At 41.8% G+C, this 63437-nt stretch overlaps 2 protein-coding genes across 2 annotated transcripts; both read right to left on the bottom strand.

Annotated features, from left to right (window-relative positions):
* Positions 1 to 6053: 6053 nt before the first annotated feature.
* Positions 6054 to 39757, bottom strand: LOC128301327 (myosin-G heavy chain-like). Its single transcript, XM_053037743.1, is given in 12 exon segments — positions 6054 to 6392; positions 6510 to 6702; positions 6704 to 7904; positions 8445 to 8608; positions 8713 to 8948; positions 14572 to 14934; positions 15111 to 15283; positions 15541 to 15712; positions 20816 to 21117; positions 23069 to 23243; positions 23435 to 23832; positions 39652 to 39757. Coding segments are annotated over 12 exon segments (3807 nt in total). The 5' UTR covers positions 39743 to 39757.
* Positions 39758 to 47688: 7931 nt separating this feature from the next.
* LOC128301335 (uncharacterized) lies at positions 47689 to 49073 on the bottom strand. Its single transcript, XM_053037761.1, has 2 exons — positions 48061 to 49073; positions 47689 to 47986 (listed from the first exon to the last, which is right to left on the bottom strand). The coding sequence occupies exons 1-2, from the start codon at positions 49071 to 49073 to the stop codon at positions 47689 to 47691; spliced, it is 1311 nt and encodes a 436-aa protein (XP_052893721.1).
* Positions 49074 to 63437: the final 14364 nt, after the last annotated feature.

Below are 63437 nucleotides of genomic sequence, written 5' to 3'. Positions count from 1 at the left end.
AGGTTTTGCCATTTGCACTACTGGCTGCAGTCGATCCAGTCGGCAGGGTTGGTGGGCGATGTCGGCGAGGGCAACACCAAAGGGTTATACAATTCAGGGAGGTATGGAAGGGCATAAACACTCGGCTTTCGCTTTGAACGTCGCTGAATTGCTTTCGATGAGAGATCGTTTATCATTCGGATTGTATCTTAATGCGTATGCACGTGCACAGAAGAACAAATGCGAAAACTTCTCGATACAAATCTGCACATTCTGTGTACAGAGTTTGCTTTGTTTTGATATCAAAAGGGGGATTGTATTAATTTTAAACAAAGATACTCTCGAAAGATTGCGGTAAAAAGGGCTATGTTTATCATCGTGATTCGCTGGTTTATATCTACACATGTTAATAAAACGTGTATGTTCGGGAAATGAAGAATTTATTTGTCACGCGAAGTTTACGGATTATACGGCTCTTATACAAATATTAATGAAGATGCAATCAAGCAATAAAATTAATGACCGTTGTAAAGTTTGCATTAAAAATACTAAATGTGATGTCAACAAGCAATAACAAATAATTGATAAAATCTTGCCAATGATTACGATAATTAAATGTAATGAATCTCTTTCACTAGTGTATATAACTGCCGCATCACCGCATAAAACATTAGTTCTTAGGGAGAGTGCACTACACTTCAATTGTTCTACAGCTGTATTGTGTAGTAAAGCGACGTTACTATAACAGTGATACTAAAGTGTACAATTATGGTATTAAACTTTAAAAAATACGTATTTTTGTGCATGGTACTATCAGTCGTAAACAGCACAATCGAGATTCAATGGAATATGGTGGAAAACGTGCAGAACTCTTCAACGTGCGATAGCAACCTTTGGGTAACTAAAATTAATCGAAGTCAAGCTGGATTACGTGGCAATGTGACGCTTCGGAAGGATCTGGGTAACAACTACATTGTAAGTAAAGAATCATACATAAATATTTATCCCACGCCTACTCTGTGTTCTCTTGCTAATGAGTTGCATCGGTAGCTTTTTAACGAGATTTTCCACAGCCCCTTGGGAAACAACCAATTCTCCAGAACACCGTACAAACTACCAGCGTTGGGCATATGTGACTTTCACAACTTTATGATGCAGGAATACCGTTCCTTCTTGGAGCCCATCATCGAAAACTTACCATCGGACAATGAATGTCCAATCAAAGCGAGGACCATCACCTTAAAAGACGTTGTATTTGATTCAAAATCGCTACCGGAGCATGTGCGGCCTGGTTTATGGAAGAGCGAGCTGAGGATGGTTGAAGCTTTGACCAGAACACATGTTCTTGAAATGCACTTTTACATCAATGTGTACGATTATGAGTAACAAGTGTTTGCAATCTCAAAACAAAAAAATTGTAAAATTCGTATTCCTAAAAAGTTCCGTACTTGAACTGAATTTATGAGTTTCAGAAGACCCTGATCCAGCGGCGGATCAAACGGTAGGCGGAGAAGGCGGTCGCGTAGGGCATCGCCGTGTTGGGGGCCCCAAAAAATTGTGTACTAGTAAAAGGTTTATACATAGGCCCCTGTCACTATCAAGCGAACATCAGCAACAGCAACGGATTCCCGCCAGCAACGTCAGTGACTTCTTTGTCGCTGTATTTGAAAAAATACCGCAGGGATCATATGTGAAATAAACACACGGCCAGACTCAGAGCAGCTCTCGATTCTCTCGCAATTACCCGTTCTATGCGATGCCGTTTCTATTTTCCTTTTGGAAATGTTCCAGTATTGAAAAACCTTTGCGTAGTAGTAGTAGTAGTTTATTTTGGATTATTATTACAATGCTGTTGTTACACACTTTAAATTATTGCCTAATGGGTTCGCACCTATTTCTTTCCTCATTGATTATGTTTACTTAATTAGCAATTGCTGGTATCTTTCATTGATAGATTTAGATGAGAATAATGTTATGGGAAAAATTTGCATAAAAAACCCATGAAAGCAGAAAACACTTATCAATTAAAAGTAACCTAGCACTATATCTACCGTTATTAAAGAAACACCCCCCCCCCCCCCCCCCCCGATTTTTCGCCCAAGGTACAGTTTTCAATCGGTTTACTTTACGGTAACAATCAGAGAAATTTCTTAGAAACCTGTTTCGCTTATATTGATGTTTTAAGCGATGAACAACACAATTGTTTTCAGATTTACGAAACTAGGAAAGCATGTTTTTCAAGAGGTGACAACTGCAGTGTGGAATAAATTTGCCCATCACTATTGCATTGCATACTATCAAACCCCTAAGAGCGGACGCTAGTGCAAGGAAGATGGATAAAACGGAAAGCATCCTTCATCTCGCTCAAACTTTCCATCGGCTGGTACGAAATTCCATACAAACCAACTGTTTTCAGATGGCCGATACCAGGAAAGCATCCACGGAAGAGGTAGCACCTTGTACAGCAATTTTGCTCGAAAACCGCCGAAAGGTATGCAATGTTTAAACACTAACTTTCCCGTTGGCCGTGAAAAATTTCTTCGAAAACTACCAGTTTTCGAAAGTATAGTACCAGGAGAGCACTCACGGAAGTGGTAGCACCTGGTAAGTTTGCCCGCCTAAAGGTATGCAATGTTTAAACACTAACTTTCCATACAAACCAGCTGTTTTCAGATTTCCGATACCAGGAGAGCATGTTTTTCAAGAGGTAACACCTAGTACCAGCGGAACAAGATGGCGCCCAACAATTCATGAAATGTTTCATGAAATATTACAATCATTTTTGAGGCCTTATGTGGACATCACAATATGCATTTTATCTATGATTGATGTCTCGAACGCGTAATATAGTCTAACTCTTTTACATTATTGAAAAGAGAGTCTTGTAGATAAATTGGTATATTCAATTACCTTATTCCAAATACCATTGCTAATGATAATTAAATGAATTTCAAAACGAGATGGTCGGTGATACATTTATTAATAGCACAATAAAGCACAAACTGCAATACGGCCTTTATGGAATAACAAAAAAACACATACACAAATCGTTAAACAACGAGATCAAAAGAAAGATGAAATTCAATTGCATGACGCTTTTGTTTCAACTAAAGTCTGTGTCTGATGGTAAAAAAGCAACCAACCAACCATACATTAAGACTTCAACCAAATAGAAACAGACTGACAAACAAATCCACACAAAACAAGAATCAGGGCAAGGCGTGTACACATACACATACAAAATTGGCCCCTTTTCCTGGTCTCTTTCATTCTTTCAAACCCTGCTGCAAGTCATTGAGATAACTCCTTGAAGGATGGTTAAGTAGACCGATAAAATGATGCCGTTCCTTTACGTAACAATGAACGACTTGTGGGTGCGTACAGTGGATGGGTGGAAAAAAACGTTTTCACCGAAACAATAGACTCATGATTCAACCAGCCGGGTGATGGTGATGGCTCCGTCACGCGACTTTCCTTGCAACTGGTCCTCTTTCTTTTGTCAAGTGGATCGCTTTCGCCTAAACGCCAAACAAGAACTCATGCAAGCAATACGCCAACTCGTCCAAAAACGTCTTCATGGTGGACCACGCACGAGAGCTCTACAAGTACAGGGAGGAAAACATGAGCTGAAGACCATTTCAAGGAAAACAACACCGATAAAAGTTTCGATGGTTTAATCTCGCACGATTATGATGTTTCCATCTATTGATGCTGACCAGAAATGGGACTTGTTGGCTTTTATCTGGAAATTTTGCCTCCAAGTTCACCATTCTTATTCATAGCCATTGCGTAACTTATCCTATGTAGCATAGTAATATAAGAGACAATCAGTGAAGAAAATAATATGGATTAATATCACAATAAAAAATTGAGATTATATGGCGTAACGCAATGAAAACTTGCCAGCAAAATAAAAACCATTTGTTACAGTATGATGGTCACATAACACACAGTATTCGAATTTTCTTTAGTTCTTGTTTTCTACTCAATTGTAACTCAACAATTACAACAATTAAGTCAAATAATTGCAGAAATAATAGGCCTAGATTTTTTGAGATTGTTGTGCTGATAAACAAGAACAACAACAATTAAAGCCATTAGGTATTGGCTAACTTTAGGAAGAATCTAACTCATAGTCTTCTATTATGGCTCAGAGATCTAGCAATTCCAGGAAGTGTTCCATATGGCAGTTCCATACTCCATATTTCATATGATTACAACATTCTCTTTGATGAAGTATAATTCAAGAATGCACGGTACCATTCTATATTGCCAGCCAATAACAGCGACCAGATCTCACCATAAATGCCTTTGTCAGTGATAATTATTGATCCCTTTTCGTTTTGCCTTAACGTATAACTACTTACGCAAGAATAAAGATATTTAAACATGGTAAGCTTATCCGGAAGCTCTTAAATGAGCTTCCGATGATGAGCTGTTGAAAGGTTTTTAAAAGTTATTATCAGAAAATTATTTATGAAATTTCATTACATATTACTCTCTCACTTGAATTTTAAATATCTTATGGAATAAATCGTTTTTTTTACAAGAAATAAAACAATACACACAAATACATTTTACAAAGATTTCATTGTATTTTACTTTCATCATTGGTGAAAGGGTGTTCTGTAATTAACTCCACCGTTCCGTGGTCGAAAATCTCTGGCTTAAGACTACTACAAAATGGCGCTGACGGTACAACTCTCGTATGCTATTTCGCTTACTTATACAAACACACATACAAACACACACACTTAAGCTAGTAAAGTCACTGGTAATTTGATTGGTTTGCGATAGCGTAAAATCGACGGTGGCTGAATTATAAATGTGTTGTTCGAATTTGTTCTGCTTGTGTGATTTTATAGATGGCAAGAAGAACACAAGCCGATAGAATGTTAGGAAATACCGTGCAATACAATAATTGTATTATTTCATTTGCTTTCAACATTTCGTGCTGCTGGATGCTTCAACTTAAACAGACACAAACAGCTTTAGATTGAAAATTGAATCCTCGTCTTATCATTTCATGCGACAAAATCAAAACGACAAATAGATTTAAACGACAGAAGAGCCAACAAAAGAAGCAGCAACATAACAACTTCTTCCTGGACAACCTTGATGAGATTTCAGCTTAATCTTGCGGGCGACCATTTCTGTGTCGGCTTGGAAAAGGAAAACAACACCAACAAAAGATAAGACGCTTTAATCTCTGACGATTACGATTTTTTCGTCTATTGATGCTGTCGAAAACGTTGAACTTGTTCACTGTAAAGAAATTCTTAAATCTTTCTTATTTTCTTGTACACCGTCGTAATGTTTTGCCACTTTGCGCAATTTATCCTAAATATCCTAAAGCTCCCACACAGATTGATGAACTGAACGAAAACGTAAGCTAAATTAACTTTCATATCAATTGAAGTGAAACACGAAATGCTCCTGCTGGATCCACTTAATTCTAATGCAATACTTGCAAAACATGCAAAGTTGGCACTTATGGAAGTCTTGAAGATAGTAGGTAAAGGGTTTTCTTACAACTTACCGTAATATTAACGCTCCAAATGTTAAGGAAATTTAAGGACAAATGAAACAAGCACTGGTAATACTCGTTTCCTGCTACAACATATTCAACATCGTTCAAAACAAATTCAAATGAGCAACATTTCTACGCTAGAACCTTGCAATAGTAAACTTCATATTGTCAGCAGGTTTCGCTGATAGTACTGTACTGTGTAGTGCACGCTTTAGTTCAACTTCTAGCATTGCTAGTCCTGTTTTGTTCCATGAAAGAAAACCATATTCTTCTAGCAATCGCTGCTCGAAAGATACGCGTTAAATAATAACACTATGCCTATCGTTAGTCCTACAACTACTCAACCTTATTGCTGTGCGCTTAGCATACTAAAATCTAGAGTGTATGTGTGAAAGACCGGCTTAATCTAACATGTTTCCCTGTTGCCCTAGAGTCTCAAAAATTTAACAAAATGCAGTCATTTACCCTGTCACGAGAATTGGCTCGGAAGTTCGTGATTTCGTGATGCTTGTACAGGTTTGCGGATCTAGGATCCGGTCGGTGATCAAATATTGACCGCTGCGGCCGTCGGAGGTGGAGGAACGGCGGTCCCGGAAGGAGCATTGCCAGCGCCGGTCGGTACGGGAGCAATCGTCTTCACCAGCTCCATGTACTGGAAGGGCACATGCAGACTAATGCCGTTGTGTTCTACGATTAGGTGACCTCGTCGATGGGATGCTCCCGTCACGGTGACAGCTTCACCCTTGCGTAGTTGCTCACCAAGTCCAACCGCAGCCGGATCCTCGGGAAAGTTCATCTTCATGATGCGTGTCTGTGGGTAGCCGAGCTTCGAATTTCCAGTCACTGTGTACGAACGGGACGGTGGCACTGGTGGAGGTCGTTCCTGTGATGCACCAGAAATATAGCAACGCAATGTTATTAATACGACAAGTTCTAATCAAAATGCTCAGTGTTTTTATACACGAGCAAGTACATACTGCATCATATTGTTAGAACTTACCAAATCCAACCCAAAGAGCGTGCAGGTCTGTGCGATGATCTTTGAATCACACTTTTCGTTTGGATCAGGTGGTGGCGTACCAGCGATCGGTTGCGGCCGCGGTCTCGTAGCCGTTCCCGTATTGTTCGCGTTTGCATGCGAAACATTTCCTGTGCGAGCACCTGAGGACAAAACCAGCGTGACCATTGGGACCATTGTTGCGATGTCTATCAAGGACAGAACTGTACTTACCGGAAGCTTTGTTGATCGACATCAGTGCCCCACCCATTAGCTGTATGTCGTGGGTCCGTCTTATCGTACCGAGCCGTTTGCGCAGATTCCATCCACGCCACGTAGCCTGAATCAAGGTGGCACTCTTCATGCGCACCTCCGTACGCAACCGTTCCAGGTGCTGGCGGATGCCTTCACTCAGGAAGATATGGCGTTTACCGGGGGCCCACGACAGCGTTACCGAGCCATCTAACTCGGGCGGGTTTTCAAGTGCGAAATCCAGGATCACCTTGCAGTCCTCCAGGGCTTTCTCTTCACAGCGTCGAAGCAGTCGGAACGGTGCCAACATACGGTAGCGGGCGGTGAACTGTTTGAAGCGCATCCGGTGCGGAAAACCACTCGCCATCAGGTTAACCGTTTCCAGTACCTGCAGCGCACGAATCTGACGGACGACTGCACCTCGGTCAAACATACCACCTTTTTCGGCCGTGTTGCTGCGAATACAGCGAACAAAATGTGGTCTCGCATGAACCAACGTTCGAAGCAGATTATCCAACCGTGTGTGGAAGTCTTGGGTCAGCGTGGAAACTGGTTCATCTCCATTCAGAAGATCCGTATGGGAGGTGGGTGCAATGCGAAAGCTTAGACCTCGCGGCCCATTTTCCTGGGCGTACAACGCTTTCAGCTCGGTACCGAATAGATGTGTGGCGAAACCAAAGTTGCACGTGTGTTTGTAGAACACGGATACCAGATCGTCCGGCACCACGTCCCGGTTTGTGTCGAGGAAGTCTGTGGTGTCATACTCAACGCGTCCCGCAAAGTGTCGAATGGCAAACAGTCGTGGATCGTACGGTTCCAGGGCACGCTGTTCCAGCCGGGCCGAGTTCCGGTGCTGCACCTTGATCTTGGCGACATAGCTTTCCGCCGTCCCACGCACCGAACACTCAGCATCCAGCATACTCAGCAGACCGGTGCGCAACGATGAGATGAGATCGATGCAAGGAACGTTGTCCACGTAGTCTACCTCCGTGTCGCAGATGATGCCTTCCTCGCGACATGATTCAACGGAACTCTTGAAGATGTGGGTGTTGTAGAAGTGTTGCATAGTTTCCGCACAAAGGTTGATGCAAAGGTGTTCAAGCTGTGCTGGTCGTGGCTCCTCGAAACCAAACATGTCCAATATTCCTGTTTGGTTGATTATAAATATTTATAAATACATTTATATTAAATTAAATATCATAAACGAAGAAATCGTATACTCTATTTATTTGCCTCATTTCATCAGAAGTTGACATTTAATAATGTTGCATGTCAGTATACAACATTAAAATAATAATTAAAATTTTTATTACGTTTCATTTACCCGTTTTATTTGAATCATGGCTCACGAAAAAGCTGTTAGGCTGCATACTTGTTAATTTAGGCTGCGGTCGTATTGCTTTGGCTGCGTTCGTTTCTCATCGGTTTGATCTGACTCAAAATCACGCTAGAGGGCGCTAGCATAGAAATTGCTATTTTTAGACATGCTCTGTTCGGCTTCTCTCCGTTTCATTGTAATCTCTGCGAGCATGCACGGAGAGCAAATCTTTTTTCTGACACGGGTAATGGATTTTTTGTTTGAAGTAAAAGTCTTTCAAGATCGAATAGGTTTAAAGTTCAGTTTGAAGTTCTGATGCAGTTTAGCTTAAAATGTTAGTTCATACAACTAATCAATGATTTACTCACCGATAAATCCATCTGTTGCATGTCGTACTGCATTGTTTAGAGCGGCCATAGACTTCGAACCTGCGTTTCCGCCAATCGTGGACGCATGCTGACTTGCCACTTCTGCTTGATTGTGCACCGATTCGTTGCTGTCCGAGCTGAGCGTGCCAAGTGTTGAACCAAGCCTGTTTATGTATACCGTATAGAACATAATAATATTTACAAATACAAAATAATTACTTCGAGGAATACTCAACGGAGGAAAACGGTGTCGTAATGCTATACATACCGCTTCAAACTGTTCGCTCTGCGTACAATCGTCGCTACTGTCCTACAGTAGAGTGCCTTTGCTAAGCAATCTCGCGTCATGTTCGACATGTTGGCATCACAAACCGATTTGATAAGCTGTCCGCGGGCGTTATGCGTGCGAGTCGTTAGGCCGCGAAACAGTTGGGCGGGAGGAACTCCCAACAAATTTGCAACGGCGTTCAGTTCCGTCTCTCCAACAACTTCCACTTCGAGACCCTGCATGAAAGAATATAACATACATTTTAATGACACTATTTTATGCTTTAAAAACTGTATGTGGAAACAAAAGTTATATGACAACATAAGTTTGTTGTAAAAAAATACTCGCTACTTATCAACCCTGCATGAAAGAATATAACATACAATTATGCATAAATAAAGTAAGCACATGTGTACGCGACAAAGGTTAGGCACAAAGAGAGCGGTTCGCTTCACGTTATGCGTTGACCCCTCAACGCAGCCGTGCTGCCAACCTGTAGTGTTTATTCTATTGCAGTTTATAAAGTCTAGTTGTGTACTAGCGGTGTTGATAATGATGATGATGATGTTACATTATAATTTCTCCACCGGGGGAGAAGACGAACGTCCTCGGTCGTCTCTTATGTGCGTTTTTGTTTTTTTCTTCTTTTTTTTCATATAACGTTACAATATTTAAATCTTAATATTAATCCTATCTATACCCTAACTAAAAAAAAAGAAAATTCACCAAAATTCACTTGTTTCCATCAGCCTTTTAATCTTTTGATTTTGCATTTATGACGCTTGATTCCTCTTATATTTTCAAATGTCTTTTCCTTAATGTTTTTTGCTTTTGTTTTATTTGCCCGTGGTTGTGTTTTCGTCCTGATATTTGGGATTACGAAAACTTCTGTTTCTTCGTTTAAAGCTGGAGCTGCTTTTTTATTCACATTTTCAATTAACTGTCGTTTTACCGTGGTGTCTAAATTTCTTTTTGCCTCCAAAAAGAGTTCGTTTGAATTTTCCAATATTTGTGCCGGGTTATGGTTTATCTGATTAAACGTTAGCTCGTTAGGTGTAAACTTAGTAGCTGAATGAATAGTATCGTTATATAATGCAACTGCTATTCTTACAATTGATTTTGTATCGCATCGTTCATATTTGTGTTTGTTCGTGTTGTAGATTTCCGTTATTGTACAATGTGTCTTCTCTATTTGACCGTTAGATTCTGAGCATGAGGCGTATTTCAATGCGATACTCATCGATGCTAAATAGTTTCTTAGTTGCGCGGATCGAAAGGTTGTTTCCTGATCGGTGATTATTTCTTTTGGTATACCATACTGAGCGAAATAATGACTTAGCTTTCTCTGAACTTGTATTATGTTTTTGTTTTTGATGTGCAGCATTTGTAAATGTTTTGAGAAAGAGTCAATTAGTGACAAAAAACTGTGATTATTAATTATATAAATGTCCATGTGTATTCTTTCCAACGGTTTACTTGTCACTGGTCGGGGAGATATTTTTATGTTGTATGGTTTGCGTTCATATTTATGCACGTTACATGTTTCACAACCATTAATAAATTGCTTTACTTGCTTTTGCATGTTTGGGAAAAAATAAGCACGCCTGAGCTTCTGTTCAACTTCCGAAATCCCACGATGAGCTCTATTGTGTTCGATCGATATCAGAAGGTCTTGTCTTTCTTGATCTATTACATCCTCAACTACCGTTTTTGTCATTACGAAGTGACCTTTAACCGCGAAATTGTTTTTTAGCACATCTTGTAACATTTGCGTAAGTGGTTCTGGGGCCTTAATTGCAGTTTGTCTGCCGTTGTGAAAGTTTTCTAAATGTCTCACTATGTCAATCTCGTTAAAGCCGCATTGAGTTACAGTAACTCTATTGAAATTTGCGAACGGCTTTTCCTTCACAACTGTTGCGTTGTTCTGTGTTGTGTTATTTGAGATTTTGAAAATAATTTGATTTCGGTAGTAGTTGATCGGCTTTTTTGTAATGTGAACAAAGTAATTGAACTGAATTTGTTCTGGTTGTTTTCTACTAAGCGCATCAGCTACGACATTCGTTTTCCCCTCTCTGTATTTAACATCGTACTCGTAATTTTCTAATTCCAATCGCCAACGCAATATTTTAGAATTCTTATTGGACGATTTAATGAATATTAGTGGTTTGTGATCGGTAATCAGTGTAAATTTACTGCCGTATAGGTAAGGCTTGTACTTTTCCACGGCCCATACAATGGCCAACGCTTCTTTCTCTGTGGTTGAGTATCTTGTTTCTGTTTCGTTTAGAGTTCTACTGCCGAACGCTATTGGTTTTTCTTTTCCATCTTGTATTTGAGACAGAACTGCTCCTAGGGCAAAATTACTAGCATCTGTCGTCAAAATGAATGCTTGTGTGAAATCCGGGTATGCTAATACTTGGTCTGATGAAATAATCATTTTAAGCTCTTCGAAACATTTTTTATATTCTTCATTTTCAAAATCTACTATTGATTCCTTTTTCAAATACCTGGCTAGAGGTTTGGTGATTTTAGAAAAGTCCCTAATAAATCTTCGGTAGTACCCTGCTAAACCGAGGAATTGTTTAATTTCCTTTTTAGTTGTTGGAATTTTCCAATCCAGTATTTTTTTTATCTTATCCGGGTTTGGTTTGATACCTTCGCATGTTATTACATGCCCTAGAAATTCTGTTTCCCTTCGTAAAAATTCGCATTTGTCTAACTGAATTTTTAGGTTGAACTTAGCTAAACGTTGTAGGACTTTCGATAAATTTTTCAAATGAGTCGGTAGATCTTTACCAATTACAATTATGTCATCTAAGTAAACGAAGCAAATATTCCCTATTAGTTCGTTCAGCACGCTATTCATTGCTCGCTGAAAGGTAGCTGGAGCGTTTTTAAGCCCAAATGGCATTCTATTAAATTCATAATGTCCATTCGTGGTACTGAAGGCTGTTTTTTCCCGATGTGCAGGGTCCATCTCGATTTGATGAAACCCTGATTTTAAATCTAAAGTGGAAAAATACGTCGATTTTCCCAGGTTGTCTAAAATTTCTTCAATTTGTTCTTCTACATCGGGTTTCAAATGATGTGGGTATCTATAGCTCTTTGTGTATGTGGGTTCTCCATCTTTTGTTATGATTTTATGTTTTACTACATTAGATGCTGTTAAGTTTTCATTTGTTCGTAACAATACTTCTTGATTTTCATGTATTATTTTCAAAAGTTCGACTATTTCAAGCTCTGATAAGTGATCAGAGCGTATAATTTTTCTAATATCCTTCAATTCAAGTTTTTCCTTTGAACTCAGAGGGATTGCAGATATCGTTTCGAAATTGTTGACGTTCAAACCAAAGCGACCTAAATCATGGGGGGGCTTTGATGATTTGCTGATTATTCTAATAACCGATTTATTTTTACTTGAACGATATAATCCTGGTTCAATTATTATTCCATCAGTCAGCTTTTGATGGCATGGAACGAACCAATCACCATTACATAGTGTATTAATGGTTACAATGTGGTGGTACACATGATCTGGAGGATGGTATTTATGAAACGAGAAAGCACAATCTCTGAAAAAAATTTTCTCATTTTTAAAATCAATTTTTGCTCCTGTTTCTGCCATGTATTCGGCCCCAATAAGTCCATCAAAAAATTTATGGAACTGTAATTCGTGATATGTCTGTGTAGGTAAGTTATTTCCTAGTAAGTTTGCTTTACCCTCCTTATTGATTTTGAATGAACCATTGATGTTGTTTATCTCTGATGTATATGATTTTAGGTTCATTTTAATAATACCTGGTCTCAAGAGGTTTTTGTTTGCACCTGAATCTATCAGTAATTTTATAATTTTACCAGATATCGTATTTTTGCACTCGATGTATGGAATGTAATTAACTAATTTGGTTCGGGATTCTCGTGACCCTCCCAAAAATTTACTAACAGTTCTTCATCTTCTGAGTTGGAAATTATTTCATTGTTATGAAGTATTCCTTTGTTACGAGTTAATCTGCTCTTAGTTGATTCAACTTCCATTGGTTCTGTTTTGTTTGTATCCATTCTAGATTTGAAGTTTGGTAAACCATGTGCTTTTATCGTTTTATCACTTGAAGTGTTATTGGCCCTGATTGGACCTGTAGTTGTATGAAAATTCCTATTACTTTCTTTAGAAGTAAATTTACAGAGGAAAGCATGTGCTTCCTCAATACTTTTAGGGCGAGCAGCTTGTGCGTACCCAAAATACGGAGTTTTTAATCCACTTATGTACGCCGCTAGACTGTATTCGTCTATAAACTCATTTATTGTGTCCCAGTGAGCGTTGTACTTTGAATTTTGTTTTGCTAAGGATTTTATATTGAACACAATTTGCTTTGTTTTTTTATAGTGTTCCTCAATACTACCTTCCATGCGATTATGCCACAATTGACAATTGTATGATGAAAGTTCTTTCTTATCACCCAATGCTTCGGTCAGTATTTCTCGAATTTCGCTAAAGTTCGAGGGGTTTCCATTCACGCACAATATGTCCTTCGCGTATCCTTCTATTTTATTAACTACAGCGGTGAAATACATTCGAAAAATGTGTGGTGGCACAACATTTTCAAAAATGCCAAGCGTTTCTTCTGCTGTATTTAACCAACAAGGTAATTGTTTTTTATTACCATTGAATACAGGCAGCATTTTAATAGGATCTGGAATTTTAAACATGCTTCCGAAATCACTAAATTGTGCTGAATTTGTCCTAGGGGGGTCTGTATTTAGAGCAGGTGTGATGTTATTTAACAACACCTCATGTTGTTCTAATTTTTCACCTATCTGGCAAATCACACCAGTCAGGTTTTTTATCTGTTCCGTAAGCTCTTTTACATCTGCCATTTTGCTATCTAGCGTAAGGTTTTCGAAGAGTAGAGTAATTGGCTCGTATGACAATGATCCCAGAGATAATTCTTCTGAAGAATTGTCGGAAATAGTCGCTTCTGACTTGTTTTTTCTCCACATAAGGAGCGAACAGTTGATCTGTTCGGCTCTTTGTTCACTTTTGTACGCTCATAAAAAGCGTTAATAAAAGTTCACCTTACCTCGTGGTACACTTGTAATATGTGCGTGAGGTCGTTGACGTCTGGATACGGAGCGGCGGTATCACAAATCGCCCTAGTTTTGAAAAATCGCTAGGAGACGGAACAAATTCCGGATACACTTATTGTGAGATTTTCACTTCTCTTCACTTGCACTGTTTTACTTCCGTTTTAAAACCAAACGACTACCGGCTGCGCCAATTATGCATAAATAAAGTAAGCACATGTGTACGCGACAAAGGTTAGGCACAAAGAGAGCGGTTCGCTTCACGTTATGCGTTGACCCCTCAACGCAGCCGTGCTGCCAACCTGTAGTGTTTATTCTATTGCAGTTTATAAAGTCTAGTTGTGTACTAGCGGTGTTGATAATGATGATGATGATGTTACATTATAATTATACATTTTAATGACACTATTTTATGCTTTAAAAACTGTATGTGGAAACAAAAGTTATATGACAACATAAGTTTGTTGTAAAAAAATACTCGCTACTTATCAGTGTAAATGTTTATCTGGATCATGGAAACGAACACACAGAAGTGCGTAACGTTGATCAGTCGTAAATTACCCATATATTATTCATCACTATAGCGAGAATGAGAGCAAGACAGAACTTATTGCGTCCACACAATAATCACCAACGGCGGGAATAGAGCCCCAGCGGGATTTGAACGCATTACCGAGTCCGTGATGCGCATGAACGCTACCATCAGACCAAAGTTCATCGTCGCTTGGACCGCACTCTTTTCCTGCTTTGTTTGCTTGTCTCATTCACATAACATACCTGTCCATCGATGAACTGCACATTGCCTAAGAGCAAAACGGCTGCTAGCACACGTACAACATCCAAGAATGGTATACCGAGAATGCCAAGACACGCTTTCCACGCTTGGAATCGTGCCGCGTCCTCCTGCTCATCCTGCCGGATGTCACCATGCTGAAGATAGCGTAAATTTGCCGGCGAGTATCCTTCCAAGTTGAGCCGTGCACACTCATCGGCGTTTAATCCTGCCAGCATTTGGTAGAAGATGTGGTAATTTTTCTCATTCGGCAACGGTCGGATGACGCGCGTCTGATCCAGGAAATAACAATGAATCTTGGTGCGATACAGTGCCCCGTCAGTCACCTGTACTTCAATAAATTGTCCCTAAATTAAACGATAAGAAAGAAAATCCATTTAGTTATATTAAAACTTGCTTAAAATTGAAACTTTATCATACATAAATATTCATCATAAACTACCGAACAAACAAAAGAAGAGATATTTCTCTTCTTTTGTGGCCCAATTGACGCGGGCTTATTACAACAACAAAAAATACTCACAATTCTGCTTGATTCTGAATTGGTGGTGGTTTTGGCAGATCCAAGCGAACGCAGCACAGTGAAGGCTGCGGCCAGATGTTTGAACGCGTCGGTCTCTGGTCCACCGCCTGCCACCGCGAACAGCTGTCTCAGCAGCAACATCGAACAGTGTGTCTTTCCCGAGCCGGAAGTACCTATGAACGGTGAGATAGTTAATATACCAGATTAAACCCCGATTGGATGATGTGTATTAGGATCCCATCGTTGGTGCTAATGAGACCCCATGAGCTTTTGACATGTTGATGCGAGAGAAAGTCACACCATATACCATCGTAGTATGGACTTTGTGTGTTAGTGTATGTATGTATGGTTTTTTTCGAACAGGAAATTGAAATGGAATTTGGATTTTAACCCACAGCCCAGAAGCTGCTGGAATCGCGCCGCTGCTTACCAGAGAGAATAATCGCCTGCGGGTAACCCGTTTCCGCCTGCTGCCGAACGGCTTCTTGGACGATTTTTCTTAGCTGAGGGGCAAGAGGAACGGAGCGGGTGGAAGATAGGGTCAGTGGGTTGCCAACATCGTGGTAAGGATTGACAGACAACAGTATCGGGCCAACGTTGGTCTAGAAGAAAAAAAAAGGCAGGAAATGTGGGCAACGTTAGACAAAATGTGACAACGGAATGTTATTTCTAGCACAAGTCGGTAGCTGTGTATTATTGTCAGATATGATTACAAAACAGAAATGGCATAAATTTCCAGCAACGTTAGAGAATATTAAAGACATTTTCCATTAACAATTTTCATCAATATTGTTTGAATACTTCGCCCCTCATAGTCATAAATTTATTCAAGGTGTCACTAATTTAATAGCGCCTGATGTGAGTGCGTGTTATGAGCGATTAGCTTGCACGTGCACATTCACGCTGCCTCTTGAATCACTCTTGTGGAGTTTATGTTATAAAAAAGAGCCTGTCTTATTTCAATACGGCTTCTAGTTTCTATGTCCCTAGCTCAACTAGAAGTGAGAGGAATGTTATGCAATCCTCGGTACTTGCAAGCCCGTGTTAGTGGTCTTGCTCTCATACTGGTTTATGGTTTACTATTTTCATATGCTTTTTTTCCTACCCTCTCCGTCGTGAAGGTTAGTCAGTTAAACATAATTTGACGTGTAACAGAACTGCACGTGTCCAGGTATTGCTCCGTTTTTGCAACTGTATGGTCGTGTCAAACCTTCATGTGCTTAGGGTGGACTAGTTCTAGGCGTAGTTCGTTCTTATTTTGACGATTTTTGCACCTGAAACAGACCCTTAACGACTAAAACCATCGATTTTGAGCTAAGGAATATTAAAATAATGATTGGAAAACCAATAAACAAATATTATACTGCCATTCCTCCAATGATGAATTTAGACCGTTCCATTTGTTTGTGAAGATTTTTTTATATTTTGTCCAATAGAGATTTTTCTTGGCAACAGTATCTTAATGGGTTTAGGGAATGGGTCATAAATACTCTCCGTTAGAAGCAATTTTCTTTTAAATTATAGACATTATTTAAATTTGTTCATTATATATGGCACCTAGCTTTAATTTGAGCAGGTGTAAAGTCATTGAAACTTTGCCAAGTTCCAAAACCCGAATACTAGATGTATTGTAAAATTTAGATTTGCTAAATTAGATGTGTTTACCAATTTCATAAATTGAGAAATGTGAGCAGCACTCGGAAATTCGAAATTATTGTAGAATGATTGTAACGCATGAAGTATCTTTATTTCTTATAAAACAGTTAGTTACCTTAGGAATAGTTTTATCGTTGGTAGGCCTTTAACCTATTCAGCTACAGATTTTTCATTTTTTTGCGAAACATACTTTTAAAATAAATTAGGATTCTATCTATTAGTTCTGACATGTATCTTAAATATGATTTACCACCTGTAAAGTATGAGTCTTGCATATTAAGAAAGAACAGTTCAATTCAAAGATTCAAAGATTCAAAGATTTGGTGCAATTTCTACTACTAACTAACCGGTTAGACCTAGTAAAGCACTTAAGAATCATTTTTCTTATTTAGTATAGTTTTGTAGGAATGCTTTTTGTAACTTATTATTTCTTGTTACGATAATGAAATAGAAATTGCCATGCCCTGTTTATTGTTCAATTGCCACAGAAATTATTGTTAAAGGATTGAACCATCTCAGATAGGACAAACTGACTGACGTGAATTTGGAAAGGCATTTCTTCAATATCAAAAATATTTTTCACATCATCGAAACCCAAAGATCCAACCATTGCGTTGACCATCTCCTAGCAGCCAAAGAATGTGGATTAATCGATCGACTGCGGCGATGATCGAAGCCGAACGTCACAAATGCCAATGTACAAAGATCGATTGTGATTTATGTACAGCTGCGTCACCCGATGGCAGTAGAAAGTTGATGCTGCAGGCGACGCCTGGCGACTCAAGTAGGTCGACGACCAAAAGCGTGATTACATCGGGTTATCGGGTACCCTTTGGTGGTCTCAACCGTGAGGAATCGGGCGTTGAGCTGGCTAAGAATGTCCCCCGAGCGAAAGAAAAAAAATACGTTTTATGTCATGCGATTGGAAAATGCAACGTGTTCTCGCACATCAACACACACACACGCACAACGCAGGCTAATATTGTGGCCATTCACGGAGGTCGCCGACATTAGCATGGGCGGTTTGCAAGCTAATCGTGCGGTTAATCGAATCGAATGAACGCGAATTTACAGGAACAGCGAAACATCAACAGCCACAGCGCCACAACAACAACAACAACAAATCCAGCTCAAAGCCCCCAGAAAATCGATTTCTGCAACCGGCCCCGCGGCTCGCGTATGCGCATCTGTGTTTCGGAGCGAAACGCGCAAAACCACTTAAACGATGATTCCCACCTTCGTATGATTATTTTTAATCTTCATTTCATAGGCTCCTTTCCCATCCGCCAGCCAGCCGGACCCATTCCCGTTAATGATGCGTAAGCGGTGCCTGGTTCGTTGCGTTTAATTGGAATGAACCACAGAACTTCTTCCTCTGCTTTTGCTCGCTCACCATGGCGGTTCTTGCGCCGTTCGATGGACGGCGTGTGTTGGGCGGTGGATACGACCACTCAAAATGGCAGCCGGCCAAAGCTCCATGCTGAAGCTATCGCCGTTCGAGAAGATATGCTTCGGGCGGATTTGTGTCTGTGCTTGTGAGCAATGAGAAGTTGTTTCCTACAGCACCGTTAGAAGAGGCTCTACCTTTCTTTGGCACACACAAAAGCACATACCGATTTGATTCCTCCTCGTTGAGCGAAATCTTCTCGCATAACTTGCGCGTAGGATACAAAGACACACGCAGTCGTACTGAGGCGAAAATGCAAAACGCAAAAGTGCAAAAGCAAAAACAACATGCATAGCTTAGCGATTTTTATGATTACTTATGGTGCGGATTTACCCAACCGGATAGGGATCGAGCGGAAGAAGAAGGCCGTCGGTCAGCAGCGTGCGTCGAGCGGTTGCTGCTACCATTTAGCAAATGAAATGAATATAAAAATGGAATGCAACAAAAACAAACGCAAGAAGATCGCTGCGGCGGGACGCGAGAAAAACACGAACAACTAAGCGACGAGCAGAGACCACACCAGCGCAGTGTGTGACCGGTTCCGCGGACCAAACGGAAATGCCACGGATCGTTGGAATAGCTTCTCGCGTGACGCAGGGTGTTGATTGTTTTATTTTCATGTTTTTACTTCTTACCAACCGCACCCGTAAGCCTTTTGCGCCACGAATCTATGCAACAAGGTGGATCGAAAATTTATGGAATTGTTTCGTTCATCTAGCCTAATTGGTGTAACGTTGAAATTTTAACAACAATTTAATAGATGATGCAGGAAATATTTTCAGCGCGAACGCTTTCACGAAGCCACGGAGGCGTACTCGACGTAATTAAACGGTTTTTGGAAGAAAGATTATTTTATCTGATGCACTACCTGATGCCGAATTTAAAACCACGCGTATTTTCATTTAAATATACGTTGTAAACAATGAAATTGCCTCCGTACTCCAACCCTTCTCTTCACTATTCACTGTCCCCAATTCGATCGTCGTTTGATTCACTTTTCATTTTCCTTCGGTACGATCAAAGCGTTGTCCATCATCCATATGCGAATGTGGTGGAAAAGACTCACTTTCTTTTCCCTCTCTCTTTCTCTATCTCTATCTCATCCTAGCTCACTATCGTCAGCACAATGGATGATTGCAATTTCTTCCCTCGCACCGTCACAAACACGACGAAAATCGATCGAGCCATCAATCAAACGGGTTAGATGGCGATGGCGGCATTATTGTTCGATACTGGGGCCACAATCACGATCGTCATTGTATTGGTAAAGATTGGTGGTTCGCAACAACATTGAACCAGTCGGCGGAAGTTTGTGCAAAATTTTCTCCAACATTTTCTTTGCTTCACAACGCACCAAACTAAAGCACATGAATTTCTCTCCGGTTCTTTTTTTTCCCGGACGCTTGGTCTGCCGCGCTGGCGTGAGAAACGGAAAATGTAAACAATTTCCAGCTAAACGATCACCACAATCAAGGAAAATGTCCGAAAGTGGACAACAACATGGGCGCGAGCCACGAAATGGATAGTTGCCTTGGAAGTTGAAAAATGGAGACCTACATTTTGGGTGGACCCATTGATGCGGACCATCGGTAAAACCGTTCATTAAGGCTAATTCTTTAATCAAGACCAACCTTTTCGGTGCATGCCGGGGATGGATGGAGGAAAACGCGCAACAATGGTTGTAGCGGACGATGTGAAAAAGTGAATTTTGTGAGCTCAATTTACAATTCCACATTCATTTCTCACCACAGGCCGCATTTGCCGCGAAGCGTACAGTTTTGGAGGGTGAATTTCGCCACATTGCGCCTTTGCCGAAGGAAAAGTCAATTTTCTTTACACACACGTGCCCAGGCTGCGCAGTAGCAAATGATCGTGAAACATCCAAACGGCTGACCCTGACATGTATTCGCAAATCATTGTTTAATGTTTGATTGTTTAATTGTTTTACGCCAGCCTACATACGGTGAGCAGTGAAAGGAAAATGGAAAATAAAAGTAACCCCTAAGCACGGTCCAAACGGTGCGAGAAATACGGTGCCAACGCCTCAGTAAAAGCGGGTCAGATGATTCGGTTAAGCTCGCTACTTAGAGTAAATTTTCACTACTTGGGTTTCTTTGGGCCATAAACTTCTTCGCCTCTTTGTGCGTGTTTTAATGAATCTGGTGTTTATTTTCTGCTTTTAATTACTGTTAAACCACAGAATGATCGAGCGAAAGTGGTCCACCAAAGGTGGGATCATTATGGACGCTCAATCAGGTGGGTAGAATAACGTTTGCCATCCATACCAAGCACCTGGTGGGTTTAGTTAATGTGATTTTTAGCTCTTTTTCGAATAACTTTATCTTACAGAATCATGAAATCAAGTAAGATACCCCGTGTGGATTTGGCATCCGAATTGGATTAAACCAGTTCCCATAAAAGCAATTGACACACTTAGTCCGTGATTGATGGATTCCAGAATTTGATCAATGATTAGGAAACAATAAATACCACTAAAATAACCGTTTTACACAGCCTTTATCCCACATACCACTCACATTACATTTCGAAACGCTTGACAGTTTGATAGATTTCTAGTAGCGATATTTTCTCAGATACTCACGAAATATTTCCCATCGTTGAAGCGATTGTGCAAAGTACGCATGACGGCATCTTCGGTAAGCGGTCCAGGCAGATGTATCAGATCGTCCATCTCGTTAGTACCCGTGCCCTCCTGTCGGTCGCGGAAATGGGCCGTGGTTGGCCCACTACCAGCTAGCAGTGTCCCGGTTCCACCGCCGCTAGGTGAGACGATCGTACCAAGTCCACCGCTGCCAGTATGTCCACCCACGTTGTACTGCACCGAGTTGCCACTGAAGCCCATTGCCGTACGCCTCGGTAGCGTTCCACCGCACGGTATCGTATCTGATAATAGACAAGGAAAAATTAGTCGATCGTTCAAACAGAAATACTAGTAGTGGGAGAATACGCCCAATGCTTGGTTCGAATGTCCAAAACGACTCTGATTACAATGTTTGTTTGAAGCTCATAATTTACATCAAAATTACATCAATTCTCTGTTCGGTGTCCTACTGCGTTAAACTAATTATTTCACATTAAGCAGTTGATTAAAATCGATTCATAACTAGCAAAAGGAGCCAAACAAAATCCGTACGATCTACTCGGAGACTGAATTACTCTCTTCAAGACTAGTTCTCCGAGTCCCTCCAACCGGAGGGCTTAACGGTGTCAAGTAATGCTGCACGATTTTTCACCTTAATAGCTTACGCATATACTTATCCTGACTGGACATGATAGTCCACCAGCGTCGAGGCACCGAGAAAGAGAGAAGTTTAACCATTACCTCATGATATTGGCTACAACTTTCGCCTCCAATCTGTACAGGCTCACAGCAGGAAACCTCATAAATTTCCAAATATTCAAATGAGCCATCAACGGAATTGTTAGCATCAGTGATTATGGTTGCACAGCGACAAGTTTTGAGTATCGGTGTCGAGATTAGTCATCCGCATTTTCTCCAATCATACGAGCACTTTTTCATATCTTTGAAGCTTTATTCAACGAGGAAACAATGAAAAAAACAATTTTCCTTGCACACTCCCTCCACTATTGGACGATGCTCCTCTCATTCGGCAGGGCAAAAACTATGCAGTACTTGTTTTGGGATTGTTTGTGGTGTGCCAAAGTCTAACCTCTTCGACGTTGTTCTGATTTATGCTTCGCGAATAAAACAAATTACACGCTCTATAATTTAAACAACATGCTCACCGGCAAGTAATGTGGCATGCGCGGTATTTCTATATTATTAATACCGGCCACTTGCAAGCGTTGCAAAAACCCCAACAAAGAGCCTTGCATTCTTTCACCGTGCCGCTGGAACGAACGTGAACGAAAGTAAAATGAACTGTAATCATGACCGTTTCGATGAGGGATGTAAAACATAGGGACCCGTACACGAAGAACGAACCAGCTCCTCTCTCTCCCTCCCCTTTCCTCTCTCTCTACCTCTCTCTCTCTTTCTCTCTCACTCTCTTTAGGTACCAACATTATGCAACGATGAGTCGCGGTCACATCAGTCACTGTCATCGTTTTACTACGGCCAGGTCCCGACAAGAAGCAGAACAGACCCGTGCGATTTCTACGGACACGAACAAATTATTATGCCGCTCAGGTTGTACGGCTGATGGATGATCGCGTACGCGGCTTGCAAGTTAAATCAAGGCACAGAATGAAAACCTCAGATGTAATACGTTCAGGGTCATTCCAAGATTCGTCCATGAAGATTTCAGCTCTACGGGAACAACGCCCAGATGTTGGTTTCTGGATTTTGGACGGATAGAGATATAAGAATCGCATGGAAAACAACAAAACCTCAACATATTTTGCAGCTAATAATAATCTTTACCTATACCAAGAAATATCTCATCAAGGCTGATGAGCGATTCTCTGTGTTTTGGTGATCTACATGCTATATTCAGAAGATCTGTGCGAAAGATCATCAGAAAGATCAACTGCCTACATCCTTAATACGACTAGACCAATCATTCCAGAAGGCCATCGCACTTCTAAAGTTATTTTCTAGCATCTTTATATAATAAAATATTATCTGCATTGCATGCTACTTCTTCTAAATGGCATCATAACCTCCGGGAGTTCTCGCTGTATCAGATCTCGATTTCCCTTTACGTTATTTCCCAGGTGTTAAATAGGGCTGCGTACGGGATAATATTTCTGAAGGGATTTGGTAAAGAGGCTGTCGTGTGAGGACCTGTACCTCCACCACTAAGCTTTTGGGTCGCACCAAGCTGATTACAACACATAAAGCACCTCCTAATAATACCTCCGTTGTACTCACCTCCGTGAAGCATTGTGCCGCTGCTGACATTGTGATGTGGCAAAGGGTACGGGATTGAGGTATTTCTTGGTGAAACGATTGGCAAGACGTTGACGTTAGGTTGCGAGGCGTTCAGATTGTTGCCCGGCTGGTTCGCAGGTATGCACTGGGTTGCACTCGTCACTAGCATGTGGTTCTGTCGATAGAGACACGAAATGGGAGCATATGGGAGCATAAGTTTTATACGTGAGTTTACCCACCGCCACCCAAATAAAGCGATAAATCAATCGATCAAGATCCGATTGGCGGCTACGTTCGTTTCGTTTGCTCCACTCTCTATTCAAATGTGGTGCAGCAAGGGTTGCGGTTCCATGGTTCTTGCCTTACCTTAGCATTATTGGTAGCGCTGTTGGTGGAGTTGCTGTTGTTGTTAGTGTTGCCGGTGCTGTTGGGGCACCCGGTGGCAAGATGTGGTAGCACATTGATCCCGTTGGCTCCGACCGTGGTCGTTATGAGACCGTTGTTACTGGACGCGTTGTTCGCGTGCGTCGCCAGACCAGCCGAACCATGCGTTCCAACATGGTGGTTCGATCCGGTGTTGTTAGTATTTGGTGCCGATGTTGGTGATACTACTGTACCACCTCCAACCGGGACACTGCCACCATTGGGTCCGGTCCCCGTGGGCTGTCCGCCGGTGTGCAGTCGGTTCCTCAGCGTCACCAACTCCGAGCTGAGGCTCTTCAGTCTTTGCTGCAGGTGGACGGCTTCGTTCGATGAAGATGCATCTGAAATGGAACAAACGGTCATATGAGACTTCTGCCTGTTTAATGTCTGGAGTCATTAAGTTAAAAATGAGGTTGTTTATAAGAATTTTAAAATTTCACTTCAGGGTGTCATCAACGTCACTCATTCATGCATTATCTTCTTGTCAGGTTCTCGGCTGTCTTGACTAAGAATTATATTGGTGTTTTTTTAAATCATTTCAAATACATCAAAACCCAACCAGTAACGATCGACAAATAGTACTCCAGAAAATGTGAAAAATAACAAAAAAAGCAACGCTCATTGCGTTGGTTTATTCCAGCAAACAGAATATAAATGCCCTGCACCACTGGCTACGGTTTGTTTTCGTGTGCTTGAATTTTTCCTGGCATGCTGTATTCGCCCATTCTTGAGCCCGTCAATCGCTCACGCACATACTAAGGCATAATGACACCCTGGACAGACAGAATACCCCTTCACTGGTCCAGATACACGCAACGTATTGGAACATGCTACCCAACACAAACCTGGCCATTTCTTGCCACGCGATTTCATTCACTTCCTTGCGCGTACATGCGCGTAGATAATTGCGCCAGTACCCGAGTTTCCATCCCGGGTTCCCGGACCGGCTCGCATACATGGATCATCGTGCACGGTGAACGAAGAGAATGAGCAAAACGAGAAACAGACGAGGACTCCTTCAGATATGGCGTCAGCTGCGGTGCAACGCAGAGCAATCGATAGGATTGATCTTAATCTTATTACATCATTAAAATTCTCCAATCACACCGGCTTGGACTCACGCCGAGGGTGAGTTTAAGAAGATACGTGGCTCACCTCGATTGTTTGCCGGAATCCAGCAGAATCTTTGTGAAGTTCGGAAGGGAGGATCACGCTGGACAAAAGGGGCAGATGGGGACGGCTCAACATTCACTCCAATTTAGACATCCATCCGTCCATCGAGGCAAGCAGTTCGTGCGTACCACTTTTCACACCGGCTTGGTGATGTGGTGTGACATATTTTTAACCTTGTAAGCTTTGCGCTACCTACGACGCAACTGCATTCGTTTGACTTCTGCAGGCGACCAATTTGCGGAAATCGCCGAATCGTGATCGGCCTGGGTTGAACTGCAAACCTCCCCGCCGCGTGTCCCTCTTTTCCATGCCTAGAGTTTTCCCGTTATGATAATCACAGCCACACAGAGAGCAGCGACCGAACGCTCCTGCAGGGCGGAGACGAGCTTCCCGAAAAACCGTAACGCAACGCGGAACACCCCCCAAAGGCCATCATTTCGTAAATAAGCATTACGAAATAATTGACTTCGGATTGCTGCTTACGGGAGCGATCCGGTGCCTGGCACGGTTTGATTGCACCGTTTGCCCGGTAGGGTTTGTAACTTCTTTTATTTTTGCAACGCAGCACACGCATGGATATTCGAAACGCTTTTCAGGCGAAAGTTGCGCCAAATCTCCGATGCTTCGGATTGCGTACGTGGCCCCATTTCACACCCATAGGATCGGTCGCGGTAAAGATAACAACCGACGCACCAGTGGAAGAAATGCCCCGAAGTACCCTTGTGAGCGTGTGTGTGTGTGTGTGTTTTTTTTTCAACCCGCAGGACGTCTCGGGTTCACTTGTCTGTATGCAGTTAGTATTTCGCACTGCAATTCAAGCGTCGCGAATTTTATGCATTTCTGCTTATTTCATTAAAGCCAACGCCGCTTTGCATCGTTCGCGGGTTCGTGATAGTTTTTCATTAACGGTTTTATTATAAACATAAAGCGTAATGATATGTTTTATGCTGCCTCATTTAGCGGACATCTTTGCGAACAAACGAAGTGCCGACAATAAAGCAGGGCGGGAAGAAGGCGCACCAGCAAATACCTTTGCCACAAGGCACACGGTGAAGACGACGGTGAGGCGATCTGTATGCAGGTAATGTATGAGATTTTCCTCCCCAAAATGAGCTGTTAACGCCGTGATCGTGGATGCGAAGGTTCAAAGTACAATCGATCATTCATGGAACGCTGTAGGTGGGCAGAAGGAATGTACAAGATCGCCCATTTCATCAGACATGAACAAACAAACATTAATTCGAAAAACAAATTCCTCTGACCTATCCACAATCCTGTGATGTTCAACGTTTTATCACATTTTGTTAGTTTGTTCTTACTTTATCTGTCCCGAAAAGATATACCTTAAGCTAGTTACCACACGACGGCATAAATAAAACGCATTGCATTATGAAAATATGTCACTAAAACATTAAGAGATAAATATGAAAATAAAATTACACCTAACATGGACACAAGACAAGAACACAAGTGGATCCTTCTCATCGTGATGCTGTTGTCCACATACTCAAGATACCTTCTATGGTACCTCAATACGCAGAAGAGAAAGGAAAACTGTGTGCTATAATGACCGTTAATAAAATTTACATCTTCATCGAAGCACGTTCCACACAGCTAATGATAACCGGAGATTTCAACGTCTCGGCCAACACTCTTCTCAGCTTTTCCTGGCGGTCTTTCGACTATCCCGCAACGGAAACGTGAGGGAAACACCATGCCCATACCTTAGACTGAGGAAATAAACTGCAAAGTTGGTGCCCAGCTGTGGCCAGCTTTTGTCACGGCCACTTTCTAGCCAACCATCCAGTAACAACGCAGCATAGATGCGACAGTGAGTGCGGACATATTGTACGTAGGTCACATGCACGATGAAGGGCTCGCTTAGAAGTAGGACATCCGTCCGGTAGAAAACACGCGACGGCGGAGAAGACCCATTAGCCGCAGCAGCCAACGCCAAGTTCAACGACCAGCTCATGCCCGATATGGAAGATGGTTGGTTCCTTTGGTTGTTCAACCGGGCGAGCCATCATCGCATCATCGCACACAGCTGTTAGTGTTCCGGGCGAATCTTCGCGCCTTACTCGAAACCAACTTGAAAAGACGGCCGAGCATCAGATAGTTCGGGAGGAAGAGATTGTACTGTGAATAAACAAACAACGTAACACGAATAACCGAAAAGAAAACTTTGATGAAGGTTTTGCGTTTTTCTACTGGACGGCCATCTTGACGTTTGTTCTACGATGCGTACAGTGAGACAACGATGTGAGAAGTGATTTCAGTGAGCTGATCATCTATTCGATCTGCCAAGCATACGCATGGTGGATGTATCAACATTGCAATTACGAATCGGAAGGATTTACTATATTAAATTATTAGAGTTTTCTATTAAGTTACGCGTTACACAAAAGTACAAGAAATTTTACTCTAAATAGTGCCATTTATATACTTCTTTACAATTATCAAACTTGACTAAAACTGAACAGATTAGGCGAGTGAATGCAATGGAATTTTACGTACAAAAATGATAGCTATGTAATCTAAACATCAACTAACGACGGTCTAGGATATTATATCGAAAATAACTTAAACGCACGATTTTCGAAGAATATTTTAAACATAAAACACCTGGCTTGTCTTTAAATGCATTATGTTGTGCCGCACTTGTATTTATGTGAACATGCCGTGCTTGAGTTTAATGATCACGCCTTCTAGAAGTAACATCTGCAATCGAACTAAAAAAAACGATATCCTTTTGTTTTCCGTAATTTTTTGAATATGTTCTAGCAATATTGCCCAGAAATCTTGGATCTTATAACAAAAAGCAAACAGTGCACATAGATCGTACAACGAAGCCTTCATCATATCAATGTGAGCTGTGCGTTTATTATCAATGATTACCAAATTTAACTTAATACACTACAGCTAGAAAAGTCGAAATGAACTAACACATCTACAATGCAGCATGTTGCCTACAAAATAGCTAACATCTTAATTCTTACTCACTCCGTTAAAGCTTACGACCAGTACCAAAGTCATTGATGTGTAACTGGTGTGTACAGTAGCAGTAGCAGTAGTTATATTTAGTTGCTTATTGCACTTTGTAGTCCATTAGAAAAGGTCGTTTAGTTTGCTTTTGTTGTTGTTCCTGTTACTTTAGATACTTTCAATCTAGCGCTAAATACTGCCACCGTTAACGAAACGATTGGTTGCTTGTTTGGGTTTGCCGGTACAAACAAGCAAGCAAGTGGTACAGTTAGTACCTTTTCAAACGGAACATTTTGTTCGTTCGACCATTTGAAAAGTGCCCGGATGAAGAAAGAGCTAAATGGTACCAGATGTGCGCCTCACACCTTAATGGGGTTCACAAGTTTCGTTGACCGTATTGTAGTGCGCAATGGGAATCGTTTCAAGTAAACATTAGAATAAAATTGAATATATTAAAACATGGACCGCTTCGACAGTTTATGCGAGAGTGTCTAGAGAAATCCTGCTAGTCCCTGCTCAAGGTTCTACCGGAACCGTTAAGTTCAATTCAACCCAGGAAGGGAGAAATCTCTCTTCTCAAGTTCAAATGAGAAGTTTGTGGAACCAACGACTCTTTGCGTCGGAAAAAAGTTCTTTCATTAATGATAACCATTGGATCGCTAATAGTCCATCACAAAGCGTTGGAACATGGGTCTCACTCCATCACACCACCCGGGGAACGTGTGTCGATAATTTAAGCCTTCTCGTGGTCTAACTGGGCGACCGGCTAGGTGAACATAATCTTTCATAGATCGGAATCCAAAGAAAGTAGGCAAGCGAGTTGATGTTCCACTAGGGCTAAAGGGCTCGGATAATAATTTCTATCTGCTGTCCAAATCCAGTTACGACGCTAGACATTTTCGTTGTTTCAGCTGTTTTGCCTTCTCCTTCCTCCTTCATTGCCAGAAATATTCCTGCGTAATGCATATGCGCGCGAGGGAAATGTGTGGGCCAGTGTTTAGTTTTGCGATTCATGTTGGAAGCACCTAGAAAATATTTCAAGCAAGTTTTCCCCTCATTTTCGGGACATCGGTCAATGCCTATGTCTAGTGAATGAAAGAGGCAAAGAAAACTTGAGCTTCAGTGTTGATCATCGCACTACACACAGGTTTTTCCTACAGGTCTCCCTCTACCTCCACTGGTCCTATCTCTTTGGAGCGGGTTTTTTATTACCACTGGACACCAACGTGTTGCATCGTTGGACGATACGATCCTCTTGTACTCAGGTGGCGTTTCACCGCAGTTTCCAACCTATCCCATCTGGTCGATCCAGTCAAAAAGATTAAGCAAACCGCTAGCCCGACAAGCGTCGTTCTCCCGAAAAAGGAACATGCGAACGGGTTCTTTCGGCGTACGGTTCCGAAGAATTCGCCGCAGATGATCGGGACCCCTTGTGGATAAGGTTAATTGGGATAAAGTGAGAGCCTGCGTCGGTTTCACCCTGACAGCACTGGATAGAATACGATGATGGCAGACGCACACGACACAGACAAGTGGATCGTACGTCAACGGCAACTGTAGAAGCCGATGATCGAACTCACCAACATGCCCGGCGGGGCTACGCCTTTTTCTGTGCACGTGTTATCTACCTTTGCACGCAAGTTATGTACGCTTTCTTTCGCTCGCTGCTAGCGTGTGATTCGCCCATCGGTTAATCCACTGTGTTTGGTGCGCAAAATTCGTCACAAAGCTTTTCTGCCCCGTGTCTGCGGGCTATGGATGACCTGCTTGTTCGAGGATAACGGACCGTTAAATTGGACGTCGACATGCCAAAGGGGGAAAAATGTGTCAACACGGACTGAACGCTTCGTTCAGTGTGTGATCGTTGTGCCATGAAAATAACCGGTACAAAAATATCATGCGACGCCTTTGAAGCATTCCTCCGGGATGTTTAGTCCATGAAAAATTATATCAATCCATCGAATCCGGTCAGTAAAATATCGAAAAGATCCAAAAACTGACAACGCCTATTGTGTTGCTCGATCGATTGCTCAGGATCTTCCCCTTACGGATATCTAATCGAATTCGTTCCGACATCCAATTAACAAATGTACGGTTCGTTACACTCAGCGATTCGATTCAAAATTTCACGTCCGCTTCTGCACGGTCCAGTTTCGATCGATAGCAACGTATTATCTACGCATCAGATATTGAAATTATTATACACACCCATCGTGAACGACCGATCGTGAATACGATGGCGCAACAGAACCGTCAAGAACCCTCTATGTACAAGCAGCAGAAATAAAAACAAAAAAAAACAATAATGCGTCTCAGAGAAAATGGCAAACTCTGGCAATCGAAACCGCCCAATCATCGATCGATTCCGGTGATGCATCAACAAGCGAAACCAGCGCGGCAACAGGAGAGCAAATTAACGATTTCGGCACCTGCCGAAATTGGATGCCTCCGTCACCATCGAAACCTTTGCTTGCTCGTACAACAGATTCCACCGAGTAGCAGAAGAAGTAGCGATCAACTGAACGATGGTACTCGCGCGAACGACAACAAGGAAATAACATCAACCGTCAAGAAGAGCAGGCGATCTCAGTGTTTGTCCCAGTGTCATCAATTAATCACCCATCTACGGAACAGCGCGATTCTGGCGCAATAAATTGGCGCGTGAAATAACGTACCACTGGGGCACAGTGCGAGAGTTTCGGCAGGGAATGTTGGTCCGTTTCGCGACGCAAACTGACGGCCCGATGGTGAACGGTATTATTTTTGGTAAAACCAACGTCTGTGAAGTTTAGTGTCGGGGCAGAAATTGCTGATAATTTCTTGATTTTAGATGATTTTTTTCCTGTGCCTTACAGTAAATTGTGCGTTTCTCCGTACAATTTATTCTATCTTGTATCTATGTTTACAAAATAATTGAAATATCTCTATAAGTTATTTCAAAAGGAATTTTACACTGTCATGTAGAAGAATTTGTCTATGGTTAATTGTTTATGTATTTCAACCATGAAATATCGTAGAAATGTTAACAAAACGACGCTTAAAACGAAACCGGATAGTTGTTCACCATTTAACGTTCTACAGTGAGTAACTATTGAATTAGTGTTATGGCCGTTGGAATCCTCTATCAATTGATTATTTAACAATCTGCTACACACTCTTTGTTTGAACCTCACAATCACCGATGACGTTTATTTCCCGGTTTATCTCGAACTACTGTTCTATCGAAAAAACCCATACCGCAGTAAAAGAACATAGTTTCGACCAGTGAAAGAGTGAAACGATTTTAAATTGTGTTGCAGTTGCGATTCATTTTAAGATAAGTACTCATTTTCGTTTCTTTTCGAATCTTTCATGCGCGGTAATGCCCATAAGACACCCTCGGAATACCCTGCCAAAGGTTCGGGAAAATGAATGAAATATGCGATACAATTAATTCAATGGATCGATACAAAATTTATGCTAATAACAGCATATCTGCATACTCAGCTGTCCATGTTTGAAGGCGCTTTCGGATGCGCGCGCAACACCCAGTGTGTTTAAGCGGCTCGAATAAGTCCTTTTGGGAAGAAAGTTTTCTTCAGCTGTCACCAATATTCCAAACAAGCTGGCCGCGCGATGACCGCAGCAAGGTAAGCTTCTTCATGCTATCTTTCGCGTCGTCTTTCGGCACAGAGTGACAGAGGTGGAGATCGAAACAAAATAAACGACCCGATCAAAACATTTGACCGGTTCTCGCCGTGTTCCCGAACCTGGTACGCTACTTCCCAGCAATGTCCACAAAGTGTAAGGAGTATAACTGGTTTTTGTTCGCTATGTTCGGTGGAAGTTTCAGGCATATCGTCAGGCCATCAAACGAGGCCCAGATTTTATCTTGACAATAAGAGACAAGTTCGTAAAAACCAAAAACATTTAATACCTTCAGCAGCAGAAATTAAAACAAAATACCTGAGATGCTCATTACTAACTCTACTTATATTCTGCTACAATACATTCAAGTACATTTGCTACAATTGTAAATAAAATATCATCTGGAATCCGTACTCGAAGGTGATTAAGCCCAATCGAATATACCATCAAAAAAATTAATCCAACACATTTACTTCAGATAATTTTGACAAAGTTGCAACTCAAACAGTTGATGGCTGTCCTGAACAACGTTGCTGTCAATAATTCCTTATAGCTCTCCAGCAAACAAACCTTTCTCTGTGCGATGGAATCTCGGAACGTTCATTTGTTTTGCACCCCACGAAAATTCTTTCGTTGATTTGTTTTTCCCCTTTCTTTGATCACATTCGATTCGATCCTTATCTCATCATCAACATTTGGCTAGCCGAATTGATGGAGCTTGTGGATCATCTAATGATGGAATGAAATTCGAAACCTAGGTTGTTCCTTTTTAGTGAGTTTCCGTTAAGAAGATAATCCTTATTATACCCGTTCTTTATTCGAATAATTTTGTACCATCTGTGGCGCACCAATCACACCTATCGACCTTTCGATCAACAGTTAGAATTGATATGCAGAGTTTATTGAAACCATCAAGAAAGAAGTTCACTATTTGCAAACAGCGAATGTCGCATGTGTTAAACATCGTAAAATCACCAATGTTTTATACTTTGATTCCACTACTAACGTTATAATTTGAATTAAATCATTTTCTACTGTGTCTGGTAAAAAAAAGAGTTCGTCGTCCGAATTTTATAGCCACGCGTTTAAGTCTTTCGTTAATGCATGAAACTCTGTTATTTATTCTTCCTGGACTTTCTACCCAACTTTTGCACGCATTTACTGTCATTCGGCTGTCAACAACAAATGATCCATTTTTTGGTGAAACTGAGTCGCCTGTGTGGCTTTTCCGTAGCATTTAATTATCCTTTAATCAACGATCAACAACTGCCGAAGAATTAATGCTTTGCATTCCGCATTACGCGGCGCGTATTCTCCCATGTGTGATGATGTGCTTCAGTGAGACAACACGCAAGCAAACATAAGCTCGTGTGCGGTTCAGCTTCACTGGCTGGTACTAATCGAGTTTCTCGTGTCATCCGCCCCGGCAATTGCTGCCGTCGCTGACAGGTGATGGAAGATTTCCTGGATACCGTGGTCTTTCCTGCTCTTATCTTGCCGTTTTAAAGTTCCAGCTTGATAATCGCTTTTCTGCTCATTCGCTTCCCTACCTTTTCCAGACCATTATGTACACATTATCATTCTTGGCTAATTAATTTTCAAAGCTTGTAAATGCTTGCTGCGGGAATTCAATACACACGTGTCGTGTGTCTATGTGAATATTTCAACAATTATACGGTTTACATACGTGATTAAAATATGTTAAATTTTAATGTTGTGTTATTGTGTTACTCTATTTAAATCTGGTGTTTTGCAGATATTAATTTCACTCATCCAAGCACACTAAGTAGCACAACTTAAAACTAATTGAGACATTCCAACAATTTAACTACAAAGTACTGCGCGATGGATCAAATTGCAGTAGCTCTATGGGTTGACATTGATGGATGGAACACCGGATGTGTCCACTCACGAACTGAACGCATCAAATATGTAAATAGGGTTACTAAACTTATAATTAGTTACTACTTGTTTAATCCTGAAATGCAACTTTTGCATACTGGTAGCTTCATTTCTTATAGTAACACTTAAAACATCAACTTATGAAAGCTTAAAACTTTCTTCTGGGGAAATAAAATGCTCCGAAGGAAATCATGACATTATTTTTTTCTGAAATGTGTATTCTATCTTTACACAATGCTATAGTTTACCGTAAAGGAAATCCACTAAAAGCTGTAATTAAAATTCTTCTACCCACCCATTCAAAGATCTGAATCAAACAAAACCCTTTGAAGATGACGTGGATAAAATCCTACCCGGTTGATAGCGGTTTGCCTCATTCGAACGAAACTTTTCCGCTGGAGAACCATGGACATCGATGTGTTTTTTTTTATGTGTCCGTCATTCGGGGAGAGTTTTACGATGATTACATGTTTGGCTCCTGCACCTTGGAATAGAAAACTCGTTCATCGTCAAATGGCCGGGCCTGCTCGATGCAGGCGAAAAGAAAGGCTTGGTTTCTTCCGTACCACTGTGTCGTCGCGATCGGTGGGCTTTAGTATTTTATGTTTTACTACCATCAGCGTGGACGCTCAATGTGCCACATTTCCCTGCACGATCTTGCGATGGCGCTCTCAAACGTTCACACTTCAGTAACTACGGACGTGTTCGTAGCGTGAAAAAATACACTACCAAGCGTACTCATCTCATAAATTCATAAATTGGCTATGAGGCAATAAGAACGTATTCCGTCCTGCCTTCATACAATGACTCTCGCTCACACGCTGGACCGAATGGTTTGGTTACACGTTTCGTTTCTGTTGTTTTGCACTCAGCTACCAACCAGTCAGCTCCACAACTCCGCAAAACCGCACAGGGAGAAGGCAAACTTCCCAATTTAAACCATTTCAATCCGACCTCGTTCGTTCGGTTCAAAACCACCCCAAGCAGTGAATCGAACCATTTGAAGATCGCAATGGCCGACCACCACATTCGTTGTTGGGTCAACCAGTCCCGTCCCTTTTCGCCGCTCGATACAGGCGTTGCTTTTCCATAAGGAAATTTGCAATAAAAATAAATTTTTGTTTCTTTGCCCGCGTATTGGATATGTTTACGAGCCCAGCCAACGGGCGAATGTTATGTCCGCACAGGGACAGTTTCTGCAGTCGTTTGGTTGCATTTTATGGAATTTTTTGCTTGTGGCCAGTTCCATTTATATTGCAGCTCCATAATGTGGTAAGCTGCGAGTAAAACAGAACTTATGATACGATACCCAAGAGAAAATGGAATGTGTTTGTTTATATTCATTCATTCGTTTTATTCACTTTTTCGCAATGCAATAGTAATAAATAAATTATGTAATTGTACACAATACATAATGGTACACTGCACAACATACAATTGCGTAGTGAATATGTACCACACAAAAACTACAATTGTACTCGTTTAAACATAAACGTAAACGTTTGAAAAAACGTTTTGGTCCAAAGCTACTTCAAAGTACTTCGAAAAAGAAGAGCACTAAACACCGCCAGTTTATCCATTCCAGAGCAGCCACCACCGAATAAGATCGCTCATGAAATGGGAAATCGTGACAAACTTTTTTTTTGCTGTGATTCGCAAGCGAAAAGCTACCTTCATTTAAAAGTGGCCTCATAACATCCAGTGGCCCAGCAGCCGTACATTGAATAGTGCTGGCTGAAAGTTGAAAAAACCCTTTCTAAATAGGGCTCATAGCGCTATTGAGCTGCTCATAGCTCCACGCTACGGAGCAACAGGCGGGAGTTGACTGTGCAGTAAGAGGATTTTGTACGTTGTCAGACCGTGCAAAGCTATCTGTGACTCTGGACTATGTCGAATGAAAGGCAGAAAGGGTCAAACGACGATGCTGGCATACGGTTTTCAGGTTTCGGGCTAACAATCGCTGACGGTCGCAGAGGGAGTCCACGAGAACGTGGTAGGTCTCGTTTGCACAAGATGAACACCATTTGCTGGAAGCCATACTCATTATATTTGTTCCCAGTTCGACGAAGTGGGTTGGTGTTCAGCTCGGTACAACGTTTTACTCTACCAGTAAACAACAGTGGGCTTCCAGAGTAAATCGAAAGCAATTGGCAATTGTTTAATCGTGTTCGAAGGATCTTTTGGATATCTTTTTTACAATTTACCAATTGAACTTAATACTGGTAATAGAAAGGAACATATATAAAAGTTAAATATCTGCACATTGTAGGAATCTAATTTTAAATTTTCAACCATTGTCCGTTTTCTATTGCTTTTCGAACTGCTCGTAACAATAAACGAGCCGCACACAAAAAGCGTTCTTCGTTTGCTGAAATGGTTAATAAAATGAACTTCTTTTCATTATGTTCCCAATACAACAATAAGCTCCCTGCTCCCGCTGAACAATAAGCTCCCAAACGAGTGGCAGGATTTAATTATAAAAATGAAATTTGATACGCCTCAACGTTCCTTGCGGGATCGGACAAAATTGGAAAAGACGAAATCAGACCCACCACCGTACCGCAAGCTAACATAAATTATGTATGAATATAATTTGTGCTGTGTGTGAATTCTGTTTTATTCACCTTCAATATCTTCGCCACCGCGTCCACCGATCGGTTTGGCATTTCAAGTAGGGAGGGAGAACGTCTCCCCTCAACACCCTCAACCCCCTATCAACGGGTTGTTTTGTGCTTGTTCGTCTTCACGCGGGAACCCACAGAAACAAAACATTCGTCGGAATGCAAAAGATGAGATAGCAGACCTCGTATGTTTTGCAATAAAACCAAATTCGCAACTCGTTCTTTAGCTCGTTTCACTCTCAGGTAAACAAAACAAACCCCAAACCAGACGGGGCGAAACAGTGACTGTGGGGTTTGTTCGAAGGAATGACAGGAATGGTTGACCGAACGGGAACGAATACTAACAGCCTAAAGTGTATCTGCATTGCTTCAAACCGCGGTTGCTGGCGTTGCAACACAATAGATGTCGTGCACTTGTGGACGACGGAGACAGTGAAGTGTGCAACAAAAAAATGCAACACAAGCGCCCGAATGAACGCCAAAGCCAACAGGCAATCGTACACAAAAATGGCCACTACAAATCATTGCATAAACATTGCACTGCAGCTGAAGAAAATTGTATCCGTTTGCATCCGACATGTTTGCGCGCCCGACACAGCACCACGATCAACCCCGATGTAGCCGGTCTTTTGGGCCCAGAACGAACACTGCGCAGGTCGTTTTTCATCCGTTTGTCGGTGCAGAGGAACGACAAACACTTGCGCTTGGCATATTTCTTGGAAAACGAACCGAAGGACACACAAGCAGACCCGAGAGACGCATCGATTGCGCGCCAAATGGCAGTCATCAGGGCGTCCTCGATCGACTGCAGCTAAGAGGCAATGCATAGGCCTATAAATTCTGTTCCGCTCCGAGACGAAGGCACACGGCAGGAAGAAATCGCACCGAGGGAAATCAAGTTCCGAACATGAAATCGGAACATCCACCACGATGTCTGCGTACACACCATCTACTTGCATCCTGTTTACCGTCTGCGTCATTGCTGTGGTGGTTCGTCGCTTATGCCGCCGTTTAGCTCGTTTGCTCGTTTCCCTTGCATGCTGTGTCACGCGAGACGGTAATGAAGCCGCTTGTGAGGTGTAGGCTTTTCGTACGAGTTATATGCACAACGCACTGGGGAAGTTTATTTTCATCGCAAAATATTTGGAAATTCATTAGCAAAACTCGTTGGTGTGAGTTTTGTTAGAAATTTTCTTTATTTATTTTTCAATTCATTTCCAAAGCGCTATTGCTTAGGAGCTCATTATTAATATTAAAGTCCAAAAGCTATGGGCGAAAATTTTATTTACCTTATTACTAATATCATTCCACGTTATCACAAAAGCTAAATACGATTTTAATAAAAAATCGTCGTTTGCACCGCTTGTTTTAGTCATCTATCGGCATCTTTTTCGTCCATTATTTTGCTGGTAATCGCTATGATTGTGTTACAATGTATAAGATTTAATATATTCCACTTCAATTTTTTTAAATCCTGAAGAAATCCACTAACCCATCGCTTTTACTTTTAACCCTTTTTTTATTTAACTTTTCAACGTTCATTGTAATAATCAACTCAAATATCTTGGTAAATAATCGTGCCGCAACGATGATGATCCTGCAGACGCTAAACCCAACCAAAGGCAAAAAGTAACATCGAAAGCAAAATGACGCACCAAAGAGTAGTGCAAAATAAAAACAACCCCAGCCCCGGTGCGGCCATTTTCGAATCTCGATCCACGATTCACGAGCCGAGTACCAACCTTTCTTAAGAACGGCAGAAAACCTTCACTCGCTCTTAAAGCGCCCGGCGTCGTCTGCCTTCCACCAGACGAAGACAGCACATTGCGGTGTGAGCATCAGGAGAACGAATGAATGGTTCAAGGTTCCTTCATCCCGGTTTGCAATCGCGCAACGTTAAATAACAGCAGTATCGGAACAGCGCAAGCACCGAAAACGAACGCAAAATACATAAGTTATAATTTTCGGAAAACGATGTTTCCCTTTTTATTTCGTGCAGTCGCTCTATCCCGCGCAGAATTTGGGGACTTCCATGCGTTCCGAGACAAATAAAATGCATTCTTTTCAAGCTCGCGAACTCTACCTACTTGTTCCGATGCATCGTCATGATACTCTCCCGGTGACGCCAGACGCACCAAATATAGTGAAATACAAACTCCACACAAAATAGTGACGTTGAAGAAAGATCGTTTGATAAACGCAAAAGGCCCTGGACAAAAGGCAACGAACGAACGAGGCAATAATTAGATATCCATCATGAACGCGGCAAAACCAAGAGGGGCATTTGCTTCCATTTCCAAGACGATAGCATTCAAACGGATATTTGAATGCAACACCCAGCCCAATGCATTCCACCTTTTGAACGACGCGAAAGAATTAATGTTTAGCTGCAGGTATATGGCTGATAAATGCATTTTCCAATCAAGCGCGAAAGTTGGTTTGCATAACGTTTTGCGAACAAATTGATGCCTTCTCATCTTGGTTCCGATTGATGATAGACGGATGCACGAACCAAAGCGCTTACGGCATCCTTTGTGTGCTGTGTACGTCCAAGCCCAGTACTGTAGGCTACAACTGAAATCGTTCCGGACGGACCGGGTCGCGTGATAGGTTAAATCAGTGATTGCATTCATTAATCGACAGCAATAGCTTGCAGTGAGTGTAGACCGTGAAGTGCATGTGCATTTAGTGCAATTCTTTACGATCACGGGCTTGCGGTATACATATTCATAACAAAACTACCATCTTCGTTTCCTCTCAATAGTTCATATCATAATAAATTAATTTATCAGTTTGAATACAACCTTGAGGTTAATTGAATATTTCAAAGAATCTTTCAAAACTGTAAAGCAAAACTAATCATGTTTATTTTAGATGCATGTTTCTGCGCATGAAATTGAGCTAAAATACGAAGCGAAAATACGAACCACGAAGATAATTGTTTCATCAGAGTACATCAGATAACCCAATAAAAAATAAATACCTTTACAAAAGCAGCTGCTACATCCAACCTCTGGCCAGCGATAGAAAAACTTAGCATAGAAGACGATTTATTGTCGCTATAAAACCTGGCTCCCAGTTGAATTGAAAGCAATTAGATGTACCCTTTTCGAGGTTTTATTATCTGATTTTCTCCCTAAGATCGTAGTTGACAATATCTTAGTCACGAGTTACGTTCATTTTTCGGGTTAACGCAAAACGCTAGGACGGTGTGTTTCATTAATTGACTGCTGGCTTGTAGTACACTCCATTGCAAGTCGCTTGAGACGACCGTTGCCCATTCTCCGTTGTTTTTTTTTTTTTGGAGACCCAGCAACAGGGTACAGCGTAGGAATCATTTTCATGAGTAACGATATAAATAGCATAATTTCGTTTCAAAACTAATGACGTGCGTCATTAGGCTGGACAGATCGCTGACCGGCGGCAGTATCGCTGTTGCGATGCTCTCCTACCCAAGCAGCTTTTTGAGCCGCAACCAACGAGCGGTTAGGAGCGAAACCAATTTTGTGGCCGCAATAACCAAGAACGCTGTCGTGCGCAGCACAACAAAAAAGTTCCAGCTTTTGAAGTGTTGTTGGAACCAGATGCATATGTGCAGTGTAAAAATACACTGGATGGCGTTGTGTATTCTAATTAGAGTGTATGGCTTTTGTTTTCGCTCAATGGTCAAAGGTAGGGACCTTTTTTATGCGTACCTTTGTACTGCCTCACCTGCCCGACATGAAATTCCAGCGTATAGCTAATAACATGTGTTTTGTTGTGCTTTTATATTTTAAGTTCAACTTTTTCATCCAACTTTAAATCAACTTATTTTTTACTTCATTCAAATAGCCATCCATCAGCACATCTTACCTTGCAGCTTTTTCTCCGTTTCCCAAAACTTTTGCAACTCGGTAAAGTACTTGTCCAGGATGAATACCTTCGACAGGCCCAGGGTGGCCATCTTGCTCGGGGATGCACTATGCCGATGCTCACTCACACACTCCGTGACAGCAACCAACACCATGCGGGTGGGTAGGACCGACCACGATATACGATCATTCGCAAAGCTGTTGCACGCGCGTTATCACTCGTTTATCCTTCTCTTGACAAGACGCAAGATAAATTATACCTTTTGCGGTTGACCTCCAAATAATATCTACAGCGGACTTTTGCACAACGACTGTTTTTCTTTTTTGCTGCTCCAATCCTCTTCATTGATTGTTTACTTTTTCCATCATAAACGGGTGCCTTTTTTGCGGCAACTCTGGCGCTAAGATAGACAATTATGTTTTGCTGTAATGACTGGGTTGGAGAATCGTTTTTCTTCTCTCTTCTCTTGGTTTTTGTCGTTTTCTTTTCTGCCCAACTTTGACCCAACGTATCGCTAGAATCATTCCCCTATGGACAGCAAGTTTTCATTCATCTTCTCTATCCTGTTTCGACACCACGGCTGCGGTCACAAAAATCACGGCACTATTCTTTTTTTTTCTTGCTACTTCCTTCAAGTTGTGGCCTTTTGTGGCACTTCACTATTCACACACACACACAAGCATGTACAAAATACATGCGCACAAACTCGTAATATTCAACACATGCACAGCTCTAGCAAACATCAAGCAAAAAACAACCCATTGCGTTATATTCCGATATTTTCCAAAGATTATTGTTACACCAGTTTCCCTGCCTTTTTCTTGCCTTCGCACGAGTGCGTCCACTACGCAACGGGTTGCTCTTTGGTATCTCTTCATTCCCTTCGCCTTCCTAATAGCACTTCGACCTCTCTAACCATACATCATTCTCATTTATTTGGACTTCTTTCTCTGGCGAGCTTTTAGCCATTCCGTTCGTTACAGTACCGCCTTCCACGTCCGTCAAGCAGGGGAGAAAAAAAATATCGACTCCGCGTTCGCATCCCGCCACCGTAATCCTCCAGCAAAACCGTTCGTCCATTCGCTCACAGCACAGGTTCCCTGAAAGCCCTACGGAGCCTATGATTTATAATGCTTCATTTGGACAGCCGAAGAACAACCCCCAGCATGGTTTCGTCAGCCGTTTCTCCGCCTGATGCTGTCCCGTTTTCGCCTCAAATATTTCAACTATCTGCAGGTTGGTTGTTCCCGTCGCTGGTGTTGTTGTTATTGTTGTTGTCGATCCTTAGTTTCTATGCATCTTTTTCCTATTTCTAACCTGTCGTATCTTCATTCTTTCTGGCCTTTCTTTTACTTTTCAAACACACCGACTGGGATAATTTTCGACGGTGTCGCTATTGTAGCTGGTTCCTTCCTTTCTATTGCGTTTTGTTCAGTTTGTTGTTGATGTTGATGATGATAATGATGATGCTGCCGCTGCCACCGTTGCTGCCGCGGTTGGCTAATGGCTCAACTATCTAAACGCAAATAGGGGTCACGCAAGCTTTCTGAAGCCACGAAAACAAAGCACTAGGCTTCAATGGACAAATTTTGTAGAAAACAACTTCACAGTCACCCAATTTGCTTGCAAAACCACACACACACTGATCAGTTATTCGATAAACCGATTTAGATAAGTTTAATTTTTAACAATCAATATATTCTCTCGTATGGCTTGTTTTAATTGCACATTTGCTTTTCTCCATTCCCCATAAATTGATTAAAACACTATTAAACACTTGATTAAAGCACACAAAATTCCTGCCACTGCTTTTCACTACCTTCACTTCATGGTTACATTCACAAAACTCACGCGCGCGGTACCATCACCAACGGAAACTTTCTCGATTCTGAAACCGTGTACAGAAATAATCACACTCCGAACCGCTTTTGTGCATTTTCTCTCGTTTCTTAACCATCCTTCTCTCTTTCAAACGAACGGTGTGCAGACAAAACGCACACCAGTAAAGGTGTGAATGGAAGGAAGTGTAAGATCACGTCGTACTCATGGCTGGAAACCAGTACCGAGCAACTAACACCTCCTTGCGAACGTTTCTTTTAAAAAGCTCTCCGAAATACGCTTATATTTGTGCAACGCTCAATCGAAAGACTTCACTGCACGAACAAGTGACGAACCTTCTCTCTTGGGGAGGAGGTTGCCAAACGCGTTAGACCAACGGTTTGAACGTTGAGGTAAAAATACAACTGAAAGCTTGATTTTTAAACTGCAGTAAGGCTGGGGACGAAAAGAACGCTCCAACGCTTATTCATGCTCACTTTTACCCCTAAAGACATGGATTCATGCGCACCTCGCCTACTGTTATTCGGCTTTCGGAGCTTTGGCTCTTACACCCTCTCTTAGTGTGTTTCCATGTTTGCTCTCTTTTCCTACCATAAAAGCTTCTTTTGCATGTACTCTTCACAACCCCGATCGAGACATTATCCGCAGAAGACTTCTGTGACTCAAAGGTTTTGCGTAACATTTTCATGGTATTTCATTTTGCGAAGGAATTACATGATTTGAAGGATACATTGGATGCAAATGAAATTGGTCCAAAACAAGTAAATGCTGCAATAATTTACTTTTTATCAAGATCAATAGGCAGCTTGGCAATATTTAGCCTCGACTAAAGTAAATGGGAATGTTTTTCTTATTAGAATTTCAACACATGACACATTTTCTAAACCTTTTATTTGTTTGTTTAAAGCATTGTCGCACAAATCGCGTTACCAAATTAATGTTATTATAACTTTATAACTTATCTTATAACAATAATTATTATAATTATCATTAATATTCTCCACTATGCTCCACTATTAATATGTTCATCCCGAACGCGCAACCGCACAAAAGCTCCTCGGATAAATGAACTTATCTGATTACATCCCAACCGAAAAAGGGGAAGCGAATAGAATAGAAACACCGAATGGCAATATCATCCAGCTACGATCGACACCAACATCGTTCGTAAGTATAAGTAAGGTTCCGTCTACATTTCCGAGACCTCTCGGAGAGTTCCGCTCCAATACAGGTTTGTCAAGCACACACGCGTAAAGGTCCGGTCAAGTGAACAGGTTTTCATTATTTTCTTTCCCATTCGTTCATTCCCTTCCATTCGCTTTCTTTCTCCTTCTTTTTCCTTTAACATATGTCCTAAACAAATGTTAATGCTATGGGGCCACAGAAAAAGGGTTTCTGAACCGGAGAACATCGCGATGAAGGAAGAGAAAGATAACAAAAAAAAACACTACCAATACGCTGGCTCTGTTGCGAACCTCAAAAGGCGAGGCTCCTCTGAAGCATTCGATCGTTGGAACCTGTTTTCTAAGCCGATTTCACGTATGGCCAGGCTGTTCGAGGTGTTCGAATTCCGGACCATTTCTAATCTTCACCAAAAACCTTTCGCCGGTGTTTAATTAGGAGAAAACAGGTCCCAGATGGAGCGGTTTTTTCAGCGGTTACTAGCGGGTCAGATGTGAACTGGTCGAATAATTTGTTGAGCTCGTGGTCAGTTGAGAAAAAAGGCGCAGCAAGAGGGCAGCCAACGTGTGACGTTGTTAAGACGACAGGACACGGCTGCGATGGGTTGTGTACCTTTAATGGGCAAATTTAACCTGATTGCATCACTCCGACCTCTAGGGCTGGGATCGGCGGGACCGAGGGCGGCATTCTGCATTATCAATAGCGTTTTCCATCGCATGAATGATGAGCACAATTTCGGCACAGAAAAAGGGACGCGAGGGCATCATCATGCGCGAGCGTACAGTTGAAAACAAAAAGTGTAAGAATGCATTTCCCCACCGCAGTGATTCGTTTGCACAACATGAAAAAATCACCTGCCAAGGGCACGTTGCAAACGAAATTTACCTTTTGCAACATTGTATACAGTCTTTTTTTTCATTGCTGATGCACTGTCTATGCTTCCAGCCATTCCGTACACACCCGTAAATGGAAACAATGAGTGTGTTCTGGGATGTTGGGGTTTTTGTTCATTCTTGCAATTTTCGACTTATTATCGGCGACTGCAATCGTTGAATCATCGCTAGAGGGGCTATCCGGTTCAATGGTTGTGGATGACCCACCAGCAAAGGTAAGGTGAAGAATAGCATCCTGGTTCCTCGAGGACATTGTGCAGTGGTCTGAGATAACGACAGTAATACGGCGCCCAGATAGCTCTTGTTTACTTCATCATTCGTTTCTTGTTGCTTACGATCATATCTCAAATTTATTATGCTAATTCATAATGTTTGGGGTTAATCTGGTCATTAAGCTTGCGTGAAAGTTGAAAGGAAAGCTCAATTTTGAAGTAGCAGGCACCGTAGTAATGTTCGCGAGAGAAAGGTTTGTATGGTGACAATGTATAGAATATATTGAGAAGATTCGAAGAGATGACAACTGTCTCATGTATTTATATTAAAATATTCACTTACCTCTTTCACAACATATTTTGAAAATTAATTCAAAATAAGTTTAAGAAGATATAAACGATCAACCTTTCAAACCATTTGATAAGCAAAAAAAAAGAAAACATTTTTTTTTTGTTTTCGTTAGAACGGTCAGATCATGTCGACTTATTGAACCACGTAGCCGGAATGTTTGTCCTCCGTCCTGTCGTGTGAAGACTGCTACCAAAACACCACCGGACCGCGCCAATTATTATTTGTCAATCTCAATCAAATTCAATCATCAAACAAGCATCATCAATTTCTAATTTTACTAAACTAAAGTTAATAACTTTAGTTCATTACAATCCATCAAAGTCAATCAACAAAGTCAGAAACACATGTAATGTTGTTTTGCAATGAATATATAAAGTTAATTACTTCAGTACAGTATATCTAAACCACCAAGTTTTACTTAAACTCGCCAATTTTACAAACTCTAATCGACGATGTATTTTCAAACTTTTAAAAACAAAAACTGGAGCTTTTTCTTCTCTTTTTAGGGAAGCTTTTGAGCTTTAGTGAGCTTTCGTTACCCAATGGACAGCTTCGTGTTTTCGCCCGAAACATCAGACCAAGCTCGTGATGATGTTGATCGAAACCTGTTAATGTTAAACCGAACAGTTAATGTTTTTAGTTTATCTGGAGTTAAATCTTTTCGCAGCCACTCCAGGCCACCAGGAGCGGATTTTCTATCCTCTTGTTAAAATTTTCATTGAAACCATAAGTTGTCAAAGGGAAAACCGCAGCGAAAAGGCAAACTTCTCAATGGGATACAATTCTGGGAAGTGCTTTTCATGTTGCTATAAAGCTTTCTGATGGGTTTTATGGCAAACGCATTCGAAATGGAAATTTAGCACCAATTTAGTACTAGACGAGAAACTCTTGTTCATCAGCACGATCAATTTCCCTTGCTTTCGATATCACATAATAATGATCGATCTACCATTTTTTTATTAATCAACTTGTCCATAAAGAAGAATCCGCTATCTATTTTGGTTAAACCGTTCCAAGCAAAACTCCACCCTTTCTCAACAGGGAAATATTTCTTCTACTTTGTAAAATGGAACGCCGAACATTTTATCTTGCATTGCAATCTCAGTCATTTTCGCTGCATTCTTAACAACACGCTTATCAACGTTGTTCTCACCCGCCTACATACATTTTTTATCATGTTTATCTCATTAAAAAGACGCTCATTCTACCAAGCGACCAAATATCCCTCCATTCCCGACCGGACCCACGTCGCTGGCCGTCATGAACCTCGGTCGATCCTCGTCCCGTTTACTCTCATTCGAACCACTGCAAGTCTACAACCTTCAACTTTTCCCGCACTAACGCTGCGTACGTCTGTGCCTGTCCGAACTGCATCGCGGTTTCTTTACACCACGGTTCCGTATTTCGTTCGCCAACCGATCGCATTATCACGCTCCGAGTTGTTTATTTTGTTCGTTCGCATTATTCGTCGAGCGAAGGGCCCATTTTCTGGTATTTCACGAATCATAAATTTTAATCGCACCGGGGATACTTATGTTAATCAAATTGAATTTAAACTGATAACATCGCTCACTTTGCAACGTATAATTGAATGAAACCTTTGGCGTTTCGCGTGGTTTCAGCATGCGCCAGGCGATAGTTATTCTCATTGCTTGGTGCTTGGCTTGGTCAAGAGAAGGTTGTTTTTCCGTATTTATTTTTCCCTTTCGTCCTGTGGGGCTATATCGTCCGGCCCGAGCGTGTGATAACTGGCCGAGGATCTGATCACAATTCGAATGGGCAGAGCGAGTGCAGAAATGAATTGTTAAAAAATCACCCCGTCCCGAATCGACTACAGGAAAGAAACGTACGGATGGATACACAGGAAATGGGCTTCAAGATACAACGGCCAGAAGGAAAAAAAGCGAATCGCCGGGCGTCGACGAGAGATCCAACGAACGGCAGGGTGAGAATGTCGGGCATGGAGAAAACAAAGCCCATCATGTCCCGTCCCGGCGACGGGGCTCTGTTAACAATCGAAAGCGTAAACTCACTCTTCAAAATCTGGACGATGAAGGAAAAATTACCTGCCACGGAACTGTTAATACAACTTAAATTATCATTTCTTGCTCCCTTAACCTTGTGTCTGCACTTGACTCGAGCACGTACTCGTGCTCATGTCGGAAAGCTGTCGAAATCAAATGCTGTGGCACAATCGTCTCTCTGCCGTGTCATTGGACCATCTCATCAGCGGTTGATGGATGTGGACTTCACACAAAAACGAAGGCACACACACGCTCAACTGAGATGGGCGGATCCTTTTTTTGATGTTGTCAAACATAATGATAACTTGTCAGCTTCACAATGCCATAGGTAATCGCTGATGAAAGAATTATTTATCCCAGAAATTACTCCTCAATTTATGAAGCCTGCTAATGTGCGTAATATGTTTGTGATGTTGAGTGATATTTTGTTTAACATTTCAATTGATTTCCTTGCAGCGTTATGAACCATGCTTCAAACTAATGTGTACCTGATGAACATCAGTGTAGCAGAGTGATGTCGAGGAAGAGTTTAAGAATAGAGCTGATGTTTAAGAATATCGCAAATATTTCCCAGTTTTACCAGCGCTTTCCCATAATCTGAAACTTTACAGCGGATTCCAAAACTGGTGATCGATCATTTACGCTAACCTCATACAAAAACGATCATGTCAGCATTCCAAGGATTCTGCGGATGGAAATATTACCCTTAAAAACAAATACTCATCATAAAGTGTTAATAACTAAGACAAACAGTGTATCCCATCCCTCATCACCAGTCACATTGATAGCCGTGTCGGTAATGTTCATCACATGCCTCCATGTATACCGAACATCATAATTGTTCCATGATGGATTTAGGGATGATAATATACATTTAAAAGCTGCATAACCTACCGAAATATCGAAGCAAGTTTGTCAAATTTTGTTTCCCGACTCTTGTCAGCATCGCGCAGCTAAAAGCTGATGGATGATTGCCAAAAACCTTGTGGGTTATATTTGAATGATCGATCATCGAAGAGCTTCTGACGTTGCTGATGACAGTTGAGCGATAGACGGGAATTTAGAAGATTCAAAGCTGTCATCATCATCATCGGATTATGGGTTATGAGAGCTCATATCATTTTCTTCAAGAAATTTCTAACATACTCAATGTTAAAAGATGCAATCGGGAACTTCGAGGAGATTACGGTCGGATAAGAAATTATTTCTTATATTTATAGGCTAACGCAGAAGTTCTAATTAAAGAAAATCTTCTGAGAGTATATGATAGATAGCTTCAATAGCCACCAATTACTCATATGGTAACCCAAATCACAAGTCATTCGCGATGCCCTGGCGCTTGTAGTGTTTTACTAAAACCCAAACACACGTTCAACTAAACGAAGAACGCCAGCGCCATGCTGGCCGGTGTCAGGTTCGGTCAGCGATCGGATTAATTTGGTCATTAATTTCAATTTGAACAACAAAAAAAAAGGCAAACACCATGACTTTCCGTAGCAGAAACTAGCGGTCTGTGAATGGTGCGAATAAACAACCTACATGCACTGGCCAAAATTGACCAAGAAAGAGCGCGCAACAAAATAACGTGTTAACTTACCCGCATTTGGGCGTCGCTTTTTGCCGGTCCGATTCGGCACACTGTAGATCGGTCCGGGCCGATCAGTAGCGTTGCGATCGTGCGGTAAAGTTGTCGAGGCACGCGAGAAGCTAATCGTCCCGTGGGCCCGCGACGCTGGCCTTTGCATCGGTGGTGACACGCTTTTGGGCTTCCGCACCTCGATGGGCGTTCGAGAACGGGACAGCGGAAACGATGCCGGTGCTGATACTGGCGGACTATCGAATAGAAAAGGTGACAAAGCAACTTAGAACATTTAACGTATATCCACAAAAAAAAACAGTGAACTTACTTCATTGCCGTTTTGTACTTGCAGAAAAAGTCTGGCCGCATTCGATGCCGCATCAGGAACAGTTCGCAGGCACGCAAGATGTCCACGTTTGTGCGTATGCTGCCCCAGTCTGGTTCGGTGCGTTTGGCCGCAATACTGAACGGTCCCAATGCTTCACCTTGGAATTCTGGAATGTTGTTGAAAAAATCCGACGTCTTGTCGTAATCGTCACGTTCACCTGGATCGGGACCATCCGGTGGAGCAGGTGCGTCATGTGCCAATTCCTTCCCATCCACTGTCTCGCCATCCATTCGAGATTGGCACATACGTTGTCTCGTCGATTTTAACGTACTTTCAAGCTCCACAAACTCATCGTCATCGCTGGAGTTACTCGTGTAGCTTAGACTACTCCCATCGGAGCTGGCTGAGTCCAACCCTATGCCTCGATCCTTATGATTCTTCGACCTCGTTGGTGGCGCCCTTTGACTATTCTTCAGGCGGCATCTAGTAGCATCGTGTGCCGCATAGCTACGCTCGATCGAACGGACCGATTTTGCAATGGAGTGTCCCATCGTCAATGCAGATGCAGCTCGGCCACTCCACACACTCTCCGCATCCGGACACATCGAGGTAAATTCCTTCGGTAGTGGTAACTTTTCAGCAGCTGGGTGCTGGTCGCTGCCACCATTTGTCATCGACAGACGCACATCAGGCTCCTGTCGCTTGCCGTCCCGCGAATTGCCCGCGTCACCCGAACTGCCGACACCGCTGCTGCCGCTGCCCTCGCCATTCTCGTCCGTCGCTCGAATGCCAAATTTCATCTCATTATTCGCGAGTACGCCCGCCAATTCCGCACCCACGCTACCATCGACGTACAGGCGGCCAGCTCCACGCAGGCCCTGCTGCAACCGCTTCACGTCGAGCGCCTTCAGAGCGAACAGCCGCGGGAAGCCGCCGTCATTGTACGCGGACGAGCTTCTCAATCGCTCCTGACCGAGGGTCGCCTGCTCGTACGTTTGGTCCGGCAGCAACATGTCACCATGTCAACTCCTGGACGGAACTGGTTTGACTGTTTGTCGTTTGTTTGTTTTCGGGTGGTGAGCTTTGGCCAGTTGATCGATGTGTAGGGCCAACAATACAGTTGCCTTTGACTTGGGCCTACCCGCCTAGCGCTTTCTCACCTCTTTCGCACCGAGCGATGCGCGATCTGCGCTCCGCGATCGGGGACGGGGATGCAACGGTTTTGGAATATTCAAGAAGCCCCACACACTAAACTGCTACCTTCTCCACCGGGGGGCATAATCAGACGAAAATGTCGCCACTTTTTTTTGGCCCGCTGTGTTTTCTCATGCTTTCCGTGTCCACTGCACCAAAAATCGTTTGTGTCACCAAAAACATCCAGCGCGGGACAATCGTAACGAAGCACGGAGACAACTGCGCTCCCCGACAGCCGGCTTGTGCCCACGGTCGGTGGGATTCCTTCTTAAGAAATTGTAAATTTCACTTGCTCGCTGCACATCACACTGCACATCGGGCTGGTGGCGTGAACCGTGGACGATTTGGTGTTGCTTTGTCGAATTTTCATTCCGTTTGCTTTTCCAGATCTGGTTGGTTGTCTTGCTTTTTTTTCCCTGAACTTCCAAAATACTTCTTTGCTTTCTTTTATTTTTGGTTTATGTGTTGTCTTGCTCTCACGTCCGATGGTAGCCCCTGTAGCTTTAGAACTGGTTTTGCAGACCAAAATTCAGTCAATCCGCTGTCCAGAAATTGCCATCCAGTGTGACGGATTGTCAATCCTGCAAAAGTCGGAACAACAACATCACACTGTTAGTTTTTATTTTTCTGTTTAGCTTAAATATTTTAGTGGAGTTCGCAATGACACATGTAAATGAAATTAAGTTTAAAGTCTGGCGTTAAACAAAACACGATTTTTCTGAAAAACTGCACGCCATAACTTGACAAACCTTTAAATCTATCTATTTTGAATTATGAATTTCAAGTATGAATGTAATTGCGTACCTGCCAAGTAACGGCAGTTCGCAATACAATGTACTAGCGTCAAACATATTTTGTTCAATAAATTGTGGCATTACACACCATATAAAATGCTACCGCACCATGGTGAATCGTAAGAAATTCAATCTCACTCAAGCACACTGCAGTTCAAATTGCCCCTCCGGTGAACCATCACTTACTGTCGGTAATATGAGCGTAATCCATTGGGAAAATGAAGATATTGTCCGAATGCCTCCGGGACCCTCGGACTCCGGCAAGAGCGTGCCATGGGTAAGAAGTGTCATAATTATTCTACATCAATTTCCAACCGCACATGGACGCGCACCGGTTTTTTTACCGCCGGCGATCCTTCCCACCGGCCCGGGGAAATGCGTTCTCGTTGCTTCTCGTTTACCTTTTGAATCATCATAATCGGATCATTCGCTGTCAGCGGCACAGAAGAAATGCGTCTTGTGCTGCCAGTTAGGTTGCACTTCAATGTAAAGTAGACAACATCATCACCATCTACACCGGGGTTCTTCGGCAGGAACTTCTGATAGAATAAAACCGGTGTTTGTAGACCACGGTGTGGTCGCTTTGGTAGAAAACAAACAAACAAGGGAATGACTGTCGAGACAGAATCGCTTGGGAAAAAACATCAAACCCTGTTCTGGCAGCATGAGAGGAAAATCTTCCGCACGAAGATGCGCCAAGGCACCGGGCGGTTTTTACACTACTTCCGTCAGATACAGTGAAACACAACTTATGCATGCGGATTCATTGTTTTCGGATACTACTTTCATTCTGATCGTGACGATGGATGTAGGAAAAAACCAAAAAACACCGGTGAATCGTACACTCGGGACACGTTTATCGGCGTATCTTGTCTTTGGTTTTGTAACTGCGCTGAAGAGGATAATTTAATTCAATTGTACACACTACAAAACAGAACTAGTTCAGCTTAAATGCTTGAAAACCTACCGAACCGTGTCGTTTTTCGGTATGAACGATACCAAGTGTTTCAGAACCCTCCTCAATCGCGCACGCTGAAAGAGCGTGGCAATGGATTGGGGTTTTGTTTTTGCCTTGTATTCTACCAACTAGTTCGTTATTTCGTGCCGACACTAAGCGCCTTTCAGGAAAAATGACGACTCGTCACTGGACGCGAGCACATCGCTTGAGCTAAATTTATGCAAGCACCGATTAACAGAGAAATTGTCATAGTATTTCAAGCTCGGGTCGAAAAATCTCTCACGATGGACATGGTTCTGTAGATATTTACGGTCACAAATTTCTGCTTGTTCGCAATTAGTGGGCTAGAAATGAAGATTCTGATAAATTTATTTATTATTTCTTATTGGGTAAAGTATGTCTGATCATTTGAATCAATACAGATATTGACTTTAATCAAAGTAGTTGCATAATCCTATTTTATCAAAATGCTTAGATCTTTAAATTTAGTTTTTAGATTTTATCAAATTTCCGGAAAATATACTTTTGTAATCAATTCAAGGTTAGGACAATGGCGTAAACTTTCTAGACATTAAAAAATTAAAACAATCATCCCTGCATCATCGACACGCTACGGTTAGAGCATTGTAAATAAACAAACCGTACATGGACAATGCCACAAGCTGAAACCCAATTGATCTAAAACCAACGAGATTGGACGAGGAAGCGTAGAATTGCCGTAAGTAGCCCATAAAAAGACATACCCACATCAAATGTCTGTCCAAACGGAACAACACGTTCCATTCAAGGCAGAGATGAATCCGTGGTAACCATCTCATTTGGGAACCGATTTGTCTTCCTCCACAAAGTCTACCGGTGCCGCGGAAAGACAACTTCCCGAGTGCCAACAATAGCTTCAAGCTGGACGAACAACGAGCATCCCGGCCCCGAACATAAATACTTTTCCAAATGTGCTCCGCCCGGAAGGGGCAGCGCTTGACGTAAGGAGTATTTACATAGCGCTGGCGTTCGTCTTGTGTGTGTTTTTTCAACATGTGGTGGGATGGGAAAATGGGCGAAAGATGTTGATTTGATTTTCATTTTCGATTTATGGGTGGCAACTGCCAATGTGCGCCACACATCGCGTTGACCGGAAAGCAATGGACGCGATCGTAGGAAGTGAACTATTTTATGAGTCGTGTTTGTTACTTTTTGCACTTCTGCGTAAACGTCTGCCATTAACCTTGGTGAAGGAGATTTAGTGTTCATTGGAACCTACAAATACAAGTTTTTAAACGCTTGGATGTTTCTCTTAACTGGAAATTCTGCGCAAAAAATACTAAATGTTAATAAACGAACAGAATTTTACGTATTTTAACGCATTTAACTTTTACTCTAATTTACCCAAACATTCTAAAAATGCAGAATACGAAATTGCAAGATCATTTCAATCGTAACAACAACAATACTGCGTTTTATCAATTACAATTCTTCTCTGCTTCAAAAAGTCGTATTATTAAATGGATAAATTTCGTGCGAAATGTCTATCCCGCTTTACACCGCAACATCATGCCACTATCATTAATCAGTCCTTCACGGTCAATCAATCGAGCGTAATCCACCGTACAGAACGATCCAAAAAGACAAGCGGCACCAAAGATAATGCCCAATAAGTCGTAGCTTTTTCTCGTACGGCCAGCACCCATTCGCAAGCGAACACGGTTTCTTTCCTCGCCGGAACACAAGCGTTCGTTTAAATAATTGTAACAAAGCTAAGCGAACAATTTTCCCGTCACGACTTCCATGTAGTTTCGGTGCAGAGATTATGCTGCTACAGGATTTTCTTCGGAATTCGATTTTTTATTTCTTACTCCTGGTGCTTATTTACCTTTCGTTGGCAATATGTTCGTAGTAGGAAAAGGTGAGATAGAAATTAATTGTCCTTAAGATCCAAAATATTCATCTTCAAGCCATTATCTTGATCCAGGAAGACCAAAATAGAGACGCTACAATACTTGGTACGGAGCGTTTCTATTTAATTAACCGTAAAATATGTCGTGTTATTCAACGCTAGAGAGAAACATAAATATCATTCATCCTTAGTAGTGACTGGTAAATGACACCGTACTTTAATAGTTCATTGTCATTTCTAGAATCTTCTAGTATTTACAAAAAAAGTAAACGATAATTACGGACGAAGCAAAGAAAACTCTTCGTAAGTTAAGAAAGGGCTTCTGTAACTATTCCAAACAAACATGCGACATATGTTGGAAGATATTCAACATTGTGCAGCTATATTTTGGGACAGAGGAGCTAAAGAGATTCCAATTCAAATGCTTCCTACGTATTGGCATCTTGCTTGCAAAGTTATGTAAATTACCCAGAGGTAAAAAGGCGACGAGTGTGCCCGAAGTGCTGTTCCATCTTGAGGACAGGCTCGTCGTATGCCTAGCATCAACTTCTAAATGAGGCAAATTAGAACCACTTTATACACGCTTTCAGCCGGTTCGAGCATTTTATTTGCTCGATGCTCTTTCCTGGTCAGTCCAATCAAGACGTGACTAGAATCCATCGAACCCTGGGCAGGAATTTAAATTTCATTCGTTGCAACTTCTGCACTCGGGTCAACTAGTGATCAACTCGAAGGTACTTATTGTCAGCACTCAATCCAACCTGTTCACAGCTGATGGAAATTGCACAAGGTGATTAGATTGGTATTACATGCCTTTCAGTAGAGCTGTGCTTGAAATAGTGCTGCAGCTAGATTTTATCTTAATCTGGTCATGAGATCAAGCTATCAGATGTCTTTAATTTCTTTTAAAAACCAATCAGATAATGCCTTCGAGAGCACATATTGCAGGAACTGCCGAGTTAACTTAATATAATTAAATAAGGTGAACAATGTGAATGAAACCTCCGATTTGGATAAATCTACCTATTCCTATCTACCTACCTCTAAACTATTTGAGACTATCTTAACCTACAGAGATCTTTTAAGGGTAGGCTCAGCCGAAATGAACATTCTTGGGCCACAAAAAATAAGTTAATAAAAAGAATTCGTTTCTACAACATATTTCATTGTTTCTGTAATTAATCTTCATATATTTACTACCTTACATAAGTAATACTTGTCGGAATACATAAAAATGTCAATCAAACATAAAGAAACACAACACATTGCATTCGGCATCTGTGCTCATGATAAAAACTAGTTCAAGATAATGATACTACACAGCACTGTGCAGGAATTGCATCGCATTCGTTTCCTTAGCCGGACTAGTGCGTCACAAACGTCATCATCTTTGCGGCATGCATCTACTTCGCAGCTGCCAAATCCATTACGCGGCCATGGCATACGTGCTGCTAGGTTTTTGATCTTCGCTTCACGTCGGACGTGTGCATTGCAATCGCATGCTCTCACGTACGCGTAATCATTTCTCAGCCGATCAAAGAAAAGGTCCTTCACTAAACCGAACAATTCACCACACCAAGTGAGGAGTAATTTAATTAGCAAACATGGTGTTTCCAGCTTGTCAGTCGCAATGTGTGACCCGTCTGTTGATTGCAGCCTCGTCATGATGGCCAGTGCGGAGTAGTTGATATACAGAATACCAGGTTGAACCTTCCACAAACGTACCATATCGTTTCAGCTGATCATTTGTACGAGCTTTAGTGTATCTTGAAAATACGAAACATTCCCTACAATACTTGAAGCAATTATCTGAAAGTTTGCTTGTAGCAACTTTTGCAGGTCATACATACAAGTGCATTCAAACATACCTTTACTCGATAAAAAAAAAATCTCTCTTCCTATAAAAAAACACATATTTTCCGCTGTAAAAACCTCCGGACACTAGGTGGCAAAAAACGTTCTATACGACAATTAAATTTATATCTTCCAACACGCGCTACGCACCAAGTGTCTCACTGTTCGCATTGACCCCTGACGAGCTTTTCGGTACGCGGTAGCGGTTGAAAGCATAAAAAGTTATGACCCTTTTGACAGTCCACAAATCATTTCAACCGTCTCTACTGTTGAAGCTTCTACCAACGGGGAAGTTCTCTTGTTAGTGAGAAAATTTGGCTCTACAAGTGCTCTGATTAACTACCGAAAGTCGTCTAATTAAACACTCCATGTTGCCTGCTGTGTGCATTTCTCCAAAAAAAAAACAAGCAATACAAAACCACATGACACACGCTGTGAGTGCAGAATCAAGCGCACTACTTTTGTTTATGGTCAAGCTCACTTTACAAGGCGTACCACTAGCGTTTCCGTGTTGTTATTATGTTTAGCTGCGTTATTTTCTCATCTCTCCATCTCCTTTCTCTCGTTGCTCTTTTTTTAGTGCTCCGTCAACATAATTATGATCCTCATCATTCATACCGCAAACTACGCTTTGTGCTGAGTGATGATCGTCAATGAAAGAAATCACGCGCTGTCTTGCGTAATTAGATAATGACCCGGCATGCCTTTAAAGGTTATAAAATCCTCCAACCTACCACGCACAGCAGTGCAACGCTCAATTAGCTAGGTAGCATGCTGCAACGGTAGGAACGAAGCAGTTTACTAAATCTTCAAGGTGGAACCACAACGCTTCCAGTACTAGCATCTGGAATTTTAGCACAGCAGATATCAATTCAGCCGAGAGAAAGAGATGATGGACAACCTTCCGGATGCACTGCAGAGAAAAATCGACCCAGCAAAAAGCGTGGACATACGTTCATGGTAGTTCTAACTTCACGACTGCCGTAAAGCTACGTATTGGCGCCATAAAAATCGGCCGTAAACGTGTAATTCTTCCGCTGGACTACATTTGTGCGCAGAGTATTGCTGACCGGGAGCTTTTCCGGAAACATTGCTATGTTCTATTTCTTTCGTGTAGTTCTTAGGTTTTTTTCAAAATCATTATCTATTCCGATTGCGATTGCGAAAGATTCGTCGTATGCCTTTTACATTATGCCAATGTAACAGTTTTATGCAGATGAAATTTAGTGAATGGGGCCATATTGCATGAATTTAGCTGAGAAGTACACTATTTTCCAATTAAACGCTTTATACAATTAAAGTATCAAATACAATTAAAATATTCTACAGCTCAATCTTTAAGAAAATGTGTTTTTCTTTCTAAAACTTTCAGTGTTATTTTTTTTAGATTTTATTAAGTGATAATTTTAAGTTAAATTCAATTATACCAATTTAAACATTTTCTTCCATGATTTGCTACGCTACGTAATTATGGCAAAGAATCAGAACACACAAGTTCCCACGGATAGCGCTGTACATCGTTGTACTTCAACAATAATACGTCGATGTTTTGTTGTTTGACGAACGTCAGAAAATATCCTTTTCAAAAGTAAACTCTTGCACCTCACAATTACCAAATCCAACCAGAAGGAGCCAAGCACCATAAAGCAAAGTGCAGAACATACCGCTCGGCGTGGCGCAAAGAAAAACGATACCATCCAATTGGGATCATTACCGATAATGTTTTCTACCCCGATGCCGAATGCTGAGATTTTTTTTTGCAAGTTCCTTCGTTTTTTCACCCTCGCTTACGATCACGACGATGACCGCCGGCGACGAACGGCATGCAGTGCAGCGTCTCGAAACCGAAACCGCCTTGCTGCCCTTTCGGTAAGGAACCGTCAGGGAAGAGGCAATAAGTGCATTATCGCGCTGCAGTAACGATCCACAATTCGAACGTACGTACGGCGTTGCACTCGCAACGATCTGCGATCTCGATTGGAATTTGATCGTTTCCCTCGCATTTCACGCACGATGGTAGGTAGCTTCCTGTGCGAACCTGTGCCCCAAACACGGTGTTCGCAAACATCCACCGGTGTGTGGTGTGGTACACTATCCCATAATGATCCTGTTCGCATTATACCAAAGGGGTGGATCTTGGCGACCGTGATTAAGTGATCGTTGAGCGGCAATGAAAAACATGCGAAACGAAAACCCCGCGCCAAACAGTGCGTTCACCATCGGTGCCATTTGGACGATATTTCTGCCTGCACGGTTTGAACGGTTGAGCTCACCCCCAACATTTTGCCGCCCGATCGCTCGATTGATGTATGGATTATTACGTCTTGTTTTATGCGCTCGAAGAATCGTGCTGGTGTAATTATTTTAATGGAAATTACCTTCGTCTGCAGTGTTGCGTGGTGCCCGCTTGGGTGAGGAAAGCGTTGGAAAATTATGACCGGGTAATGTTGCACCACTTTTGAAGCCGGACCGTTTCGCTTAAAATAAGATGCTAGCCAATGGTGGGGCTTTTCTTCTCTGCGCGCCGTTCGTATCGCATCGATTGACTACTTTTACCTGCGAGTCTGCCGCTCGCGGTAAGGTTGATCAAACGATCAAGACAACAAACGGCGGTCGCTTTTCTAAGCAGTTGTTCAATTGTTTAGATCTTTGCCCCGGAGGCTTTCTTTCGTGCACATCTTAATCCGACCGGACCTTCTAGAGAGCTGATGGTTAAAACTGGACATCTATGGTAATCACTGCTTTCGGTTCAAATCCCTTCCGGCTCGCCCTGGGATAGGCGGTTGTGGCCGGGTTTTGAATGATACATTACCCCATAATTTAATAAACTTTATGATAAGCTGAGCGAGCCACCACCACCGCCCGATCACGGGTGTTACACTCCCCAACACTAATGGGTATTTTATGCAAAAAGGCTCATTAAGTTTGCCACACAGTTTGGTCAGATGCGCGTGGTAGGGAATCGAAACCATGTTGTGTCTCGAGGAAAAGGTAACGAAAAATCTACGATATCAAGCACGACTTGGTGACCCTTTCGCTTCTGAGATCAGTGGGACATTAGCCATGAGCCTTTTAGGTGTGTTTCACAATGTCGATTCGAGGGCGTGGGGAAAGTGATCTCTATTAATAAAATGAAATTTGTATCAATTTTAGAACCCCCACTATCTTCTCTCTTAGCACAAAGCGACGCACCAACAATAAAAAATCGTAAAGTTTGGAATCAATGGAATAGAGACACATATCATTTTTATAGAACAGTTAATTTAGCAGTACGTGCCTGATTTTATTATCTAACATAAATTATGTGTTTGATTTGAATTGTTATAAACATACAGTAGCTTTTAATGTTACAATAAACTATAAGAAAACATAAAAACATCGCAATGATATGAACAACTACATTCAGAATTGCATGTGAAGTAATTAAAACACATGAAACGATACACGCGTCACCAAAAACTACGCACGTGAAGTTCGGCAAAACGCAACGCAGAACGGCCCGTTGACAGGGCGAACAGAACGAAATAAACTATACAAACTGAACCAAACAGAACGATGACACGCGTAAAGGTAGGGTAAGATTAAACGCTGCTGGAATCACTAATTAATACGGCTATTATTGCTAATGGTCGCTTGAGGCTTTTGTGATTCTTTTTTTGTATTTTGCTTTTACTTCGTGGCATTGCCAAAGACGAGCAGTTAAAAATAGGCTGGTAACCCGTCGGGCAGGAAATGTTGATATGTTGTGCAGTCCATGTGCTAAGGATATGTTTCTGTCATTTTAAGCACTCAACGGTTGACTCTTTTACAAATCTGCAGTGAAGTGAAATGTGAACTTATTATTTATCATTTCAGGAGTGTTTGGTTTTCTTTGGTTACGGAAGCACCAAACTCTTTTTAAAATCATCCACAATTGATTTTGAGTGGTTCTGCTTAATAATTATATTTTTGGATCATAATCGTGAACATAGCATGATTGTTAAACAAAACTGAGGCTATAACTTTTATGATGCTCAGGTAGTTCTGTAATCTGAAATCAACTACACAACTCATCAACTACTGGTAAAGCAATCCCACCGTACGTGATGACATATTCATCGTCCAACCCAGCTGCAACCAAACGACGGTTGGTTTGCTGTCGGCACGACGGAAGCGAATAAATTCATAGATCATAACGTTTTGATAGCAACGATGTATTTGATGATACGGTCCCTGCCGGTTCCTTATCGGTACGCGCGTCATCGTGGTACCTCACGTTTACAACCTACGACAACGAACCGTGCCATCGTATGTTAGGTGCGAGCAAAACCAGGCCGAATCGTTGCTAGTGAAAAGGTGAGTTATACGCGCAGACCTATGTCGACCGTGGAAATACGTGACTGGTGTTCCGTAATCTGGGCGCCTTCGGACAGTGCTATCGCTTTTTCGCATCACAACACGGTTGTTAAGATGTAGTTTTGATTTTTTTTGTAAATAAAAGGAACGCCATCTTCGACAAAAAAAAGTGAGCGAAAGTATTTCCCACATAAATTTCCCTGCTAGTCATCCAAAGTCACCCAATATCAAAATTCAACCTTCAAGAAACAACTGAAAATATTCTGAACTCTTCACTAATCGCTTGCATATAAACTCTGTCCGTTCACAAATTACACTACAATAACATCGTATTCTATCGTATTTGTTTCAACCGGATGCTGCATTAGAACAGTTATATTCTTTCACTAGATCTCAATCTTCTGCGCTCAGATCAACTTACAAATTCAACTTCCACCTGCCATAAACATTTTGCCATAATTTGCTGGCGCTTTCCTTTCCTCCCATTGCGAAATTGGAACGTATCTGTTAAGATCATCGAATGAGGATGACATTGATCATTTATTCACGCAGCGGCGGATCATACGGTAGGCGGAGTAGGCGGTCGCCTAGGGCCTCGCCGTGTTGGAGCCCCAAAAAATGTGTGCCGATTGTGCGATTTTTGAAAATTTTACAGCAGAGTTTATTTATAGCAAAAACAAAATAATTTAAAAGGTAAAAAATTGATAAAATATATCTTCCTTGGTTATATAAAACATTTGTTTCTATGTGATAAATTAAATGCAGAGAAGAATATCGACTTTGTGACTTTAAAGTATAAACGAAATTACACCAGGATTTCCGAATGTATAGTACCAGGAGAGCATCCACGGAAGAGGTAGCACCTAGTACAGCAATTTTGGTTGCAAAAGTGTTAGTGTTAGTGTTAGTGGGTTAGTGTATAAACATTGCATACCTTACGGCGCAGTACCAAGTGCTACCTCTTCCGTGCATGCTCTTCTGGTACTATATATTCGGAAACTGGTAGTTTTCGAAGAAATTTTTCTCAACCAAGGGGAAAGTTAGTGTATAAACATTGCATACCTTACGGCGCAGTACCAGGAGCTCTCCTGGTACTATACATTCGGAAACTGGTAGTTTTCGAAGAAATTTTTCTCCACCAACGGGAAAGTTCGTGTTTAAACATTACATACCTTTCGGCGGTTTTCGACCAAAATTGCTGTACTTGGTGCTACCTCTTCCGTGGATGCTTTCCTGGTATAGGCCATCTGAAAACAGCTGGTTTGTATGGAATTTTGTACCATTCGACGGAAAGTTTGAGCGAGATGAAGGATGCTTTCCGTTTCATCCATCTCCCTTACACTAGCGATCGCTCTCACGGGTTTGATAGTATGCAATAGTGATGGGCAAATTTATTCCACACTGCAGGTGTCACGTCTTGAAAAACATGTTTTCCTGGTATCGCAAATCTGAAAACAATGGTCTTAAACATCAACATGAAAAGAAAAAGGATTCTACGAAATTTCGCTGATTGTTACTGAAGAAGTAAACTGATTGGAAATTGTACCTTGGGCGAAAAATCGTAGAAGGCGTTGGACTACTCAGGATTGGTAAATGTACGTAAATCGTAAAAAAATGTGCTCCAAGGAGTGGCGTTATGGTTCTCTTTAGCGCATACAAACGTTTATATATAAACTAGCTTACTAGGCCCATTTACAGGGCTACGCAACAGAACTCTGAGATGTACGCAAGGGAGCTTTCTTTCCGAGACTTTGCTGGTGTTGTTAAATCATGTTTGGAGTACACCTCCCTAACACCGATAATGCCGTAGCAAAATTATAGGCCCCTTTAAAAATTCCGCCCTGGCGGTTCGCCTCCAAGGCGATTGATCCTCCACTGTATTCCCGTGGTTCAGATGGACCATTTTGTTAGGAAGAAGTTATAATCTACAGTAAAATACCATAATCCCATATTGCTGTAGTTAAAATAATTTCCTAATAACAATATTCACACAACTGTTGTAGCCTTTACTGTTCATATACCATAAACTATGAGAAATATGCACTGCTTTCGATTTGTAAATCATAATTAGCGTCATTCTGACGCATCGGTCCCAACTTTAGCAAGAAACTATTCCTTTAGAATCGAATTTACAAATTCCATCCCACGTAGCGCGTAGCAATGAAATCGAGGTAATAATTTATCGCTGCCGATTTACATAATCGATTATCATACTAGATCGGGCATCACCAACTAATCGATATACCCCTCTGGAGATTTCCATCAATGCTTCCGAGTCGGCCACGGCATGGAATGGATTGACCAAAGAATTCACGGTGAAGACGATACCCACATTCCGCTCTACATACCTCGACTAAAGAAGAAAACCGTCATCAACGCCAACTGACGGCTAGCGACGGTCGCAGCTTATTTCCATCCCATACCGCATACAACCTTTCGTAATCGATCTTTAAACCGGCCACGATCGAAATGCTTCCCAATAAAAAAGCGATAAAATTACCTCAACATCATAAACGGAGCCATATTTTAGCTGTCAACTTTACGTAAATATTTGTGACTTTTTTAATGATCTCCGCATTCGATTTCCTACGCATTTTCAATAGATAATATGGGTGACGCTTCAACGCTCGCTTGACCGGTAACGCAATGACTGCCGCTATCTAATCGAAAATCCTTTCCATCACGCACAACCCTATCGGTACGACGCCGTCGTTAAAGAGATGGAGCAGTTTATCCACGAGCCACACACCCGCCGCAAGTCACACATACAACGCACAGCCGAACAAAATTGGCAATCCCAATAAAACATAACTCAAGGAACATCCACCGACGGCTAGCCGGTGTTTCGTTGATTTGCGAATTCTTCCAGACTTTATTGGGCCAGATACACTGTCAATAGGTCTTTTTTTTTATTTATTTTATCGCTCATTCTTCACACCATAAATTATCTTGCCGAAACCGGTAGAGCGTTAGATAAAAGCATGTGTGCCTCGTAAAAGCTACGATCACGAAGTCTCGCCCGGAAAGTTGTGCGTCCTAACGTATGCTGTTGGTGTTTTGGTCGTGTAGGATTTGTGGTAGTATTTATATGGTTCCGCATAGAATGGCACTTTTATGAGCGGTTTTAATGCCGAAATTAAGTGTGAAATTTGGGCAGATGCCGCCAGAATCTAAAATCAGGCCAAATGCCTTCTGCTCCTTTCGAAAAGAGATTCGATTAGAACTAATAAACATATCGTCTTTGATGCGTGTAAACAGTTGATTGTGGTTGAGCTCGAACGAAGCTTTCTCTGGTGAAAATTTTTTCAAGACGCGAATCGAAAAACTTCAATAATGCTTTAGGTTTTTAATTCAAGGAAATGCACAGAGCCAATCAATCTATTCTCTGGAAGCTATCTAATATCTCGACGTTATCATTAGGAAAGACACCTCGCGCAAACTGACGAAATGAACTAACTGCACTTTCCAATTGACCACACATCTTCACGAGCGTGTGCCATAAAGTATGATAGTCCATTAGAACGTCTTTATTGAACCGACATTCATTATCCTCGCGTCGCGTAAGATGACCCATATAAAAACCGTTTTCTATTGCACAACGTAAAAACAGCGAAAGATTCAGCACATAAACATCGCTAACACTAACATTACTCACAATAAACGTCCACGAGCGTCTCAGGAGCGTTTACTGACGATTGAAAGTACGTCGCTTTAGCTGGCGTACCGCGTACACGAGTGTTCATAAAAACTGGCCAATCTGCGAAAAAAGAAAACCTTCGCTGGGAACGCTTCTCGTAGCGAATGCATCCGTTTCGCACAAGCAACGATTCTACCGTAGATTGACACCTTCGATAAGTAATCGTTTTTTTTTGTACCACATTCGTGTTCCACTTTTTTGTTTGTCTCCTGTTATGTCTTTCGTGTGTAGCAGGCATTATCCTACCTGTAGCAGCTGCCAGAGTGGTGTCTGAGATTTAAGGATGCGTTATCACGAAAGGGGTTTATTCGTTTTGTTTTTCTGTAATTTTCGTGTGCTTTCCTCGAGCGATACCACGTAACGAAGGTTGACGCCATGATGCACAACAACACCGTGTGTACAAATACTACGTCAGGCAATCGATTTCCATCGCCACCAAGAGTGTCAATTGATGTCACATTTTGCTCGTCGCTATGAAGCAACAAGCCAAAGGTGGGTTGAGATAGAACTGCTTGCCAGTTTCCGCGCTTTTTTATATCTTAAATGCACTTCCATTTCTATAGCATTGCGATGAACACCAAACACCGCATCACAAGAACGGAAATTCTTTAATCCGCAAACACTTTGCCAACTTATCTACCAAAGACGTCTTTG

This window comes from Anopheles moucheti, chromosome 3 (genome assembly GCF_943734755.1).
Source record: "Anopheles moucheti chromosome 3, idAnoMoucSN_F20_07, whole genome shotgun sequence".
NCBI lineage: Eukaryota > Metazoa > Arthropoda > Insecta > Diptera > Culicidae > Anopheles > Anopheles moucheti.
This window is presented reverse-complemented; position numbering and strand designations above follow the sequence as displayed.

What these genes read in the sequence shown, in the direction of transcription:
- LOC128301335 (XM_053037761.1), bottom strand. Translation starts at nt 49,073, where the DNA reads ATGTTGCTGCCGGACCAAACGTACGAGCAGGCGACCCTCGGTCAGGAG. An exon ending in AAGTACAAAACGGCAATGAA is followed by an intron (nt 47,987 to 48,060) that starts GTAAGTTCACTG and finishes TCTATTCGATAG; the next exon opens with TCCGCCAGTATCAGCACCGG.